This window comes from Neovison vison, chromosome 1 (genome assembly GCF_020171115.1).
Source record: "Neovison vison isolate M4711 chromosome 1, ASM_NN_V1, whole genome shotgun sequence".
NCBI lineage: Eukaryota > Metazoa > Chordata > Mammalia > Carnivora > Mustelidae > Neogale > Neogale vison.
Window position 1 is genome coordinate 95,900,442 of NC_058091.1, and position 62,722 is coordinate 95,963,163.

Genomic DNA, 62,722 nt, shown 5'->3' on the forward strand with positions numbered 1-62,722 from the left:
AGAGTGTGTTTGTGCGTGCATGTGTGTGTGTGTGTGTGTGTGGCAGGGGAGGTGGGCATATTGGGGAGAAAACCACCAAGTTTCTCTTTCATGTATTCCCTGGCTTTTATTTCAATCAAGCCGGACCCTATCTGAGATTGTATAGTCAGTCTCTATCCTTCTCTTCCCTGAGAAAAAGGTACTCACAGAACAGAAGAACTTCAAGGGAAACTTGGTCCCTACTTTGGCTTCACTTTGCTCTGCATGACTACCTCAATGGGTACCTTATTTTAGTCACCACCACTTTCAAATGATAGCTGAACATACTGTTTCATTTTTAGTTTTTTTTTTTTTTTAAGATTTTATATGTTTATTTGACACAGAGAGAGATCACAAGACGCCGATGTGGGGCTCGATCGCAGGACCCTGAGATCACGACCTGAGCCGAAGGTAGAGGCTTAAACCTATGAGCCATCCAGGCGCCCCGTTAGTTCTGTTTTTATTGCCAAGATCAAAATGACTGAAGCAGGAAAAATGACCCAGAGACAGAATGGGGACATACCTGTATCAGGACAGATTCTGAGCCTGTCAAGCTCTATGAGGTCAGTGCCCGGTAGACATGACCACATAAAGATGCAGAATGGGTATTAACTACTGCAAAGTCCATTATCAGAATGATGAGAGCAGTCTCCACATGAACTTCCTCTCTTATATGGGGTCTTCATGATTTTCCCACTGCTTCTACTGGCAATGGAATATTCAAGGGACAAAATTAGTGACAACACTAAAGAATACAGGGTTGTACCATGTGAATGGAATATGTAACAAGAGTCACAGAAGTTCTGAAAAAGGAGAGAGCGATTTCTGAAGATTGGAACCACAAAGACAATTTCAAGGTAAATTGTTAGGATTTACATATATAGAGAAAAAGGAGACGGTGTTCCACTGCCATTACAGTATTCCAAAGTATGCAACCAGAAGACCGGTTTGTACTAGGGTTCCTAAGAATTTAGGGGATTGGCAACTCAGAGAATATTGCTTAATTCTTTATTGAATAGACCTGCTTTCATTGAGAATCTAGATACTTACCATAGCTTATCATATTTACTTCTTAGGAAATTCCTGCAAGAAATGTATAACCACTAGCTCTTTATAGATAAGGAAAAAGAATTCTGTGTTGTTAAGCCATTGGTGAACTGAAGGCCACACAACAAGCAAGTGACAGAGACAATGTTTATACCTGTACCTCATGGACCACTGAGCCCATTCTCCATAGGAAAAGTAAACTTTTAATCTATAATTCATATCACTGATGAGCATCTCTAATTACAAAGAAGATAGTTCAAAATTTTTTTTTCACAAAAAGCAGAGCCAGATCTATAAATACAGGGAAAAAACTGATGGTTGCCAGAGGAAAAAGTGGTGGGGGGTGGCGGCAAACTGGGGGAAAAGGTATGGGAGATACAGGCTTCCAGTTATGGAATTAATAAGTCACAGAAATAAAGGGCACAGCATAGGGAGTATAATCAATGATATTGTAATAGCCTTGTATAGTGACAGTTGATACACTTGTGAGCATAGCATAATGTACATAGAAGTTGAATCACTATGCTGTACACCTGGAAATAATGTAACACTGTGTCAGTAATAGTCAAATCAAGTGAAATTATAAAAAAAAATTTACTCTACCTTAAAACAAAACAAAACAAAACTCTTGTTGAGGGGCCTGGGTGGCTCAGTGGGTTAAGCCTCTGCCTTTGGCTCAGGTCATGATCTCAGGGTCCTGGGATCGAGCCCTGCATCAGGCTCTCTTCTCAACAGGGAGCCAGCTTCCCCCTCTGTCTGCCTCTCTGCCTACTTGTGATCTCTTTCTCAAATAAATAAATAAAATCTATTAAAAAAAACATGTTTTTCAAAATTTCTCTTGGTCATAATAATCTTTAATGTATCACCGAAAAAAGCAAGTTGTAGATCTGCAAAGTTATACAGCAAAGGAGTAACAGTGAATACTTCTAAAGAGTGATGGATTTATAATTTCATTACACTTTAGTTCAGATAATTCTCTACCATTATTATTATTATTATGTTATTAAACAATTGCCAAATGGTTCTTTTATAACAATTCCCTCTTTCATTTAATTAATTTATTTTTTAATATTTTATTTATTCGATTGAGAGAGACACAGCAATAGAGGGAACACAAGCAGGGGAAGTGGGAGAGGGAGAAGCAGGCTTCCCACTGAGCAAGGAGCCTGATACGGGGCTGGATCGCAGGACCCTAGGATCATGACCTGAGTTGAAGGCAGACACTTAATGATGAGGCACCCAGGTGCCCCTCACTCTTTTATTTTAAAAACTATTTCTTGAACATCTTTTTTTTCTCATCTTCTTTTTCCCTCATTAAATTTTGTTCTAATTCTTTCTCATGACCATTAATTATTAAAGTTGGCTATCATTGTCAGTTAGGGCTCCTGTATGAAAAGTTGGAAAGCCATAATATATTAATTATATTAATAAATAATTAATATAGTTTTGAGTGTTATTATCCTAGTAGCTTTGTTCTGATGTACTCCAGTTTATCTATGACTCCTATTAAAAAGTGTTATGCCAAACGCTATTCCATACATGATCTATCTTTTGGGTTATTTGGCATATTGGACTAAGGCAATGCTGAGAAAAATTTAAATATCTTAAAAATTAATATACTCCTATCTATTAGTAAATATGGGAATAGAATTAAAGGCTACAAAAGGTTTTCCTCCCACTGTGCATAGCTCTTTTTACTAAATAATGCACAAATGCTTTTACCTAAGATAAGCAGATTAAAAAAAAATAAGATGCTTTATGTCCAAAGATGCTTTATATCCACTTTACTCAAGGATCCACTGAGGAATTTCACCTACTAATGCAGGGGGTAGGATACAGACAACCTCCAGAAAAGCTATGGATACCTCTTGCTGCTGCTGAGCAAAAAAGTCAGGTGACTTTTATGCTGGGGCAGGCGTTGAGGTCTGAGAAAGAACATGCAGAAGTCCAGCTTTCTTCTATGAAACTCTGGCACACCACTGGAGGGAGGAAAATAGGAGTTTGGTCCCTCAAGGAAACACTGCATGGGGCTGATCTAGCCAGCAAAGGCAATCTTTCCTGCAGGGGAAAACGAAGTGGTATGTGCCCTAGCTGGGCAGGAGGAGGCTGGAGAAATTGATTTGTCCCACCAATACCTGGAGTACTAAGGTGAGAATTCTAGCCTGGATGGGATGCCGGGGTGGGGAGGGTTGGGGGGGAGGGTTACGGTTGGGGGAATGTTGGAGTGGCTTGGGAGTCAGGGTGGGGGTGGATGGGGGCAGTAGGGAAGAGGCAGATAAGAATTTCAAATGGTGTTAAAGGGATTGCGTGCAGCAGAACCATGAACCTCTGGGACTGGAGATCTCCGAAGCAGGCCCAAGTGCATCCTCAGTGCAGTTGAGTGCCAAACCTACACCTAGCCTCCATTCTTCTGCTGACTCTGTGTGCGTGCTCCTGAGTGAACTTGTGAGTGGGAGCTCAGTAAACTGAGCATCGTAAGAAAACAGGCCACAGGGATGCCTGGGTGGCTCAGTGGGTTACTGCCTTCAGCTCAGGTCATGACCCCAGAGTCCTGGCATCCAGTCTGGCATTGGTTGGGGGGTGGGGGGTGGTGGTCCTTGCTCAGCAGGGAGCCTGCTTCTCCCGCTGCCTGTCGCTCTGCTTGTGCTCTCTCTTTGACAAATAAATAAATAAAATCTTAAAAAAAGAAAGGAAGGAAGGAAGGAAGGAAGGAAGGAAGGGAGAGAGAGAGAGAGAGAGAAAGAAAGAAAGAAAGAAAGAAAGAAAGAAAGAAAGAAAGAAAGAAAATGAGGAAACAGGTTCCAGTTGGTGGACCAAGGATAAACGATACACTTGAGCTCTAGCGCCACTTTCTGGAATGCAAAAGAGAGGTTTCTAAAAGTCACCTGGGTGAATTACATGAAACAGAGTAGATAGGAAGGATTGGAAATTCCATGCAAGAGGAAAGAAGAGTGAAGCAGATACACTTTCAGAGACAGAGGGAAAACAAAAAACCCTCAGATAATAACAGCTTCATAGAAATAACACTTCAGGTCATGATCTCAGGGTCCTGGGATTAGGTCCCACATCAGGCTCCCTGTCCTGCAGGAAGCTTGCTTTTCCCTCTCCCACTCCCCCTACTTGTGTTCCCTCTCTCCCTGTGTCTCTCTCTGTCAAATAAGTAAATGAAATCTTAAAAAAAAGAGAAATAACACTTCAAAGGCAAGTGGCAAAGAGTTAAGGAGAGGTCTGCTACTGCAAAGGGAGCCCCCATTAGACTATTACCTGATTTCCCAGGAGAAATTCTACAGGCCAGAAGAGAGTGAAGTGACATATTTAAAGTGTTGAAAGACAAATTTCCATTCAAGCATACTTCTTCTGGCAAAATTCTCCTGCAGATATGAAGGAGAAATAGAGGCTTTCCCAGACAAAGCTGAGAGAGTTCACCCCCACTAGATTGCACACAAAAATGCTGAAAGTTTTGCAAGCTGAAGTGAAAAGATGTTAATCAATGACATAAAATATATGAAAGTACACAGTGCACTACTAAAAATCTACAGCCAGGGGCACCTGGGTGGCTCAGTGGTTTAAGCCTCTGCCTTCGGCTCAGGTCATATCTCAGGGTCCTGGGATTGAGCCCCGCATTGGGTTTTCTGCTCAGCAGGGAGCCTGCTTCCCCCTCCTCTCTCTCTGCCTGCTTCTCTGCCTACTTGTGATCTCTCTCTATCAAAAAAAAAAAAAAAAAGTAAAAAATCTTAAAAATCTACAGCCAGACTTCGAGTAATGTAACTCTCTATTAAGATAGAGTATTAATCACTCAACTATGATAAAATAAATTGTCAACCTTTGATGTTTGTGGGCTCTGCTTCCTGGAATCCCACCCGCGGAAGCTTTATTTCAACATTTACCAAGGTCACAATGACTCAGCAAAACCACTAAGTATGGGCTCTTTTTCTGCCCTGAGGACATATTGTATAATATGGTTCACTTAAAAAAATAACTAAAAAAGACCATTCCAAACATAAAGATAAAAAAAATGAAAAACAACAACAAAAACATCCCTGGTTATACAGTCTTGTGAATACTAGAAGCTTAAGATAAGGTCTGCAACTTTCTGAAATGTCCTTTGTCTAACAGTTTGTAACTTTTTATGTAAAAATATATATATAAAACCCTTCCCCAAATGTTCCTTACCTGGAGCACTCTTTTCTTTGTGAGGATTGTGTGTCCCCAATAGCTGTCCTAACTTGGGCTTGAATAAAACTTTCTTTTAGAAATTCTAAAATGTTTGTTTAATTTGTGTCATTTTTTGGCACAGTTGACAAGGTATCAGAGAAATTCCCTGGGAATACCTGGGGGCCACCTGGAACTTGATGCTTGGTACCAGCTCCTCCGACTTTTCAGCTCACCTCACCAGTGTGAATGTCCAGTGAGTTCTGCTATCTGGACCTCCTCAGTTTGAGTTGACTGTCCTAAAGTATTGGAGCACTGAGGGTTACCCATAATGTTCTCCAGATGGAAATAACCTAGAGGGTTTGGAGTTGCTGGGTTGGTTGTTTTAATTTGGCATTATACTAATTGACGTTATTAATATAAGGCTTGAATAAATTTTCTGGCTAGAAATATGAGAACTGGAATCATTCAGCTGCAGGAGAAATGATACTTGCTCCTTCCAGCCGAACTGCACGTTCAGGTGACTAAAAGTCTATCAGAAGTGTCTGAGGATGTTCCTGGAGACATATAACAGTCTTGGAGGAATTTCCCATCTCACGAGATAGTGAACGATTAGCTTATCTGGGGATGCACATATAGGGGCTGATCAGCCAGTGCTCTGAGCCTCTGGATGGTCTTAGACCTTACCAGGGGAAACTAGACGTGTAAGAGAGTATACTCCTGCCATTTGGAAATGACACAAACAACACTCTCTTGATCCAGCATACTTACCATCATTAGATTTTATTCAGATCTATTCTATAACTGAAGTGAAAACAAATAAGGAATCCTACTTTAAAAGCTGAACAGCTTGAGGAAAATGAACAACCACCCATAGGAAACTCCAGCAGGGTCTCTGTACGATACATATGGAGCCCATACCTTCAAGCGCTTACTTAAATGAGAAAATTAAGATAGCCCAAAATCAGATGGCCCACACGGTGTTCTTTTGACATGTTTGAATTTGTTTTTTTGCACACACAATTAGAGAAACTCAGCTATAACACTAAGCAACCAGAAACTAAGAATCCTTTTGGATCTGTGAGTGGCATCCTTAAATTTTGGGAAAAATCAATGCTCACAGAAGAACCCTGGGCTTCATTTGGTTTATTTTTTGCTGTAGCCTTTGGTATCTTTGCACAAACTGCCCACAATTGGAAAATGGAAAATTACTAATGGTTCCATAAATTATAATGCTATGTTGCAATTAGAGTTGTTTAATAAAAGAAAGACTTTGGAAATTGGGTCTTTAATGTCTTCTCCACAAATATTAGTAAAACACAGTCTAGATTTTGTTTACACATTGTTTATGTTTATGTGTCCATATATGTTATAAATGTGAGATATTTTCTCCAGCACCAGACAGTATTGCTAAAGTTAATTTGCAAAGGGGCTCTATTAATTGCTTTAAAGGCAAACACTTGCAAAAAATTGGGCATTCTAAAACTCAGAAAGAAAGGAACCAACCCAAATGTTTTTCAAGTTCATGGGCTCTGGAATAATCTTTGATAAATTTAAATTCAAGGTTGTTGGTCTAATTACACTAACCATGTCTTTAGAGTTATCAACATTAAATGTAAAACTTTTATTTTACCAAGGTTTACTAAAGGTAAATAAGCTCATGTTGTTTCTGTTGCAATTTATCAGCAACGATGACTTAAAATGAGTTAAAATAATGGTTGATTTTGTCTGTCTCGGGCAGTATTCATGGGTAATTGTTAAGAGCAAATACTTTGAATAAATAAAAATGTTTATAGGTAAACTTTTAAATAGCTCCCCAAATCTTTGGTAACCTGAAAGCTTGAAGTTTTCCTAAGTTAAATAATAAATTGGGTTAAATTCTTTGGATGTCTATGTCCAAAGAATAAGGTGAAGTACTGAAAGATTAAGTACTAAATATACGTTTGTCTGCCTTTGCAATATTACAGAGAAAGTAAAGATAAATTTGGGTCTGCTAATAAACATGCTTCATGCTTTACTGAAAGTTGTACTCTGGAAAAAAAAAACCTGTTTCTAGAAATATATTAGTAAATTTGTCAATCTAAAGAATTCTGGTGTAATAGATAGTTCACAGTTGGTTACTGCTTAGTTTTTCATTGGAAATTAAAGTTTTTAAGTATTAAAATTTTGATAAATGTTATTGAGAATGCTGGAATGATAAAGAAAACCAGTCTGTATGTAGGAAAATAAAAGATGTATAACAAAGGTATAAGGTATGAGAATAGGTATTTGTTGATTTAAATAAAAAGGAAGTTTGTCTGGAAATGAGACATTTAAAGAGGGAAAATTAAGGATAAAAATCCAAATAAAAAAAAAAGTGGTAAAAGGTTTGTGAAGGAGAATTTTTGGAAGAGAATTTTACTCATGGTCAGAACCAGCTAAGACTAGAATAAATTAATTTTGAAAGTACACTAGTATAAGATTGGAACTTGGTTTTTCTCTGTTTTAAAAAGGAAGTGTTTTCTTGGATTATTGGTCTGCCCTTGACAAGAAATTATAAACAAAGTTTTTTCTTTATTTGTCCAGAAAAACAAAGCTTCTATATTTGTTTTTATCAGGTATTTGATTACATAAGAAAACCAAATGTTGTCAATATTAAAGGAGATACGTTTTGCTAACAATTAGGTAAACTTCTGTAAACTCTCTATTTTTTTTTTTTTTTAAGATTTTGTTTACCTATTAGAAAGTGAACACAATGGGGTGTGGAGGAGGGGCAGAGAGAGAGGGAGAAGTGGGCTTCCTACTGAGCAGGATGCCCAATATGGGCTCTATCCCAGGACCCTGAGATCACAGTCTGAGCCAAAGGCAGATGCTTAACCCTCTGAGCCCCCACGTGCCCCAACCTTCTGTAGAATCTCTTATGGTACCTGGGTTAAACAAATAATTAAGTTCTAAATTTCATAACGATCTGTAACCCTATTTAGGCATGTGCTTTAGAATCATCTGAGGTTTTTAATTAACTTCCCAAATACTCATATTTTAAGTGAAGTCTTTTGGATGTTTATTCAGTATGTTAAACTACATGAGAAGCATTCCCAGGTAAGGGATGTTAAACATTCTTAGGTTATATTGTATGGGTGAATGCTATAATTGTTCTAGAAATTATATAATATTCTTAAAGTCTTACTATGTCCTGGTATAATGTAATCATTTGAAATTTGAAATATTGAAATTTGTGTCACAAAAATACCTGAATAGCCTTGCACATAATGACCTTTCATCTGATTTTTAACCATGGCCTTTTCTGAGTCTTCTGCTATTTACAGTCATTATCTTGAGCTTCTTGCAACATCAGGGAGATTCATGAAAAGGACTTTTGATAAACACAGATTTCTGATATCTTTAAGATTATGAAACTGAACTGGATAAGAACTTCTAGAACTAATGGAAAGTCTTCATTCAGGCAGAACAAGAATGAATAAGATGGGATTAAATGAACTGAAAAAGATGAGTATAGTTTTAATGACTCTTGTTTAAAACTTTGCTGGTTCTCTAATGTTTGTTCTTCCAGATTTGAGGAAACTTTTTCCTTAAGCTATCTATGACTTACAGAAATCTGATAAGGTATTCCTTTGTAAATGAATTGGAGCATTTATCTTTCTCCCTAACTGATCCCTCAAGAATTTAGAAACTCTCAGTGAGTATTTTCACAGCAATTAGCTATTTGCTTATGTTCAGTAAGAATCTGTTCTCCTTGTAACAGGACATAATTAGAAATATTGGTTAATTTACCAAGTCTTTGACTGGAATGTCATATTTGACAGAGATATGCATGGACTCAGACATGACCAGACAGCTTTAGGGAACTAAGACTGACTTTATGGAACCAATAGAGTCCCTTGGAAATGTTGGCCTGATGACTTGCTTACAGAGTTCCAAGCAGCCTTACCAGTTAAGTAAAGAATATTGTTTCCTGGCAGGTGCAATAACTTCAGGATATTTTGGGGACATTAGGAAGAGAGGAGTTTGCCCAAACTTACAGGTATTATAAGCAAGTCTGATGACAAGCATTTGGCTTGGCTTCTGATCTTGAGAGGCTAGTAAATGTTCAATATAAAATCCCTTATAACAAGTTCTAGTAAAGCAGTTTTAAAAGAATCTATATGATCAATTGTTATTTATGCTGTGCTTATGTAAATAATAAGGCCACATTTGTTAAAGCTATTTGTTTTACAAATTAATCTTGATTTGGCTATCCTTGACAGAAATGATGGTGGTTTTAGAGAGATATTGAGTTCCAATACAATTTTCTAGATGTTGGACATTTTATACTTATTGTTATGACAACCCTTTTCAGTAGATACAGCTTATAGCTTCCTGTTTCTGGTTTACCCTGGCCTCAGAGACAGACCTTTTGATTGGGAGTTTTCATAAGATGCCTCAAGCCTAGGGGTGTCTGGCTGGCTCAGTTGGTGGAGCATGAGACTCTTGATCTCAGGGTTGTGAGTTCAAGCCCCATGTTGGTGTTGGAATTGTATAATACTAAAATCTAAAAAAAAAAAAAAAAAAAAAGATACTTGAAGCCTAAACTACCTTTCCTGAGTCCAACTGATCCCCAAAGAAACTCATGCATCATTGCAATGCCAAATGATTCCAATTCAGGCTATTATCTGCAGCCCACTTTTCCAATTCTTTCTTCCTACTCAGATGAGCTTACAGGAAGATCAGCACATCCACACGCATGGTAATGTCTAACCAGGGAATCTGTAATGCCATTACCATCCTTACATCCCTACACCATCTTTATTTCCAATCTCTGGAATTTCTCCCCTTATCATGGCTCAAGGGGTGTGGCAATGGACTGGGGGAGGGTGATGGGGTTGTTGGAGGAAGCTTCTCCCCACAAGCATTAATCTTCCACAAAACAGATGTCTTCTGACCCTTTTACTACCTTGCTCCTTCTCAGACCCCAAAGGAAGCAAGCCCAGAATTTTATGTGACGGCTAACAACATCAAGACAAGTTTTGCCTCTCTTAAGAAGTTAAAAGTTAAAAAGTTAATGCCCAGTCTTAGTTATTGGTAAATCTCTTTAGAAAGAGGAATACTCAGTCCCACTTGTTTTTGACTAAGGATTTGGTCTCCTATTTATAGTAAAATGAAAAGTCTGTTTCAACACCCTGATATCCTAACATTTATCACAGTTACAATCTCTACTTGTGTGTCTATCTGATTTATGGCTTTCTGTTCTGTGCAACAGTAATTCAATGAGAAAAAAATTGCATTTGTGTTTGATCACCATTTTATTTAAGGTACTGAATATAGTATTTGATGGATAATAAACATTAATCCAATATTAAAAATAATAAATTATATAAATAATGAATTAAATTTAAATTAAATTAATAGCATGGAGGACATGGGGAGTTAGAGAGGAGAAGGGAGTTGGGGAAAATTGGAAGGGGAGGTGAACCATCAGAGATTATGGACTCTGAAAAAGAATCTGAGGGGTTTGAAGTGCCGGGAGGGTGGAAGGTTGGGGTACCAGGTGGTGGGTATTATAGAGGGCACGGATTGCATGGAGCACTGGGTGTGGTGAAAAAATAATAAATACTGTTATGATGAAAATAAATAAAAAATTAAAAAAAATTTAATCCACTATTTAAAAAGCTCAAATGTCTAGTTCAGTAATGCCACTAAAACATTATTAAAAGGTATCTCATTATAATTTAGTTATTAAAAATTTGTGAACATTGGGATAAACAAGAATGGAGGGGTCCCAAATATACAACTAAAAGTCATTAAATATAAATAAAGCCATAGAGCAATTTATGACACAGTATAGATTAAGAGAATATCAAAGGTTATTTCTGGATGGAGATATAGAGGCAATAAGGTTTTTTTCTCTTTGGATTTCCTATACATATGGAGATCTAATCGGTTTTTATTTTAATTTTATTTTTAAGTTTAGTAATTTGCTTATTAGTGAGGAATAAAGACAGAAATATCTCAAAAAACAAAATCAAACCCACTCTAGTTCACATTCACCTTTTTATTCTGTATTTAACAAATATTTATCAAACTTTTAGGGGGCCTTACACTGAATGAGGTCCTGTGACTATAATGCTTATGATAGCACACAGACTCTTTTCAGGAGCTTAGGGATGTGTGGGAGACACAGAGCAATAAAAAAGCCATGCTCTCCTGCCAGATGGATACCAGGGTGCTGGAGAACATCTAGAAGGGAGGATTTACCTAGGCCTAGGTGATGGGGAAATTTCTGGAAGATATAATGCCTAATTTAGGGAGAAAGGCACTGGTCACCATGAGATCAAAAGTGCCTGCCATTCTTTTTTTCTGATGAGAATGTATTTTGAGTTTGCTGAAACTTTATGATTATTGGCAGAGAGGAGATAGAAGGAAAGGGTTTTGAATAAATCACAACACACTTCTGGGAAACTGACTCATCCATTATGTTTCTGAGATGTGATGCTGAGAGTTCCTTTGGACTCAAGTCTTTTTACTTTCTGCATCTCTGTCTCTCTAGACACATGTTGGATTATTCCTCTCCACCCCTCTTTAGTTGGTCTTTAAAACAAGGTACTTAAAATGAAAAAAAATAACAGGGGAAATAGACATTTTCAAACTGAATTTTTAACTATTTGAGAAGATTTTCGGTGTTAACAATGTTTACATGAACTTCATTTTTGTTAAATTGATATGAAAATATTAGGTTACAAAAAGTGAATTTATCAGCTTATAAGAGATATTTGCTTAAGGAACTCTAATTTGATTGGTTTAATTAGGAAGAATTCGATTACTAATGGCTATATAAAGCAAGGGAATTAATTATAAATATTAGCTGTGGCATGTTCCCCAAGCTCCCTGAGCAGAGTTAAAATTTCCTTCTCAGACTATCTTTACCTTACTCTTCTATTATAGCACTAAAAACATTAAGATCCTTGAGATTAAACATTGGGACTTTATTTCCTTTTTGTGCAGTATCTGGTCAGTACAAAGCCAAAAACAAGACCACTGGATTCTGAGTTTGAAATGTTTGAAAACTTCATGTTTGCCTTCCTTCCCATCAGTACTCATTTCTATTTACAGATTCTTGTGGTTCTGAGAAATAGGACTCTACACCAGACTTCTGACACAGGAGGGGAGAACATGTGACTTCAGCTAAACTAATTCAGAACACGATTCAGGCCACCTTATTTTGTAGTGATTTAAAAAAAAAAAATGTGACCTAACCTGGCCCAGTTCAAATAAACTTCAGGGTAGATGTTTACATGCTAGTATAAAGAATTTACTTACTTTTCCCTCCCTTGGATGGTGTGTTATCTGGATCTGTAGTTTGAATATCTATGGTCATGGTTGTCACTGTTATAACCACACTCTTCAGATTTTTTTTTTTAAATTGTTTCTAATAAAAATTTTGCTTCCATGACTCCATGAAAACTGCCCTTCTCAAGGGCATCAAGGACTCAATTCTTGGTCTTCCTTTCTTATTTGATATATTGATAGCTTATCCCTCATCTTTAAAACATTTTTTTTTCCCACATGGCTTCTTATGGAATAAAATTCATTCATACCTGAAAGATCCACTCTTTGGATCATTTTTTTAAAGGGATCCTTTTTAAGGAAAAAAAGAATCGCTTTTTTTTTTAAAGGGATTCTCAACTTTATATCCTACTCTGGAGCTCTCCTCTAAACTCCAGACTCAAATATCCTACTACCTACTCAACATTCCTACTTGGTTACACAAAAAGCATGTACAAAAAAAAAAAAAAGAAAAGAAAAGAAAAAAAGAAAGAAAAGGCATGTACAACTTATCCAAAACTAAATTCCCAATCTTTCCACTGAAACATGATCCTCCTAAAACATCTCCATCTCATGAAATAGCAATACCCAAATTTTAGTTGTTCAGTTCCCAACCTCATAGATACTCTTGATTCCTCTCTCTCTCTCTCACTCGCACCTCAGATCCATCAGCAAATCTTTTTTTTTTATCAGCAAATCTTGATAAGCTTTCCATTCAAAATACACCCAGAATCTTACACTTTCTCAGCATCACACAGCAACCATTTTGCCTTAACTACCTTCATCTTCTGTCCTTAATATTTACCATAGCTTCATAACTATTCATATTTAGTCCAACCCCACAGGAGTAGAAAAATCTTGTTAAAACATCAATCAAATTACGTCATTCTTCTGTTTGCACCCTCTAGCATCTTCTGCAGGAGCTCTCCAAACAACTTCCTTCTCACTCTGAAAATAAGTTCTTACAATAGCCCACGAGGCCCTGCATGATTGGCTTCCTGTCATTTACTTCTCTGGTCCCATTTTCCAGTATTTTCCACTTTGTTTTCTCAGCTCTGGGTTTATTACTATGACTCATATTATATATTTTCCTAATTTTATCCTCAGAATTGTCTGTCTTCCTCCACCACAATATAAGTTCCACAAGGGCAAGGATTTTTGTATTTGTTTAATAAATTTTTAACACTGGGAATAGTGCCTGACACATAGTAAATACCAGTAAGTATTTATTGAGTGAATGAAATGAGGATGAGGCTAAAGCAAAGCAAATATAAAACAACAGAAGTCTGCTTATGACTCTTGGCTTTGCTTATTATGTATAGCTTCAGTAGGAAACAACTTCCACTTGATTAACCGATGTGTCCCCTCAATTATTTGAAATTGCTAGTTCTTAAATTGAATGGAGGCCAACATACTCATTATAATTTGACAATTATAATTGATGATCAAAAACTGTTTGTAATGTGATGTGATTCTTCAAAATAATTTGGAAGAATGAAGGGGTCTTATGTTCATGGACAGCCTACTTTGTTAATGCCAAACAAGCCATTCTTTGTAAGAGCTGTGAGTATATGTAATTAGTGATTAGATGATATTGCCCCTTTATTCATTGGCCCGCATGGCCCTATGACTATCATTTCTAGGAGGTCTGAGACGCAGAAAGAACTATCAGTCCCATGCCTGTGCTGTTACATTTGCTAACATCCACTAATGAAATTTCTTCTTGTCCCTTGACTTGACAGAGAAGCCCCAGTTTCTCAAAACCAGTACAAATACTCACCAACCTACCTGGTTGTCTGCCATCAGTTCTGTGCCCTGCCCTGGAGTGGGAAGAAGCAGTATCCCATTATTTATCCTTGAGTAACATATGTGCTTATTCCTTGAAATTTTGCTGGGAAAAATTTTTCTGGGAAGCTGGGAGGTGACATTAAATCTTACTTTTATATTCATTACCTGCTGTTAAAAATTCATCTACTGAGGAGATAAATACCTTTTTTAGTGCCATGTTTAAACAATAGCTTGATTTTTAATAGGATTGTGACATAGCCTGTAGGTAAAGCCAATACGTGGGGGAGAACAGAATAGAGAGGACTGCAGAGAAATGAATCTGGTAACTTAAAGACATTGAAAGACTTTGACTCCAGTAGTGTGCCCACTTTTGGGTTTATTTAGTCATATAATTAAGAAAAACCTCCTGTATTGTTTATGTTAGTTTGGGCTGGGTTTTCATATTTTTGCAACAAAAGAGTACTACTATATCTATGCAGTTAACTAGTGATATAAGTAACAGCAGATGCGTTGAAATTGTGCACTCCGATGAATAAGAATCAAGATTCATAGACTGTCAGCTCCATATATGGGGATTTAGCATGAATGCATTAAATGCAGGTTCTGTTCTAAATTCTGGTGATACTGGTGCCATAAAGAGAAGAGTAAAGCATCACATCCTTCCTTTCATAGATGAGGTAGATGCACCTTGGGAAGCAACTTTACTTATTCTTACCATGTTATTTTCTAGGGATTTGAAAAAAGCTACATTATCCTACTATGGGAAAGTAATGGGTTTGGGAATTGAGTTTATAGCCAATTTATGAAAGGTCATAACATTTCAATTAAATACTTTAATTTATAGGAAAGAGCATCTGTTGGAAGATTTTTAAGCGGAAGGGAAATACATGATAAGTATGCTCTGGGAAGTATAGTTTGGTAGCAGTGTACATGGTGAACTGGTTTTGATAAGTTAGCATACTCAAAATTAATAGCCCAGGCAATGGGCTGTCCTGATATTTAAGGGTGGTATCCTATCCTCACAATCTCGTTTTTTTTCCTTGTTGTTTCAAGAGTTTATAATAAGTCATTGTTTTTCAGAGATTTTTTTCCTTTAAGTTCTCCTTTACTGAAGGTTCTTATACAGAATCATACACTAGAAAATAAAGCTCCTCCTGTAGTATGGGCAGAACGATAATAATATGTAATGTTTGTATACTGGTTTTTTACTGTCATGAAATGTTTATGAATATTATGTTGTGATATCAGAACAACACTGAGAAGTAATTGGGCAAGAATTTTTATTTGACACCTTGAAAAAGTGCAGTTCAGAGAGTTAAGTAATTGTGTGATGTAGGAGTTCAGAGAGTGTGAGCAGGGGCAGATCATTCTCTGGAGATTCTTAGCTTCTCATTTCTCCACACAGCTTCATAGCAGGCAGCAGAATGGGTTAATACCTCCTTTACTCCACCAAAGGGGATTGAAATTAATTCAGATTCTTAGCTGCCTCTTGATCACCTTGATTCAGTGATCCAAGAGTATATCAGAATCAAAGTCCTTTTGCTTGCTTTTCTCTTCTTCCATCCTTCCTTTCTTTAACTCTTTCTTTCTTTGGTAGAGTGGGTTGGCTTCGTCTCATTGATCACTTTCTTTTTGATTTATTTGTTATCCTTGCAAACTGTAGTTCAGCCTAAAGTTTGGCAAGTCAGTACCCTAACTCTTAACTCCAAATTGCCAAATAAAAAGTTGAATCAAATTTGCATCCCTATAATAATGATGACCTACAAAGTAATGGAGTTCTTCATATTTAATAAATAATATAAAATCTGCTGACATCGTTTTAAGATGTAGGAAATCCATACTGTCCATGAAGTTAGGATTTCCCAGTGCAACTAGTCAGCACATATAGGACATAGTAAATCTTCAATGTAAATTATACATTATATATATTTATATTATATATTTATATATAATTATATATTTATATATAATCATATATAATATATTACATATATCATTATATATTATATATGCACATATATATATGAATGAAAGACTAGCAGTTAGCTTTTGCTTGCCAGATACATGCAAATGGTGCTGGATTCCCAGTGGATATTTCATGACAAATATATCTTGATATGTATCGGTACCCTTAGTTGCCTTTTAATTTCAGTGTTCTTATAAAATCAAATATATTGTGGTATATTCCTTTAAAATACATTTCTAGCTATTTTTCCTTTTTATTTCAATTTTACGTGCCCCAAACAACCAATATATCGGCATACAATTTTAAAATAATAAACACGATATTAAAAAGGGAGAACAAACTTCAGAATAAACTAAACTTTCATGATTCCTTTAAAAATGTTCCTTTCTTGCATGTATTTATTATGTCTCAAAAGGAAGTTGGCTCTTATTCCTTCCTTTTCATAGAAATAGAAGGGATGTTCCATGTTTACCAAAGAGGTGGAGATGTCAACTATTCTTTATTTTTTTATAAAGGTAGTGTTCTTTTGAATATAACAGGAAATACAGTAAGGATTTCTTTGGCAATACATCCTTCTTAAAAATGATATACGTCAGTATCACAAAATACAGTCCACAGCTTCCAGGTGAAGTTGACTGGGAGGTTGACTCATTAAAGGCCACTGCCTTTCACTGACCTACCCTGTCTAATGATAGTCTTTCCCTATTAAGTTGTAATTTGATAAACTATAATTTCACTCTAATCTTATCTTCAGGAGAGTAAATCTGGGTTATCTTGCCTAGAGTTTTGGGACTTCCCAAACACCTGAACTGGAATTGGTTTAACTTGGTTTAACCAAATTCACTTAGTTTGACCAAGAAATAAAATTATCTTTATAAATTCCTAAGGGGTTGGTCATTTCTGATTCAATGCACTGCCTAATTGGTTCCTTGCCTAGAAGTTACTGGAAGCATTGATTAGTAGCATCAAGTCAAGGTGAGAATCTTGTGCTAAACAAATACAGAGAACTAGACATTGATATTTTCTCTCTAATAAGCATTTTTTCAACCATTTCCAGGTATCTGCAATAGTATTTGCAAATAGTGCCTATGCTTTAATAAGAATTTAATGAAATTCTGCGGAACATTTAGGTGAACTGTGGGTACACACAAAACATGGTTCTATAAATGGAATCAATCCTGATTTACATGTACAAACTATCAAAAAGAGAAACAAATTTAGTTTAACAAAATTTTTAAACATGTATTTATTTGTTACTCTATATATTAAACCATGGGTCAAGATGCTAAAATATAAAAGAAAAGTATTTTAAATAATAAGAATTTCCCACAGGTTGGCATCAAGCTTTCAAGATTATTTTTGTCCTTTCAATTTGCCATATGTCATTCACCTTATATTGTTCTCCTTCGTCTTACATTCATCTCCTTCATCATTTTTCAAGGCTAACTTAGAGTGGTACTATAGTCACTTGGAAAAGCTTTTCAATATCCCCCAAGCATTAGATGATTTGTTACTTTCCCCTCACAGATTAAATTATTCTTTTCCTCCTTCAGATAATTGCAGGGAGTTATAAAAATTTATCACTTGATAGAAAAAATAACAGAGTTATACAGTACTCTGATTTTGTGGCATTCATTTACACTATACTCTTTACTATGTTCTTTAATCCTTTCTCATTCTTCTGTTTTTGACACTTCTGGTGGACCTTTACATCTTATTTTCACAAACTTCAGAATATTCTGGTATTTAGCACATTACTTTCCTTACTCCCTAGGAATCTATGTAGTATTGTGACTTTAAATGCCATATATGCAGTGATGATGATCCCCCAATTATTATTTCCATATTCGACTAAGTTCCAGACTCCACTACCATTCCATACTTCTACCTGTAATCCACCTCAAATGCAGTACCTGACTTTCTGCCCAAACCTGTGTCTCCATGTCATGTCATGATAATCTATTCTTTTTCCTCTCCTCTTGACTTCCCTTTTTTCTCCCTTCCTTAATTCTTCCCTTCTTTGTTTCTTTTTCTTCTTCTTTCCTTCTTTTCTGCATCTGTTTACATTGAGGCATAACTTACCTACAATATGGTAATAATCTTAAGGGTACATAGCCAACTTAACCTTTACATATGTTTATAGTTATGTAACCAGGACTCCAGAGGACTCCCTCATTTCCTCACCCATCTATGCCACATTTAGTCTATCTCTTGTCACATTTTTTATAATTACAGAATAGGTCTTTAAGATAATAACAGGGCAAGTCAGTAAGATTGAGTCACTATGCAATTTTTTTAAGTTATGGGAAGGTATCCTGTGCCTGATTACCATGGAACTACAAGTCTTAAATGTCACATTGTCAAAAACAAAACAAAACCTTCATGAGTAGAGAACAAGCAATCTCAGAACTTTATAGAACGGAAATTTTTCTTTTCAAATAAATACTCACCGTGAATACATTTTTAATCTAAACTGTCAGTTAATTCTAACAGAATAGGAAGCAGCATTGTGCAGTGCTTAAAAGCATCAGGCTTTTGTCAGGCTCTATCTGGGTTGAGTCCATGCTCTGACCTTTGCCAATTGATTATATCTGGAAAAGGTACTTAGCCCTCCTATCCCTGTTTCCTCTTCTGCGAAGTGCAGACAAAGGACTTTTGTGTGGATAAAATGCAAAAATGTATATAAAAAAACACAGCACAGTATATGAAATGTAGTATGTTTTCTAATTAACTTTGGTAGCTCTAAAGAGAAACCAAGAAGGAATTTAGAACTTATTATTCATCCTGGTATCTCTTCTAAATAGCTTGCATCCATTATTTCACTCAATCAAAAACAAGAGAAAAACTATCTCACTTTAAAATAATAACTCATGACATTTTAAAACACTATATGCAAAGCAAGAGTGCATTTTATAGCCCTATTTCCCAATCCTAGGAGTTTTTATTTTTTGACAGTTCCCTTTGACTGTTTTCATGTATGCCTAAGCATGTGTATGTGTGACTGGTAGAGGTAGTGTTCCCTTCCCCCTGCTATTGGAAGAGCCATAAAGTCTAAACTTTATACCCAGTTACTACTGGGCAGCCCTAGACCTCTAGGGATTTTCTCATGTCTTACCAATTGTGTTGCCTCCCAGAAAGTATGGCTCTTTTCCTACTCCTCTTCAGCTTCTCACAGATCTGGAGTCCTAAGACCTCAGTATATGCATACATCTATTTTTATATTGTTGGAAGAACAACATGGAATTCCTAGAAGTGATTTAAGGGTACATCCTAGAAGGATACCGGATTGAAGGGGAAATGCACATATACTTTCAGTATTTTAAATTGGGGAATTAATTATTTTAAATTTTTGGTTAAAATGTTTCAGGCAATGAATTTTCTTATTAATGTGGTAAGTATATCCCACAGATGTAAATAGATAATATTTTTATTATCATTTGCTTATAGAAATTCCATAATTTATATTTATATGCTCCCTGTCACCCAAGATCTGTTTAGTAGAGGATTTTTAAATTTTCAGGTAGAAAAGCCTTTGGAGTTTTTATTTATTCATAATTTGTGGTTTCATTAAATATTTTATACCTTTGTTTTATGGAACTTACAGATTTTTGTTGTTGTTGATCTAATATCCTAACTTCTTTCTCTTTCTTTCTTCCTTTCTTTCTTTCTTTCTTTCTTTCTTTCTTTCTTTCTATTTAAAGGGATGGGAAGAGGGAGAGAATCTCAAGCAGACACTCTTTGGAGCCCAAGGCAGCATTCTCCCTCATCACCCAGAGATCATGACCTGAGCTGGAATCAAGAGTCAGATGCTCACTCATTTTAAGCACGAAGAAACCCCCATATTTAAAGTGAGGGGGTAGAAAAGAATTTACCATGCTAATGGACATCAGAAGAAAGCAGGAGTGGCAATCCTTATATCAGATCAATTAGATTTTAAGCCAAAGACTACAATAAGAGATGAGGAAGGACACTATATCATACTCAAAGGGTCTGTCCAACAAGAAGATCTAACAATTTTACATATCTATGCCCCCAACGTGGGAGCAGCCAACTATATAAACCAATTAATAACAAAATCAAAGAAACACATCAACAATAATACAATAATACTAGGGGACTTTAACACTCCCCTCACTGAAATGGACAGATCATCCAAGCAAAAGATCAGCAAAGAAATAAAGGCCTTAAATGACACACTGGACCAGATGGACATCACAGATATATTTAGAACATTTCATCCCAAAGCAACAGAATACACATTCTTCTCTAGTGCATATGGAACATTCTCCAGAATAGATCACATCCTCGGTCCTAAATCAGGACTCAAATGGTATCAAAAGATTGGGATCATTCCCTGCATATTTTCAGACCACAATGCTCTGAAGCTAGAACTCAGCCACAAGAGGAAGTTTGGAAAGAACCCAAATACATGGAGACTAAACAGCATCCTTCTAAAGAATGAATGGGTCAACCGGGAAATTAAAGAAGAATTGAAAAAAAATCATGGAAACAAATGATAATGAAAACACAACAGTTCAAAATCTGTGGGACACAACAAAAGCAGTCCTGAGAGGAAAATATATAGGTGTACAAGCCTTTCTCAAGAAACAAGGAAGGTCTCAGGTACACAACCTAACCCTACACCTAAAGGAGCTGGAGAAAGAACAAGAAAGAAACCCTAAGCCCAGCAGGAGAAGAGAAATCATAAAGATCAGAGCAGAAATCAATGAAATAGAAACCAAAAAACAGTAGAGCAAATCAATGAAACCAGGAGCTGGTTCTTTGAAAGAATTAATAAAATTGATAACCTCCTGGCCAGACTTATCAAAAAGAAAAGAGAAAGGACCCAAATAAATAAAATCATGAATGAAAGAGGAGAGATCACAACTAACACCAAAGAAATACAAACTATTATAAGAACATACTATGAGCAACTCTACACCAACAAATTTGACAATCTGGAAGAAATGGATGCATTCCTAGAAACATATAAACTACCACAACTGAACCAGGAAGAAATAGAAAGCCTGAACAGACCCATAACCAGAAAGGAGATTGAAACAGTCATTAAAAATCTCCAAACATAGTATTCCATTGTGTATATATACCACATCTTCTTTATCCATTCATCTGTTGATGGACATCTAGGTTCTTTCCATAGTTTGGCTATTGTGGACATTGCTGCTATAAACATTCAGGTGCACGTGCCCCTTTGGATCACTATGTTTGTATCTTTAGGGTAAATACCCAGTAGTGCAGCCATCAAAAGAAACGAAATCTTGCCATTTGCAACAACATGGATGGAACTAGAGTGTATCATGCTTAGCGAAATAAGTCAAGCGGAGAAAGACAACTACCCTATGATCTCGCTGATATGAGGAAGTGGTGATGCAACATGGGGGCTTAAGTGGGTAGGAGAAGAATAAATGAAACAAGATGGGACTGGGAGGGAGACAAACCATAAGTGACTCTTCATCTCACAAAACAAACTGTGGGTTGCTGGGGGGAGGGGGGTTGGGAGAAGGGGGGTGGGGTTATGGATATTGGGGAGGGTATGTGCTTTGGTGAGTGCTGTGAAGTGTGTAAACCTGGCGATTCACAGACCTGTACCCCTGGGGATAAAAATATATGTTTATAAAAAATAAAAAAATTTAAAAAAAAAAGTCAGATGCTCAACCAACTGAGCCATCTAGGCACCCATTTCCTACTTTTTTTCTTTCTCCATTCTGAATCTACATAATTTTAGAATCTACATAATTTTAATTTGCTAGCCTCTCCCTGCTTTCAAAATGAAAATAGCAATAAAAGCCTTTATCTCATTTATAAATGCAATTATCAGTACTGACTATAAGTCTAAAACTTATATTTAATGAAAATATAATGCATAAAATATTGAATATGTTCAATAAATGTATTGAATAATGTATATGCAATAAAAACTGAAAACCATGAATCTTTGTGGTTCTGCTAATATTTTTTTTTTGCCTATGTAGTTTTCTGCCAAAGGTAATATTGTCTGTCTTTTTCTGTTTATTTTTACATTACAATAATGGAGGCATCAATGTGATGCATTTTCAGCAACTTGTGCATATTTTGTGGATCCATGTATGTAGTTTTGCTTATTTAAGTGTGTAATGTATATATTTGCTTTTTAATTTTGCAGGCATCTATTTCTGTTCTCAGTGTTCTATAAATATTTAACTACAAATAAAATTAAAATTAACTTTTGACCTGGGAATTTCCAGTAGAATATACAATGGTTTGTTCTTTTTTCACTGTCTTTGAAACCACAAATCTAATTTAGTTGAAAATAAGAAATCTAACTTGTTTTTACAGACCTGATATGTTGCTATTTTAAATGTTGATTGTATGGCCTCATATTTATAGAGCATAGAATTTTTTTAAAGATTTTTATTCATTTATTTGAAAGAAAAGAAAGCATATGTGCGAGAGAGCAGGAGACTGGTGAGGGGCAGAGGGAGAAGCGGACTCCCTGTGAAGCAGGGAGCCAGACAAGGGGCTCCATCTGGGACTCTGAGATCATGACCTGAGCCAAACGCAGACACTTAAATGACTGAGCCACTCAGGTACCCCTAGAGACTAGTATTTATTAGTTATGCATTTCCAGTCTAGTTTCTATATAACTAGCTAATTTATCTCTTTTAAAACGCTTATTTAAAAAATAAAATAAATTTAAAAAAAAATAAAACGCTTATTTAATGGATTTAAAAAAATTTTAATTTCTTTATTTTTTTTAAAAAATTTTATTTATTTGACAGAGAGAGAAATCACAAGTAAGCAGGGAAGCAGGCAGAGAGAGAGGGGGAAGCAGGCTTTCTGCTGAGCAGAGAGCCCCATATGGGGCTTGATCTCAGGACCCTGGGATCATGACCTGAGCTGAAGGCAGAGGCTTAACCCACAGAACCACTCACATGCCCAATTTTTAAAATTTTTGAACAACTTTTTAAATTTTAATCCTAGTTAGTAAACATAGAGTGTTGTGTTAATTTCAGGTGTACAATACAGTGATTCAATGCTTCATAAATCACCTAGGGTACATCAGGATAAGTGCCCTCCTTCATCCCCATCACCTACTTTACCCATCCCTCTCCCTGCCCTGTAACCATCAGTTTAACAGGTTTTTTTTTTTTTTTAATTAAACTCAATGGGTTCAGATTCATGCCTTTGGGAATTTTTTCACTTAAATAATTTTGCAAAATCAGGTAAAGTATTTTACATATTTACAAATTTTGTATATTTAATTAATGTTTGTACTTCCAATATTTTCATTATATGCCTACATAGCCTATTAATTCCAACAAAAATTCATTTATCTTTATTTAGTAATAATAATTGTAATTATTAAATTTAATAAATTATCTTTAATAACATTTATCTCTCCCCCTCATTCTCAGTTATCTGTTTTAGTATGTGGTAGGACAACAATACAGGTAGCTGGACTGTACATGAAGTATAGTCATCCCATAAACGAAATTATGAAACCTACACTGCTTCTTAAGTCTGCAAAGACAGAATGATATTTAAAAGCCCTCCTTTCTCTTTTTTCCATTACATGTTCCAGCTTGATTTCTTTATGACACTTATAGTATATAATACATAGTTTCCTTGTTGGCCTGTTCTTTGATATAATTCATTTATGACACAAATATTTTTTGAGGGTCACCTATGTGTGAAACACTCTGTCAGGTGCTGGGAATACAATTGTGAAGTGCACAAGAGGGGCAAGATCCCACTAGAATGTGAACTCCTTGAAGACGAGGGAACCTGGTACCAAAGGAGGTGTCCAGACCTCAGGAGAAGCTGCTGTTGGGATAAGCTAGAAGCCTAAATTCATGGGAGCTTGCTGGAAGATTGGTGCCCCAGGAGTTGCCTGTAGTCAAAGGAGCATGCCAGGCCATAGGAGCTGCCTGGAGCTGTGAAAGCAAACAGAAGCCAGGCAGGATCAGCACACTTGGTACCTGGGGTCCTCTTGGGAAACTGGAGCCAAGGAAGCAGGCTTGAGCTTTGCAAACCCAGCCCCTAGCTGGCCTTTGGAGCCAGCAACACTGGGGTGAGCTGGGGGCTGTGTTTGCAAGAGTCCATAAGGAGTTCCCTATGCTCAGGAGGTTGCCTGGTGCTGAGATGGGCCAACTCTGAAATCTGTGGTGACATCAGGTAGTCACTTCATTCTACTTTCCTCGTGGTCCATGCTGGGCTGCCTAGGACTGGGGAAGGTGAAAGAGATTGAGTGTGAATCTACTGTGTCTTTTTTTTATTTCTGTGTTTCACCCAGTTGCTGGATCCCTCACCTAGAATCCGTGGCTATTTTTGTGAGTGATGTTTTTAGGTGGAAAATAAGTCCTAGAAATTCTTATGCTGCTATTTTGCTGACATCGCCCTGCAATCAACACTATGAGATTTTAAATGCTTATCTCATTATTATTTTTTTTACTAAATATCCTCATATTATACACACACACACACATGATTACAGATTTTATAAAAGAGGAAGCTGTAGTCTGATCTCTTTGTCTTTATAGATTAGTTTGCATTTTCCAAATTTATATGAATAGAATCACACAGTGAGTACACCTCTATGTCTTCTTTCACTCAGTCTAATAATTTTGAGATCAATGCTGTTGGTTTATCCAGTTACATGTGGATGAGCACTTGGATTGTTTCTAAGTTTTAGCTATTTTTTTTTAAAGATTTTCTTTATTTATTTGACAGACAGAGATCACAAGTAGGGAGAGAGTCAGGCAGAGAGAGAGAGGAGGAAGCAGGCTCTTTTCTGAGCAGAGAGCCCGATGCGGGGCTCGATCCCAGGACCCTGGGATCATGACCTGAGCTGAAGGCAGAGGCTTTAACCCACTGAGCCACCCAGGCGCCCCTCTAAGTTTTAGTATTACACATAAGTCTTCTATGGATGCTCAGGTGTAAGTCTTGAAGAGATAAATGTTTTCTTTTCTCATGGGCATTTGGAAATGGAAAGCCTGGATCATGAGGTAGGTGTATAACTTTTTAATAAGTCTGCAGATTCTCTTACATCCTCTAAACATTTTATAATTTCTTTATTTGGGTATGTGAAAAAATGGAGAATTACTTCTTGTATACACTGCAAAAGTCTGGCTCAAACTTCTTCTTTTTTTTTTTTTGTTAATATATGGACATCAATTTTTCCACTACCATTTGCTGATAAGACTATTTTTTCTCCTTTGAATTGCCTCTGCAGCACTGTCAAAAATAAGCTTTCCATATACAACTGACAAAAAATACAGGTTTCAGCTGTGTGAATCCACTTATACATGGACTTTTTAATTAACATATAATATATTATTTGCTTCAGGGGTACAGGTCTGTTAGTCATCATTCTTACACAGTTCACAGCACTCACCATAGCACATACCCTCCCCAATGTCCATCAACCAGCCACCCTATCCCTACCCCATGCCCCCAGCAACCCTCAGTTTGTTTCCTGAGATTAAGAGTGTCTTATGATTTGTCTCTCTCCCTAGTCCTATCTTGTCTCATTTCTTCTCTCCCTATTACCCATGACCCCCCTGCCCTACCTCTCAAATTCCTCATATCAGAGAGATCATATGATAATTGTTTTTCTCTGATTGATTTATTTCACTCAACATAATACCTTCTAGTTCTATCCACATCATTGCAAATGGCAAGATTTCATTTTTTGATGACTTCATAGTATTCCATTGTATATATAGACCACATTTTTTAAATCCATTTATCTGTTGAAGGACATCTAGGTTCTTTCCATAGTTTGGCTATTGTGGACATTGCTTCTATAAACATTCAGGTGCATGTGCTCCTTTAGATTACTACATTTGTATCTTTAGGGTAAATACCCAGTAGTACAATTGCTGGGTCATAGGGTAGCTCTATTTTCAACTTTTTGAGGAACCTCCTTACTGTTTTCCAGAGTGGCTGCACCATCTTGTATTCCCACCAACAGTGTAGGAGGGTTCCCTTTTTTTCTGCATCCTCATCAACATCTGTCATTTCCTGACTTGTTAATTTTAATCATTCTGACTGGTGTGAGGTGGTGTCTTGCTGTGGTTTTGATTTGCATTTCCCTGATGCTGAATGATGTTGAACACTTTTTCATGTGTCTGTTGGCCATTTGGATGTCTTCTTTGCAGAAATGTCTCTTCATGTCTTCTGCTCGTTTATCGACTGGGTTATTTGTTCTTTGGGTGTTGAGTTTGATAAGTTCTTTATAGTATCCAGAATCTATATGCAAATATCTTCTCCCATTCTGTCAGTTGTCTTTTGGTTTTGTTGACTGTTTGCTTTACTGTGCAAATGCTTTTGATCTTGATGAAGTCTCAATACTTCATTTTTGCCCTTGCCTCCTTTGCCTTTGGCAATGTTTCTAGGAAGAAGTTGCTGCAGCTGAGGTTGAAGAGGTTGCTGCCTGTGTTCTCAAGGATTTTGATGGATTCCTCTCTCACATTGAGGTCTTTCATCCAGTTAGAGTTTATTTTTGTGTGTGGTGTAAGGAAATGGTCCAGTTTCATTCTCCTACATGTGGCTGTCCAATTTTCCCAACACCAGTTGTTGAAGTTATTGTCTTTTCTCCTTTGGACATTCTTTCTTGCTTTGTTGAAGCTTAGTTGACCATAGAGTTGAGGGTCCATTTCCGGGATTTCTATTTTGTTCCATTGATCTGTGTGTCTGTTTTTGTGCCAGTATGATACTGCCTTGTTGATTATAGTATTGTAATAGAACTTGAGGTCTGCAATTGTGATGTCACCAATTTTGTTTGTTCTTTTCTTTTCTTTTCCTTCTTTCTTTTTTTTTTTTTTCAACATTCTTCTGGCTATTCTGGGTCTTTCTGGTACCATATAAATTTTAGGATTATTTATTCCATTTCTTTTAAAAATGATGGTATTTTAATAGGGTTTGCATTAAATGTGTAGATTGCTTTAGGTAGCGTAGACATTTTCACAATATTTGTTTTTCGAATCCATGAGCATGGAATGTTTTTCCATTTCTTTGTGCCTTCCTCAATTTCTTTTGTGAGTACTTTATAGTTTTCTGAGCACAGATTCTTTGCCTCTTCGGTGAAGTTTATTATTAGGTATCTTATGGTTTGATTGCAATTATAAATGGGATCAACTCCTTAATTTCTCTTTCTTGCTGTTGTTGTATAGAAATGCAACTGATTTATGTGCATTGATTTTATATCCTGACACTTTATTGAATTCCTGTATGAGTTCTAGAAGTTTTGGAGTGGAGTCTTTTGGGTTTTCCACATAAAGTAACATAACATCTGCAAAGAGTGAGAGTTTGACTTCTTTGTCAATTTGGATGACTTTTATTTCTTTTTGTTGTCTGATTGCTGAGGCTAGGACGTCTAGTACTATGTTCAATAGCAGTGGTGATAGTGGACAGCACTGCTGTGCTCCTGACCTTTAAGGAAAAATTCTCAGTTTTTCCTCATTGAGAATGATATTCACTGTGGGTTTTTCATAGATGGCTTTGATGATATTGAGATATGTACCCTCTTCACTACACTGTGAAGAGTTTTGATCAAGAAAGGATGCTGTACTTTGTCAAATGCTATTTCAACATCTATTGAGAGTATCATATGGTTTTGTTCTTTCTTTTATTAATGTATTATATCACATTGATTTGATTTGCGGATGTTATACCAACCTTGCAGCCCAGGAATAAATCCCACTTGGTCGTGCTGAATAATCCTTTTAATGTACTGTTGGATCCTATTGGCTAGGATTTTGGTGAGAATTTTTGCAGCCATGTTTATCAAGGATATTGGTCTGTAGCTCTCCTTTGTGATGGGGTCTTTGTCTGGTTTTGGGATCAAGGTAATGCTGGTCTCATAAAAAGAGTTTGGAAGTTTTCTTTCCATTTCTATTTTTTGGAACAGTTTCAGGAGAATAAGAATTAATTCCTCTTTAAATGTTTGATAGAATTTCCCTGGGAAGCCATCTGGCCCTGGCCTCTTGTTTGTTGGGAGATTTTTGATGACTGCTTCAATCTCCTTACTGGTTATGAGTCTGTTCAGATTTTCTATTTCTTCCTGGTTCAGTTGTGGTATATGTCTCTAGGAATGCATCCATTTCTTCCAGATTGTCAAATTTGCTGGCCTATAGTTGTTCATAATGGGTTTTTATAATTGTTTGTATTTCTTTGGTGTTGGTTGTGGTCTCTCCTCTTTCATTCATGATTTTATCAATTTGGGTCCTTTCTCTGATGATTTTGATAAGTCTGGCCAGGGGCTTATCAATCCTATTAATTCTTTCAAAGAACCATCTTCTAGTTTCGTTGATTTGTTCTACTGTTCTTTTGGTTACTATATCATTAATTTCTGCTCTGATCTTTATTGTTTCTCTTCTCCTGTTGGGTTTAGGTTCTCTTTGCTGTTCTTTGCCCAGCTCCTTTAGGTGTAGGGTTAGGTTGTGCACTTGAGACCGTTCTTGTTTCTTGAGAATGTCTTGTATTGCTACATACTTTGCTCTCAGAACCACTTTTGCTGTGTCCCAAGTATTTTGAACAGTTATGTTTTCATTTTCATTTGTTCCCATGAATTTTTAAAATGCTTCTTTAATTTCCTGGTTAATTTTTCTGATCCATATTGTTTTGTTTCATGGTATCACTCATCTCTTGAATTCTCCCTTCATGGTCCAGTAATTGTTTATCTCTCTTTTTCTCAGTTTCTTTATTCTCCATCATTTGGTCTTCTATATCACTAATTCTCTCTTCTGTCTCATTTATCCTAGCAGTAAGCGTCTCCTTTTTTTTTTAATTGCACCTCAATAAGAGTTTTTTTTTAATTTCAATTTAGTTAGATTTTAGTTCTTTCATTTCTCCAGAAAGGGATTCTCTAGTATCTTCCATGCTTTTTTTGAAGCCCAGCTGGCACCTTGATAATCCTCATTCTGAGCTCTAGTTCTGACATTTTACTAATGTCCATATTTATTATATTAGTTTTGCCTCTTCTTTTCTTTTGAGGTGAGTTTTTCTGCTTTGTCCTCTTATCCAGATAAGAGTAGATGAATGAGAGAACAAAATACCAAAAGGATAACAATGACCACAGAAAGTTGTACACTAACCAAATCAGAAAATAGCCAAAACTAGAGGAAGAAGAAAGAAAAAAAAAATAGAAAAAATTATATATATATATATATATATATATTTTTTTTTTTTTTTTTTTTTAGACTGATCAATCAAACAGGGCCACACACTTGGTCACTTGATTTTGGGTGTATTTTGATTTGTTAGAAGATCTCCCAAATCTTCCAAAAATTTAAAGAAAGAAAACCATATATATGTGTGTGTGTGTGTGTGTGTGTATACACACACATATATATATGCACACTATATATATGTACATATATATACAAATAAATTATACAAAAGTACAAATATACAAAAATAAGGGTAAACATGATGAAGGGATGGAATATGACTTTAAAGATGAAAATTTAAAAAGATTCTAAAAAAGGAATTGCTAAGTAGTTTGTTGAAAAAGAATAAAAAAAAGAGGAAAGAATGTGATCAGACTGGAGACTAGAACAAAGCCATGCTAGATTTAGGATATACTTTGATCTGTTAGAAGAAATTGTATCCTAAATTTTAAAGAAAGAAAAATCTATATGTAAACAAAAAATAAGATTAAATACAATGAAGGGATAACATATGACTATAACAATGAAAATTAAAAAAGGTTTTTAAAAAGGTATTGATAAAAGTTAAAAAACGTTAAAATAGGATTGAGGGGAAAATAAAAAATAGAATAAGAAAAAAGTAAAATTTAAAAAATTTAACTTTGAAAGACTAAAGAATCATGGGAAAGAAGCCCTGAATTCTATGTGGTGTATTCCCATAGCTCTGAAGTTTTGCAGTTCTCATTGATTGGTGAACTTGTTCTTGGCTGGATGTTCTTGCTGATTTTCTGGCTGAGGGAACTGTTGCTGTGATTCTAAAATGTCTTTGCCTGAGGCAGAATCCACCGCCTTTGCCAGGGCCAGGCTCAGTAATCTGCTCTGCTCGGGTTCTCTCTTGGGAGATTTTGTTCCCTGAACATTTTCCATACAGCTTTGGAGGAGGAGAATGAAAATGGTGGCCTCCCAATCTCCAGCCCAGAGGATCCTAGAGGTCGGGGCCCCACTCTCCAGTGTGTCCTCAGAGAAAAGCAGTCAATCACTCCCATCTCCCTGGTCTCTGGTGAGCTCCCTGCTCACCCAGCCTGTCGTCAAGCATTTCTCTCTCTGGCACATGGCCCCATTTGGTCTCCAAACCCAGCAGATTCCTGTAGCCCACTCCCACGCCATTCCTTCCAGAGGAGGGGGGGGCAGTCTCGCCAGTCTGCCACTTGTGGGGTTTCTGCTTGAAGAGAAGTGGCCCGACTGTGTCTTGGATCACAGTTTAAGGTAACCCCAAGCTAAGAGCCCACCCGTCAGCTCCATCTCTGCTGCTGGCTTCCCTGCTTTGATACCTGAGAGCTCTGCTGCACTCAGGCATCCCTGGTCTTTTTATGACTGTGTGGGTCTTGAGACTACACTGTCCCCTTGAGGTCTCCATCCCCTGCTTAGCCTTTGGAGTGACATCCCTCAGTGGAGAATTCTAAATTTCCAATTTTGTGCTCCACTGCTCTATCACTGCCAGGAGCTGACCCCTCTTCCTATGGTCTATCTTCCAGTATATTGCCTTGGATTCACGTCTCTGTACATCCTATCTTCCAGAAAGTGGTTGCTTTTCTGTTCCTAGAATTGTTGCTCTTCTTCTCTTTGATCTCCTGTTGAGTTTGTAGTTGTTTGAAATGGTTTGATAACTATCTAACTGTACTCCTAGGACATAATGATATTTAGATCTCCTACTCCTCCACCACCTTGCTCCTCCATCCCCAACATATTTTTTGATAAATACATTTGCAGGGTTGCACAGCACAGTACTATACAAAAATGATTTTAACAAAGGTTTTTCTCTAGCTTGCTCTATTGTAAGAACACAGTATACACACACACACATATATATATATATACACACACATATTTTGCATTTATATATATATAAATCTAATATCCAATCCAATTTATATATATATATATATAAATGCAAAATATGTTAATCCACTACTTATGTTATCAGTAAGGCTTCTGATCAATAGTAGGCTATTGATAGTTAAGCTTTGGGGGAGCCAAAAGTTATACACTGATTTTCAATTGTGCAGGTGTCAGTCCCCCTAAACCCTTCGTGTTGTTCAAGGGTCAACTGTATCTGTATATTTCCATACTGGTGATTTTGTGTGTCATTTCTTCTGTGCATAAGGATAGTTTTACTCCTTCTTTTCTAATTAGATGCCTTCTGTCTTATCTGATTGACAAGCCAGATCTAGTACAATGCTTGGTGATGAGGGTAGACATCTTAGCCTCCCCCTTTTTTTTTCCTGATCTTAGAGGGGGAAAAAAATCAAGTCTTTCACCATTACAGTGTTAGCTGTACATTTTTTTTTTTAGCTTCTGTTTATCAAGTTGAGAAATTTCCCTTCTCTTTTTGATTTGATGAGAGTTTTATCAGGATTGGATATTAGATTTTGTCAAGTGCTTGTTCTTTTTATCTACTGAAGTAAACATATGGTTTTCTTTAGATTGCTAATATAGTAAAAGACAGTTTGATTTTAAGTGTTAGCTCAAACCTGCATCCATAGGGAAAATCCCAGTTGGTTAGGGTATATTATCCTTTTACTATATTGCTGGATTAATTTGTTAAATTTTTATTTGGAATATTTTCATTCATGCTCATGACAGCTATAGATTTGTACTTTTTTTTTTTCCTCTTGCACTATCTTTGCTTTTAGGAGTAGGATAATACTGGTGTCAAAGAATAAATTGAGGAACATTCCCTCCTATATAATTTTCTAGATGAGATTGTGTAAACTTAGTATTAGTTCTTTAAATGTTTGGTGTAAGGCTTCACTGAAATCATCTGGACCTGGAAATTTCCCTTTGGGAAACTTTAAAATTGTGAATTCAATCTCTTCATTAAGTGTAGGATGATACATATAATCTCATCTTGGAGGCATCAGTAGTTAATGCTTGTGCTCCATCTGTCTGGCCAGACATTTCTTTTCTTTTTTTTTTTAATTTTTTATTTTTTATAATCATATATTTTTATCCCCCGGGGTACAGGTCTGTGAATCGCCAGGTTTACACACTTCACAGCACTCACCATAGCACATACCCTCCCCAATGTCCATAACCCCACCCCCCTTCTCCCAACCCTGGCCAGACATTTCTTAACTACTTTCAACACCTCCATCTTTTTTAGATGTATGTGTGTGCGTGTTTTCTCACCTATAAAATGGGCCTACTTCACCCTGTTGAAATCAGTCTTAAATGAGAATGTATGCAAAAATTTATGATAAATCTCTCTGAAATATCATTATTTTTTATAGAAGGCTATATTTATATATGCTATATATATATATATGCACTCTTTTAATATACCAACCAAATCTATAAGGAGGAGATTAAAATATCAAAAAATAAGAACTGAGTTGATTCCTATTTTTGTTAAAATTTAATTTTATAGGAAAATATTTTCGAAATTTTGTACTATATTGTTATTTATCTGGGATGAATCTAGCTGGGGTAAATTATAAATACTAGAAAATATTATACAAGAATCTCTCATGTGGTTGCTTACATAATTTTTTACTCTAAAAGATAATTACTTTTGTTTAAAGAGGAGGCCAGGAGACAAAGGTAGGTGTCAATCTTTGAATTTATTCTTTATTCAAGTAAAAAGTCATTTCACAGGAATAACAATGATGTTTCAGTCTCTCTCTCTTTTTTCTTTTTCTTTTTCTTTTTTTTTTTTTTTTGCATGTTGTTTCAGGAAACATGTACTTCTCCATTTTAATCCAATGTTCTAGTGACCTAAGGTCTATGGTTATACAGTTTACAAAATTGTTAACTTAATTCAATTTGTTAAGTTTAAATTTCTATCAAAGTCCAAAGTTGTCCTTATAGACTATGCTGCTTGTATAAATATCTGCATGAAAAGAGATTTCTATAGAGAGGAAAAAAAGATGAATTACTGAGTGGAACCATATTTGTAACTAACATGCCTACAATTTCTCCTGTGGTATGTTTCAATAAAATGTTGCAGCTCTCTTCACTTAGTTCTGTGCAATGCACACTGGGCATCTCAGTAAATTTTGTTTTCACATAGGCAAGTTGCCTTGCACTTTTCCTTAAGCAATTCATGTCCACAGCCAGCTGTTTTCTTCAAGGAATCACAGTTACTAAGGAGATCTTCAAACTCGCAACTGTTGGCTGTGACAAAAATAAATGAGTTCATTATCATTTTCCTCAATAGCAGCAAAATAATGCTGTACATTCAAAAGTGCATGAGGCCATAAAGATTGGACAAATCAAGTCAATATCACTTACACAATGATGGGCTTTCCGTTTCTTGTGAGAAATACCTTGTGAGCATGAGTTGAGCTTACTGATTAAACTGTCATTTTTTATTTTGAACTTGGTGATATGTTTCCAAAATAAATTGACCTATTTTTCTTCTTTAGCCAATAAATTTAAATAAATATAAATAAATCTCTCTACACCTTCAGTGTCTAATATCGGAACCACTAGTCCGATATAGATATTTAAATTTAAATTATTCTATATTAGATAAAGTAAAAAATTTAGTTCCTTAATCTTACTAGCCACATTTCAATATTCAAAGGCCACATGTAACTAGTTTACTTGTAAGAGACATGCTGATACAGGACTTTTTCTTTATTTCATACTATTGAACAGAACAGGTTTAGACTCCAATGTTTGCTTCCTGGAGAAAGGAATTTCAATGGGAAGATAAAGATGCAAAACAATGATAACATGTCCCCTTTCCTTCTGGTATTTCTTTCTGGATCCTCCCCAGAGGCCACAAACTCAACAAATCTCAAACTAAACTCATCATACTACCTATATGACTGACAGTTCTTGGGTATGTTCTTCCTGTAAACCCCTTCACCCCCATCTCCCCACATCCCCGCCAACAATGTCAGAGAAATGCCTCTTTAGACCACAAACTGGATCAGTTGGATGTCCTTCTTCCCTACTTCTTCCCTACTTCCCTACTTCCGTACTTCCCTAAGGAGTACTTCTCCCTACAGCACTCAATCAGCACAGGTAACAAACATTGGCTATTCTATTCCTTATATTCCAACCCCATCCAATTCCCTTCATTATTTTGTCAGTAATGTGGTAGAGATATTTTTTTTTAAACCCATAGTCAAACAGTTTTCTAGCTGACTTCCATCCAATTGTTTTTCTATACTATTGCTAGAAAGCTCTTTATAAAACATGGTTACAACCCTGTCACTCTTTTGTTTAAAATATTTCAACTGAGTGCTTATTGATAATAGGATAAATTATAAGCTTCTTCCCAAATAGCATTCAGCAGAGCTATTAATATGTAAATTTTTTCCTTCTTTAGTTGATTTATATTCTAAATAATATTCTGAATAATAGCTGTATAATTCAGTCAGTAAGAATGATAACTAAAGTTGAATGCATTTGAAAGTTAAAAATCTCAGTGAATGAGCTTCATTCAATTCTATTATTCACAATAATTTTAATACAAGTATCCCAGCTATAAAAAGCTAAGAGCTATTTTTCTTCTATTCATTACAACTTTAGAAATTATGTATGCAAAATTTATTTTCTCCCTTTTTGCAACAGTATTTTTGTGGTCTCTGCATATATGTACCACTATATACAGATTTGATTTTGTCATTAAAAATGTGCAGTAATGACAATGTTGTTGACGGAGGAAAAAAAAATGCAGTAGACTACTATCAAATTATAGAGAAAGTGATTATTAAATTAAATACTATGATTCTAATTTTACTATAGAAAAAAAGAGGTAGTTAGCGTAATAAACTCATTAGCACAAAAGTAGTATAATATTTGATTTGCCTGTCTAGATTCAGATATAATGTGATCTTATATGCATAGATTTGCTTTTCAGAATAGGACTTTTGACACAATCATACTAACTTTATCTGAACTATTTACCAGAAATATGTATAATTAATATTAATAGCTATGCTTAGTAACAAAAATATGTGAATGGTAGATCTTTCATTATCTTACATATGGCAATATTCTTTTCATAACAAATAATATGTAGGTTACTAAAGTGTGTAAAATGTTTACATAAACATGCTGTGTTGAGTAACATATTTGTCTTCTGCATTAACGATATTATTTAAACTGATTACTTTAGTAGATTTCTCAACCCACAAAAAGAAAATAAAATATCAACTTTTTATTATAATAGGAAGGTGATCACTTCAAACTTACTGCATAGTCCGTTGTCACAGTTACCAGGGCAACTGGCACAAGGTGTCCCTTGTTGGTAAGGGGTATTCTTTTTACTCACGTTATTGCCACTGAAATTTAAAATACATAAAGTCAAATACTTTTCACTTTATAATTTAGTTTATACTCCCCAAGGGCAGTATAAATTACCAAACATACATGATTACAGATGTTTTCAGTTATGTTAAAAAACTTAAAAATTATAATGCCCAGTGAGTAATTCAGGTAGCATTCAAATTAAGAAAATGCTTCACATATTGACCAATTTCCTTGACTATAATTCTTCAGATTGAGCAACTAAATTAGAGTAATTAGAGTCTAAAGTTTTCAAAGTATATTTCAATGTGGTCCCACTTTCTTCATGTCCCAGCAGACTTGGTCAAACTGGCAAGGCAGTATAGCCCAATATGTTAGCTAGAGGTAGAATATATCCCCTAGGAAGACAAAAGAGCTCTTGGGAGGCAGGTAGTTGCAGTTTGGAAAAGAATATTTAATGTTACAATATCATTTTATATTTGAAAGATAATAAAATACCAAATTTCTTAGATATAATCTAGAAACAGTAAACTCCAGTATATATATACACATATATATATACTTCACCTTCTAGATGAGGGCAGGGATATTTAAGTTAAGTTAGTGGTGTGTGTTTCTGGGACAGGCAGAGAGAGAGAAGGAAATTTGTGAGTTTCTAGAGATATGTGAGACATTTTTAAACTTACCAAACAGGGAATATTCACTCAAAAATTTTGACAAGGATGGATATCCAGAGTGTAATCACATTACAGTGACTAACTTACAACTTGCTGATGATCATTACCTATGAGCCATTTAATTTATTTGAATTACAAGTGAGTCCAAATCTCAGTAGTGTCAAGTGGGCCAAGAACACAAGGTCATGCATCTGAATCTCTCCATGCACAGAACATAACGACCATGTGTGAGCCCCTGGAAAAATGTGAAATAAGACACAAACATGTTCTGGAAGTTCTCTCACCCCTGCTTTTCCTCATTATTCACTCCAACTCTCACTTCAGATGACTGACTCCATACTCTCCTCTCTTAGAGCCAGCCAGTGAGTTTGGGTGCATTTTCCTAGGACCTCTCAATTCTTTCTACTAAACCTTAGTAAGTGCTTGCAGGAAAATGATGTTGGAGGTCATACCTCTCACTCTGTAGAATCACATGCTTGGATTATCTACAGTCTCAAAAAAATCCTGTAGGAGCCTTGGTTCTAGGGATCTCCCTGTCTCCAGTGGCACGAAAGCTCAAGCATTAAAAGAATTTAAGATTAACAGGTAAATTGAGATTAGATCTTCAGTATATCCACAGAATTTATTATGGGTAAATTCAGACATAATCCTTGATAGAAAGAACATATTTCCTGCTATAGGTCAACACCTTAAAAAATGGTTCATTGTGGAGATTTTGTGAAAACTTCTGAAAAATAAAGACTGAAGATTTTTTTTTTTCTGGACTCTGAAGTATATTAACGATCTCTTGAAAAACCTTTGAGATGCAAAAGAATGAATAACCTGTGAGGAAATAATGTGGGTGATTTTTTAGATTAATGGGATAAGGGATATTTTAGCAGGAGAAATGGAAATCACAATCTTCCATCCCCTACTTGCCACTCCACGACCATCCCTTGCTTAGCCATCAGGCTGCAAGCTCCTGAAGTGTAAAGTTAGTGAGAACTGATGATATCAATTCTAGAGTAGTGAGCCCAAGGGAAAGGTGACTGAGAAAAAAGATGCTACTTTGTAACTAAGGAAAGACAGTTTCAGATTTTATACTTGGAGTTGAGAACTTGGTCTCTTCCCTGAGAAGTTGAGTGTATCTCAACTTAAAAGGCATTTCCATGATCCCAGAGTCCTGGGATTGGGCCCCGCATCGGGCTCTCTGCTCAACAGAAAGCCTGCTTCCTTTCCTCTCTCTCTGCCTGCCTCTCTGCCTACTTGTGATCTCTGTCTATCAAATAAATAAATAAAATCTTTTTAAAAAGGGCATTTCCAAAGATGTATTCCTTCTGGATGGACCTAAAAGTGTATTATGTTAAGTGAAGCAAGTTAGAGAAACACAGACACCATAGGATGGACAAAATAGTTGAAAGGGAGGACAAAATAGTTGAAAGGGAGGGGTGATACAGGCTTCCAGTTATGGAAAAAGTAAGTCATCGGGATAAAAAGTACAGCATAGGGATAATAGTCAATAGTACTGAAATAGTCATAATAACATGGGACACCTGGGTGTTTCAGTTGGTTAAGCATCTGCGTTTGGCTCAGGTCATTATCCCAGGGTCAGTGGGGAGACTGCTTCTCCCTCTGCCTGCCGCTCCCCCTGCCTGTGCTCTCTCTCTGACAAATAAATAAAAATACTTAAAAAAATTTAAAAATAGCTATAATAGCATCGTATGGTGACTGCTGATAGCTACTCTTGCAGTGAGCATAGTATAAAGTGTAGACCTGTCACTATGTTATACACCTAAAACTGTGACATTGTATATGAACTATGCATCAATTTTAAAAAATAAAAAAAGAAATTATTCTTTCCCTTTATTGAAATATGTTTTATGTTCTAATTTTTTTTTACTATAAAAGAATTTTAAAATATTAAATTGCACATAGGATTATTGCATGAAACTCTAAAGTGTATACTTACGCAGGACAATATTGGCAAACATAGTAGTATTTTAGATTCTCTTGATTGGGACAATAGGCAATTCCACATCCAACATGGTAAGTAGAGTACCAAACGAGCTACAATTCCAAAAGGGAATATATGAGAGTACATTCAAGAGGAGGGAAAATATTAAAAGAATAGTAGCAACTATAAAACTGAAAAAATGATATTATTATAGCTTGTAGCCAAGTACCTTTTGAAAATATTTACAATTATTGAAGAAAATCACAAATTTTAAGATATTAAATCTTAACATGCCTTCACTATTTTATCCATTTCTAATTTTGAGAAAGTACAGAGTATGCTTCCTTACCAAGAGTTTTGCAAGTGATGGGAAAAAAAAAAAAAGACAACTCTAGATGAAGTACCAGCCAACGTCAGGACTATCATATCTATTCATGCTCTTACCCAAATTGAACATTGGACTTGGTGATAATTTAGAGATGCTTTTATATTAGAGCATTTGTGGTCTAAGTATTTTAATTTGCTTGTCTTACCTGGGTGTAATGTCCAACAACTGCATTGGAACTCTTAGGTCCTACACCATAGACAAAATTATGGCGCTCATCATACCAGCTTTGGATTGCATCTGACCACGGAGCAGGGTAACTTGACATATAGAGATTCTCACCACATTTTGTACCTAAAGATAAATGGATCATTCTTAAGGAAGCAATAGAGTATTCAATGGCAAAAGAAATCAACTATATAAACACAAGGATGGGGGCGCCTGGGTGGCTCAGTGGGTTAAAGCCTCTGCCTTCGGCTCAGGTCATGATCCCAGCATCCTGGGATCGAACCCTGCATCGGGCTCTCTGCTCTGCAGAGAGCCTGCTTCCTCCTCTCTCTTTGCCTGCCTACTTGTGATCTCTGTCTGTCAAATAAAATAAAATCTTTAAAAAAAAAACACAAGGATGTTGCCCTTCAAACACAGTGCCTATACTTATAACTCATAATACTTAGTTAAAGTATTCCATTCTTCTCAGCTCTAAAGCTGAATAGAAGACAGATCTATCTAGGGACACCTGGGTAGGCTACTAGGTTAAGAGGCTGACTCTTGATGGGCTCAGGCCATGATCTCAGGTCTTGAGATCTAGTCATGCATCAGGCTCTCTACTCAGAGGGGAGTCTTCTTGAGAATTCTCTCCCTCCACCTTCACCATTCTATCTAAAATAAATAAATCTTTAAAAAAAATCTCTTTAAGACACTGAGGCTGGCGTCAACATGCAAAACTTTGCACAGGTTAAGAAGACTTTATGCTTCAAAAATCTTCTGGAGTTTCAGAAATGCATTTTTTTTCAGGCTAAATTCTTCACATTGTATTGACTCCTATGCTCTCAGCTTTGTATCATAAATTCATGAAAGGTAGTGAACAACTTTTATTCCTTTTCTCCTCCTCTCATTCATCTTCACCAGAGATTTTTCACATATTGGACCCTGTTCTAAATGTTTATAATTATGATTTTGTGTGAAATTGGTAAAAAGAGTTCTACAGGCAGTCTGTAAGAGCCTCAATTTATAGGCATCTGACATCAGGAGGAATGGCAGATTTCAAAGCTTTTGGAGTCTTTCTTAATCACTAAATCTGAATGTCATAAGGCCAGTCTTCCTCAGAGAATTAGCCAAGAGCCTTGCAGGTGACATTAGAAAGATGGGGAAGTAGGGAGCCCCAGACTCTCATTTCCCTAACAAATACACATATTCAGCAACAATTTCCAAACAAATTGCCCTTTGCGGAAAACTAACTGAAAGACTCCTAGATCATGGGAGAATATGAACCCAGACTTACTGAAGTCTGTAAGGAAACTGGGACACCCTTTCGCTAGAATGCCTACCCTGAGCACAGTGCTTCCCCTATGATCAGGAAGAGGTCTCTTAGCTCCCATATTCTCCTAGGGGAAGGAAGGTGTTGGTTCTTGCGTCCAGCATCCCAACCGTCCCTAAGGAAATTCCCCAGAGATGGCTGGCTTCTCTCTTGGTAGTCTTGGAGTCTGACAGTCAGGCACAGGCTAGTCATCTGGAGGAGAATGGAGATGCTGGCTTTAGCTGGTAGTTACCATATCTCCTCCCCTTGGCTTAGTTCTTAGTTCTCAGCTTCCTCCTGGGGAAGCAAAGAGTTGATTGGTGTGTCCATTGCTCCAATTTCTGCTTAAAGAACTGACATCAGCCTTGCTTGTCTTAAAGCTCTGAGGGGTTTGGCATAGTTTCAGTGTTACTCCATGGGGGAGAACAGAGATGGTGGTTTGGATTGGTAGATGCCATTTCTCAGCTCCCCAGCATAGCGCACCGTGAGCAAGTGCCATATCTACCTGTTTCTCCCTGGAGTGGGAAAAAGTTGGCCTGGGCATCCAGTGCCACAAACATTCCAGATGTTGCCCAGAAAATTGACTTCTGACTTGCCTCTCTGAAAATGTCATCAGATCTAGCATAACCAAGATGAGCATAGAGATTTGGGTTCATAAATGCCAAAGCTTCCCTTCCTTGTTCAGCACAGAATAAGCAGATTAAAAAATCCAAACTTCTAGCCTCTTCCTAAGTAGAGAAAGAGTTGGATGGAATGGCTAAAGATCCATCTCTTTCAGGAGGCTGACTGAGAAATTGATTACAGATCTTTTCTGACCACGGTTTGATTGGACATTCTCCAAAGATGCACAAATGGCCAACTGGTATGTGAAAAGGTGCTCAGTGCTGCTAAACATAGGGAAATGCAAATGAAAACCACAATGAGATGTCACCTTACACCTTTCAAGAAGTCTTTTCTGGAGGAAAAAAAAAAAAAAAAACCTGACAACAAGTGATGATAAAGATGTGAAAAAAATTGGAATCCTGTATACTTTTGTTGGGCATAAAAAATGGGGTAGCTCCTGTGGGAAAAAACAGAGGTTCCTCAAAAAATTAAATTTAGAATGGCCAATGATCCAGTAATACTACTTCTGGGTATTTATCCAAAAAAATTGAAATTAGGGTTTTGCAGCAATATTAGCATTCTTCATATTCATTGCAGCATTCTTCACAATAGCCTATATATGGAAACATAAAATCTGCGGACAGATGAGTAGATGTACAAAATGACACCCATATATACACAACAGCTTTCATTCATCTTTAAAAAAGAAGGAAATTCTGCAACACTTGGGTGAGACACTATGGATGACTCTTGAAAACATGATATTAAGTGAAAAAATCCAGTCACAGAAAGACAACTACCACATGATTCCCTTTATATGAAGTACATAAAATAACAAAATTCATAGAACCAAAAAGTAGAACGTAATAGATAAGGATGGGGGGAAGGAGAAATGGGAAATTACCAATCAATGGGAATAAAGGTTCGTTCGTAAAGATGAATAAGTTCTAGATTAATAACTTCTGCTGCAGGACATTGTACCTAATGTCAGTAATATCATACAGTACACTTATTTGTTAAAAGTGTAAGTCTCATGAAGTGTTCTTACCACAATAAAGAAAATAACTTGTTGCCCAGAAACTTTTCTTGATCTTTTCAACCTCTCAATTATGAATTACATTTTGGTAGCTTAAAATATATTATCTATGTGTTGCTTAAAGAGAATATAAAATATTTTTGTCTATGTCTTTTAATATAGAAAAAAGAAACTAAGTATCTAATAGTAGACTTGCATCTCTAAGACCATTTGTTTTAATCTTCTACTGAATGCAGTCATTCTTTTCATAATTTCATTAACAGAGCAGCATCAACCGTATAAGTAAATAATGTGATTAAATTACAGGTAAAAATTTGTTGCTTTCATTGAGCCTGCCTATATGTATATTATGGTTGAAAATATAAATAAATATTTTATTGTAAGGTTTATGCATAAAACATTTTTGCTTTCATGGTGTTTATAATACTTGACAAGAATTCAAAAATTAAAAATGAATCAACATACCAAAATATTTATCATAATTTTTAAAATTTAAGTATTTTTAGAGTAATAGTCACAAAATTCAGGAACAAATCACCATAATTTAGTATATTTTATGAATACAAAAGAAGAGATATGAAAACATCAGATAGCTACACAGGATCACAAAAAGGAGCAGTGATTAGAAATAATTAAGGCTGATTAACTTTCCAATATATGACACACTTCAGATTGTGACTTGGGGAAGTCATTCTTCCCCTGTCCTCATCTTCTCATCTTTAAATTTGGAGAAATGATACATGACTTATTGACTCATGAGCTGGTTGAAACAAAAAAGTGGAGTATTGTTTCAAATATCATTTGCATAATATAAATAATCAACAAGCACAAAATGGTACCTATAATTCTCTCTCCTTCTACAGATACTTTGATTTTAAAAAGGAGAATATAGGGACACTTGGGTGGCTCAGTTGGTTAAGAATCCAACTCTCGATTTCCACTCAGGTCATGATCTCAGGGTCATGAAATCAAGCCCCATGTAAGCCTCCACACTTGGCATGGAACCTGCTTGGGAATCTCTCTCCCTTTTCCTCTGCCCCTCCTCCCTTACTCACATTCTCTCTCTCTCTCAAAACAAAAATAAAAGTATATAAATAGAGCAGTATAAACAACATTTGTTCTCTAAGTCTTCCTATAACATCCCGGAATGTTCCATTCTATCTGATTTTTTCAATATTATTTTATTAGTTCATCTATTCAAAAAAATTTACTCATTTACATACTGGTTTTTCGGTCCTCTGGCACACTGTGTTCCAAAGTGCACTTGTTTGCCCACTTTTGTGCATTTGCTGCTGCTTCTCTGTTCCATTCCTAAATGTCACAAGAAAAAAAATATACACTTAAAAATTCAACCCCTATGAAGCATATGGTTTATAATCTGATTGGTAGGTTGATTTGCACTACTTTAAACTTCTATAGATAATTATCTGATCATCAGTGGTATGCAAAGACCTTTTTGGTAGGGGTATATAGGCGTATGTGCATTTATTTGCTCCAGTGCCAATTTCCACATGAAGAGAAGTTCATAAATGGTGAATATATAGAGATAGATAAATATCTAACATAATATCTGACAATTTATTATAGTACAGGAACAACATGCAAGATTTTTAGTAATGGGGTTACTCTAAATACTCAACTTGTGAAGTCTTTGAATTATATTTTCTTAGTAATAAGCAGGTCTAGATTATTCCCAATTTCAATTGTAGCCCATTGGTTTCAAATGGGAGATAGTCTAGCATTTATGAACCATGCTGTGGAAAGTGGGCTCTTATTTACCCATAGGATTCTTCAGATCCTGAGTCTGAGCCTCACATTGGGCATAGAGATTAATTAAAAAGAATAAAATACATGAAAGAAAGAGACCTCCTTTATTTTAGACTAGGGCAGATAGTGACAAAAAGTGCGATGGCCTCACATTTGATGTCTGAAGATCTGGCTCTAATGTTGCCTTCCTGACTGAATATCCCTATAAATTTGACAGATTATTTAACCATTAAAAAGGAAAATTTTTCTGCCATGCCCATAACACAGCTCAGATGAAATAGCAGAATAGAAGAAAAACTTTGTAAGCACCAAGTTTGTAAGAAATCCCTGCTCTGGGGCACCTGAGTGGCTCAGTGAGTTAAAGCCTCTGCCTTCGGCTCAGGTCATGATCCCAGAATCCTGGGATGGAGTCCCGCATCGGGCTCTCTGCTTGGTGGGGAGCCTGCCTCCCCCTCTCTCTCTGCCTATCTCTCTGCCTACTTGTGATCTCTGTCAAATAAATAAATTTTTAAAAAATCTTAAAAAAAAAGAAAAGAAAAGAAATCCCTGCTCTTATCACTGCTAGCTCATACCATTAGCCCTTATCATTGCCTCTTACCATCTTTAGCATGTTGCTGGCAGGTGGAGAGACTGATTTCCTTAGTTCATTGTGTTTATTTACAATATCTTTTTGGATTTGCGTTTGAGTGGTTAGCAAAGCAGTAAAGGATGGATCCTAAAAGGAAATAAAAATTAAGGTTATCTTCTTAACATTTATTAAAGTTGCATTTAAGAATGAATAAGCAAATTCAAGGGAACAAAGATCATTTTAAGAGCATTCAGTTCAAGTCAGTATTAGTTGTTAAGCATTGCCAATGAACCTGAGCCAAAGCTATGACAAATAGAAAAGAAGTCATTTGAAGCTTTGAGAAGGAGGGTGAAATTCATGGCATAACAAATTAAAATCTCCTCTGAGGCCACAGATGCCAACTTCTAGTTTCATGGTAATTATTAATGTGCCTTTTCTCCTTTCATGGCCATGTTATCTCTCTGGTCCATCTCCAGGTCTTCACTTATAAAATTATTTGAAGAGAGATATATTTTCTCTTTTGCACTGCTATGTGTTTGTTAATCAGATTCTCTACTTTCTACCTTACATGGTTTCCTGGACCTTCTCTGTGATTCTTCTAGACATATGAGTGATAATATTTTATAACCACAAAGGCACACAACAGGAACTTTAAGACATATTCATTCATATTTGATCAGGTTGCAGCAGGTGGAATGAGAGTGGGGCTCAAGATTCACCCTACACTTTAAGGGAACTTTGACCTGATATAGTCTGTATTTAAAGAAATAATGTATTCAGAATGTATTTAGAGAAAGAATGTTCAGGAGTTCAAATTTCATTCAATACCCTAGTAAACTTATTCTTATTACAGTAGATATTATTATCTATTTTATTACAATCTGTATTTTTGAATACCAAATAAGTTTTCACCCAGTGGCAGAATTCTCTGGTCTGATGAGTTCTATTCCTACTAGTCTCTGGTCCTGGGATATCTTCCTGTATGCCCGGAATTACAGATAAATAAACAGCAATGACCAGAGCTCCTCACATTCAAGAGATTTTCTGATCAAGAGATAAACATTTTATATGGGCACCTACCCTCCAGTCGTTGAAAAGGATGACTGATCTTGGTCTTGGGATTATTTAAGCAATGTAGTTTATTCAAATTAAAAGGTTTGAATTCAAGAGGTAGGCTTCACATATCAAGCATTTTTGAGCATGAATAAGAAAGCAAAACAAACACTAAGACTTTTAGAGGTAGATTTTTTTAATGTAAAAAATAAGTATAACTTTATCATGCAGTAAGGATGAAAATTAAATGTGGTGATATATGAAGTAGTGCTAATTTAAAGTTATGTTATTGTTAGTTCTCTTTAAGATCGCACTGAAGCATATTAAATAAAAGAAATGGGGAACGATCTGGTGGAGAGAGGACTATCATTAGCTTCTTAAATCACAGACCATTGCATTCATTAGAAAAATAACTCAAGCATAACATGTAATTTTAACTTTTTGGTGGTCAAATTAAAAAAGTAAAAGAATCAAGTGATATTAATTTATTTTATAATTTTTAAAAATGTCATTTCATCATGATAAGTGCACTCTTTAATCCCCGTCACCTACTTCCCCCATCCCCTCACCCACATCCCCTCTGGTAACAATCTATTTGTTCTGTATAGTTAATAGTCTATCTTGGTTTCTCTCTCTCTTTTTTTCTCTTCTCATTTGTTTTGCTTCTTAAATTCCACATATAAGTGAGATCATATACTATATGTCTTTCTCTGACTTATTTTGCTTAGCATTGTACTCTCTAGCTGTATCTGTATTGTTGCAAATGGCAAGATTTCATTCTTTTTATGGCTGAATAATATTTCATTATATATATGTACATAATATATACATTATATATACATATATACACATACACATTATTCTATCTATCATCTATCTACCTATCTACCATCCACATATATTACATCTTAATCCATTCATCTATCAGTGGACACGTGGGCTGCTTCCATAGTTTGGCTATTGTAAATAATGCTGCAAGAAACATAGGGGAGCATATATCTTTTCTAACTATTGTTTTGATATACTTTGTGTAAATACCCAGTAATGAAATTACTGAATCATATGGAAATTCTATTTTTAATTTTTTGGGGAAACCTCCATATAATTTTCCACAGTGGCTGTACCAGTTTGCATTCCCAAAAATGGTGCACAATGGTTTCTTTTTCTCTACATCTTTGCCAGTAAGTTGTTTTTTGTGCTATTGATTTTAGACATTTTGACAGGTGTGAGGTGACATCTCATTGTGGTTTTGATTTGTATCTCCATGATGATGAGTGCCGCTGAGCATATATTCACGTGTCCATTGGCCATCTGTAGGCCTTCTCTGGAAAATGTCTGTTCATGTCTTCTATCCATTTTTAATTGAATTAGTTTTGTGTTTGTGTTGAGTTGAATCAGTTCTTTAAATACTTTGGATATTTACCCTTTATCAAATATGTCATATGTAAATATCTTTGCGCATCCAGGACATTGTTTTTTAGTGTTTTTATTTTCTTTTTCTTGCTGTGCAGAAACTTTTTATTCTGTTGTAGTCCCAATAGTTTATTTTTGCTTTTGTGTCCTTTGCCTCAAGAGACAAATCTAGAAAAATGTTCCTAGAGCCGATGTCAGAGACATTACCTGCTGTGCTCTCTCCTAGGATTTTTTTATGGTTTCAGGTCTCACATTTAGGTCTTTAACCCATTTGGAGTCCACTTTTGTGAATATGCAAGAAAGTGGTCCAGTTTCATTCTCTTGCATGTGGCTGCAATGGATTATTTTCCTAACACCATTTGTTGAAGAGACTGCCTTTTTCCCATTGTATATTCATTCCTCCTTTGTTGAGGATTAATTGACCATATAATTGTGGATTTATTTCTGGATTTTCTGTTCAGTTCTACTGATCTGTGTGTCTGCTTTTATGCCAGGACCATACTCCCCTTGTTATTATAATTTTGTCATCTAACTTGTAATGAATTGTGATACCTCCAGTTTTGCCTTTTTTTTTTTCCTTTGTTTTCAAGACTGCTTTGGGTATTTGAGGTCTTTTGTGGTTCCATGCAACTTTTAGGATTCTCTGCTCTAGTTCTGTGAAAAATGCTATTAGTATTTTGATAGGGATTGCATGCAATGTGTAGATTGCTTTTGGTAGTACAGACATTTGTTCTTCCAACCCAGGAGCATGGAATATCTTTCCATTTCTTGGCATGATCATGAATTTCTTTCACCAGTGTTTTATGGTTTTCAGAGTACTGGTCTTTCACCTCTCTGGTTAAGTTTATTCCTAGATATTTTCCTGTTTTGGGTGCAATTATAAATGGAATTCTTTTCTTATTTTGACTTTGTGCTGCTTCATTATTAGCATATAGGAATGCAACAGATTTCTGGGCATTGATTTTGTATTCTATGAGTTTACTGAATTCATGTGTCAGTGCTAATAGTTCTTTGGAGAAGTCTTTGGGGTTTTCTATATAAAGTATCATGTCATGTGCAAATAGTGAGGGTTTTACTTCTTCCTTACCAATTTGGATGGTTTTGATTTCTTTATGTTTTCTAAATGCCATGGCTAGGACTTCTAGGACTCTGTTGAGTAAATGAAGTAAGGATGGACATCCTTGTCTTGTCACTAATCTAAGGGGGAAAGCTCTCAGTTTTTCACCATTGAATATGATGTTGGTTCTGAGTTTTTCACATAAGGCCCTTATTATGTTGTGGTATGTTTTCTCTATACCTACTTTGAAGAGGCTTTTTATGATGAATGGATTTTGCACTTTGTCAAATGCTTTTTCTGTATATATTGACAGGATTGTATGTTTTTTATCCTTTCTCTTATTCATGTGACATATTGCATTGATTATTTTGTAAATATAGAACTACTGTTGTATTCTGGGAGTAAATCCTATTGATCATAATGTATGATTTTTAAAAAACATTGACATTATTTTAAGCAATAAATTTTACTTTTAATGGGTTGACTAATAGTCTACAAAAATAATATGTTTACATCCTAATCCTCAGAATCTGTCAATGTGACCTTCTCTGGATATAGTTAAGAATCTCAAGATTCAACCATCCTGGATTATCTAAGTAAGACCAAAATCCATTGACAAGTATCCATATGAAAGACACAGAGAGGAGAAGGTGATGTGAAAGGGGAGGCAGAGAATATGTGATGTAGCTACAAGCCTAGTTATCACAATGATTGGTCAAAGCCAGCATAAGCTAAAAGAAAGACATGGAACACATTCCTTCCTAGATGCTCCAGAGGGAGTGTGGCTTTGCTAACACAAAGATTTTAGGCTTCTGGCCACCAGAACTGTAAGAAAATAAATTTCTGTTGTTCTAAGTCACCCAATTTGCATTCATTTCTTACAACAACCTTGAGAACCTAATACATTATTGAATTATTTATCCAAAATATCATTTCATCAGGTACTGAATATCTAAGTTATTAATGACATATTTTCTTCTCTTTCTCCTTTTTCTTCCTGTTCTCCTCCTCCACCTCCTCCTCCTCCTTCTTCTTTTTCTTCACTAAATCTTTGAAATCTAGCATGTGTACTACAGTATATTTTGTTCTGGATAAGCTGCACTGTAAGTGTTCAATAGTCACATGTGACCAGTGGGTACTGGAGAGCTCAGCATAGACTGTCATCAAGATATTGTGTTAAGTGATCTGAGCCACCAGTGAGTACTTTGTGATGTACCAGACACTTTTCCCTTTCTCCTCTCAAAGGACCCAACCATCCCACAAAGTTGCGTGGATAGATTTAGAAAGATTTTCTTGTTTAAGTTTACCTTTCCTTCTGTGGGTAGAGATGGAAGCAGCAGAATGGCCAGAAACAACACTACTGGGAATAAAGCCATTTCTGGGAAGTAAGTCAAAGAGAAGAAAATTCTGCATTAAAACATGTAGCACATGGACCTCTAACTATGAGTAAAAGCCAATATAGTGATCTTGGTTAGTTCAAAGGAACTGTAATTCCAAAATTCATTTAAAAAATGTAACAAGAGAAGATTTTTTTTTTTGGTTGCAGTAGAATCATAGTAGAATCAACTTTGTTATTGATAGGGGCAATAAAAAATAAGCTGAAACACTTGACTGATGCTCTTAAAATATACATATAAAGGCTAGGGACATGTCATTATATTTCTGACAAACTCTATTCCTCCTAAGTTCATTAAAAATGTGGAAAATACAGATTTCTTGAGTTAATTATGATACTGCATTGATTATTCATCACAATCTTGGGGAAAACATTATTTTCTGTATGCACAGTCTCTTGGTTTGCTCTGCTCTATATAAAGTAGAACTGTTTGGGGGCGCCTGGGTGGCTCAGCGGGTTAAAGCCTCTCTCAGGTCATGATCCCAGGGTCCTGAGATAGAGCTCTGCATCCAGCTCTCTGCTCAGTGGGGAGCCTGCTTCTTCCTTCTCTCTGCCTGCCTTTCTGCCTGGCTGTGATCTCTGTCTGTCAAATAAATAAATAAAATATTAAAAAAAAAAAAGTAGAACTGTTTGTTCTTTTATTTACACATGATTCTAATCAAGACTCCAAAATTATGATTACACAGAAATAAATATATAGGGATCCTGGGTGCCTGAGTCAGTTAAGGATCCAACTCTTGATTTCAGCTTGGGTCATGATCTCAGGGTCATGAGACTGAGCCCCACGTGGGGCTCTGTGCTCAGCATGGAACCTCTTTCTCTCTATACCTCCCCCTCTGCCCCTCCACCCTACAGGTGCATGTTCACATGCATTCTCACTCTCTCTCTTTCTAAAATAAAAAAATAAATATACAAACACTTCATTAGTGGTTATTTCCCTGGTAGAGGGATTAAAAGTTATTTTGATTTTATTACTTATACTTGTCTGTATCTCAAATTTCCCAGTATAAAAAAATAAAACACAAATATTTTGTTGAAAATCAAGCCCGTTCAAATTTGCTGAATCCATGATTTGGTACAAAAGTTATTTAATATCCTCACTAACTTTTTAAAAGACACTCATTTGGGGTTGTCTATGTTGTCATTTCTCAATGTTTCAAAAAAAAAAATTCTTGGTCCTTTAGATGAAGCAACAAGTCCACTAAGTTTTAAAAAAACCACTTACCTTCTGGCCATTAGTCATCTAAGTTACTCACTTTGTAAACTAAAGGAATGATGCATTGATCTTTTTTTGTTTGTTTGTTTGAGTTTAGTACTTCCAAATTCTTGAAGAGAAAGAATATCTTAAACAATTTATTTATGGTACTTCCTAGGCCTTATTGATTTGTAAATAGTAGAGAATTGATACCTGTTCCATGTATTCCCTTTATCCTCAATAATGTGCTCATAAAAGGGAAAGACTGACCATTTGTTGACCATGCAAAGCAAAATTTGCATCTAATGTCATCATCATACTATAGTTGGTATGACTATATTTTACAGCTGAAGAAATTGAGTGTTAAACAGTTAATTTACCTATTCTAATAGTAAGTTCTTAAGTAACTTCAGAAATTAGCCTTCCATCAAGCATAATGTCGAAGTCAATACACATTAAAAGGAACATAGTTTCAACGGAGAAAAGCAAAATCATTTCGTAGTCACTGGAGGCACTCTTATCCTTATTTTAAAAACCCCTGTATTAATACATAACCATACATGTTTATAGTAAAAATCATCAATAATATACAAAAATTGTCATACTTTTACATTTCTTCTAGTAAAGATAGCTCTAGAATAATTGTTTCAAAGTCATAAACCTGAGAATTATGTTTATTATCTCTCAAGATTAAATGTAAAGAAGTTTCAAATTGATAAAAGTGAGAAAAGAGTAAAATTAGCTTGATTCTTTTAATAAAAAATTATCCATAAAGTTTTGGAAATTATGGATAAATGTATTAAGTATATAATTTTGCCATTGGCAAAACAAAAATGACTGACACAAAGTGTTCACATTAAAATAAATGAGTTATCACTTACCGTTGGTTCTCAAAGTAGGAATTTGCTTTATCTGTAGAAAGAAGGAAAGTGGAGAAGAGGTTAGAGCACAATATATCTTACATCTATTCTGTTTTAGCAATTTCTGTTTGTGCAAGTAAATCTAAGTCAGTAAATTTCTGAAACAGAATTTTTCACACCAGTATATTCAAATTTCATTGCTAGTTGTCTGACATGGCTTTTGACATTACCTGGCTTCCATACAGTATTTTTAAAAAGTTTTTAACAAGACAAACTTTATTGAGATCTAATTTACATACCATACAATTCAGTCATTTAAAATGCATGATTCAATAGTTTTTGCATATTACATTGTCATAAACTGCCTTTTTAATGAAACTGGATTATCTGTTTATTCAATCACTGTATTAAAATACAAGCAAAAGAACAAGCAATAATTTTAGAACATACTATGAAAATAATTTGAAATTGTGATGTCGAAGTGGCAACAGATTTCATCAATTATATTCAGTTTTATTCTTCACATTTGTTTTTACATTTAACTTAGTCTCAACTACAGTTTACTTCTTTTCACAGCACTGGCAGGTTCTTTTTCATCCTTTAGAAAAGCATTTCCAAAGACTTTTAAAAAAATCTTTTTATGTAAATTCAATTTAATTAAATATATGGTATTATTAGTTTCAGAGGTTGAATTTAGTGATTCATTAGTTGCATATAACACTCAGTCCATCATGTGCCCTCCTTAATGCCCATCACCCAGTCACCCCATTCCCCACCCACCTCTCTTTCAGCAACCCTCGATTTGTTTCCTGTAGTTAAGAGTTTCTTACGGTTTGCCTCCCTCTCTGTTTTTATTTATTGTTCCTACCCTTCCCTTATGTTCATTTTTTTTTTCTTAAATTCCAAGTAGGAATGAAATCATATGATATTTGTCTTTCTCTGATTGGCTTATTTTGCTTAGTGTAATGCCCTCTAGTCCCACCCATGTCATTGCAAATGGCATAATATCATTCTTTTTGATGGCTGAGTAATACTCCTATATATATATGTAATTTTCCATAATATGGAGTAATAGTCCATATATATATGGATATATATGGATATATATATATATATATATATATAGTCCACATCTATGTATATATATACATATGGACATATAAATGGATAAAGAAGATGTGCATATATATGTACACATGTATATATATATATATATATATATATATATGCACATCTTCTTTATCCATTCATCTGTCAATGGACATCTGGGCTCTTTCCATATTTTGGCGGTTGAGGACATTGTTGGTATATATATTGGGGCACACATTTCCCTTCAGATCACTGTGTAACCTTTGGATAAATACTTAGTAGTACAATTGCTGGGTCATACGGTAGCTCTAGTTTTAACTTTTTGAGGAACCTCCATATTGTTTTCCAGAGTGGCTGCACCAGTTTGCATTCCTACCAAGAGTGTGAAAGTGTTCCTCTTTCTCTCATCTTCACCAATATCTGCTATTTCCTGAGTTGTTCATTCTAGCCATTCTGACCTGCGTGAGGTAGTATCTCTTTAACATGAGTTAATACAACATGATTTCCCTCCCTAACCAGCCCTCTTCTTTTACCAAGTACACAAAAATCTGGATTCTGCTTTTTTGGCTTAGCATTTTTATAATAACTACTGAAGACTGGTTAATCACTGTGAAGGTAACCAGGTAACCAGCTGAAGGCTCAGCTTTCTTTTACATCCCAGTTACCAACTTTTTATGACTTACTGCTTAAGAGAATAGTCTTTGGAAACCATCAGTTTTGGAAAATCCTGAGCTTCAATTTTCTCTTCTGTAAAATGTGAACTATCATATCAAGAACTTTGCTTTGAAAAAGTGAATGGAATAATATACATAAGGCCCCTAATACAATGACTGACAAATAATAACATATGTTAGTAATATTTTTATTATAATCCTTTACAATGTGCAGTAGTTTGCTATGTTCATAAGATCTTTCCATGAATGCATGGTGTTTGATTTTAAGTTGCTAATTTTAGAAGTGTTTATAAGACTTGTTTTATTTCTGGGTATCATAGGGAAAAAATCAGCATAATCTAATCAGAGATTCAAATGTTCAAGGCCCACTTCTACTGGAAATCTTCTGGCTAACTTTAAGAAAATGGATCTAACATTTGTATCCTTATCAGCTCACTTACAGACATATAGATTAGCCTGATAATATTGTATGGCTCAATCATTCAATGGGATTGCGTTAGATGACCCACAATTACATAATTCAGTAGGTCAAGATCCCACATATTCCTCCCTACCACTCTCCTTTCCCCCACCCTCATTACCCAAACTATAATCATCTTTATTGCATCAGTGAAAACAATGACAAAACCCACATTCATACATAGTTGAAAAGTTTTCAGCCATTTTTTCCCTTGCTACTTACTAATGGAAAAGTACTGTGCGCTTTTTTGCAGGTGTTTTAAGACTGAGATGACATAGTTCTAAAGTGTCTGTAGGAAGATCATGGTGTTCAGTTTGATAATCCTAGAACAAGGAAAAAATGACATTTAAAATAAAGATGGGACGAATAAATAGGTAGTATCAATAACCTCTGTCACAAACTTAAAACACTATGTTTTTAGTATTATCCCAATATTTTCCTGTATTTATTTGATCTCACCCATTAAGACCATAATATACTTCTGAGATCAGATTATGTTTTGATGTCTCGGTATTTCCTTCAAATAACAAAAAGTGAGCTTCTTAAGGAAATTCACTTGACTTCCTTAGATTATCAGCATATTTTACAGACTCCTAAATCCTTATACACTCTTTTTTAGAAAAAATTTTAAAATATTTTATTTTTCTATCTATTTGAGAAGGAGAAAGGGAGAGAGAGAGAATGAGCACCATGGCTTAGGTGGAGAGCAGAGGGAAAGGGACCGATTCCTAGTACTGAGCATGGAGCCCACATGGAGTTATGGGCTCCATCCCATAACCGTGAGATCATGTCCTGAGTGAAATAAAAGTGAAATCCCCACTTAAGGAACTGAGCCACCCAGGTGGTCCCCATATATATATATACACTCTTTATAAGATAATATCTATAAGTAGTCACCCATATAGTAAGCATTTACTACAAGGATTTGGAATCACACCTATATGTCTTCATGTCTTTTCCTGGAAGCCAGTAGATGACATACAGTCCAGTAGAGTCAACAGCTATAAGTCTAATTATTTGCAATACACAGTTTCTAATAACTGTGGGTTCAAAACACAAGTAAGAAACTAAAGTTCTTAATATGACCTCATGAACTCCTCATTTACAAGACATGTCTTCTGCTATGAATCCAAGCATTTCATGGAAATGTAATGATTAATATTTTAAGACAGAGTTTCAATAGGATAAACATCTATGAGAGGCACAATGGAAGTCTTTGATGGAACGGAGATAATCAACTAAACTTAAAGCTGTCCATACGCACTGAATCAGCAGATGTGTCCACCAGAGTGTCAGAAAAGGCCCGGAGGACCACAGCACCCCTCAACTCACCGATCTTTTTCTATCATTTTCACCCCACCTCCCAGGCCCTGGTCATTTCCTTTCCCAGACTACTCCAATTCTTACCCTGGCTCCAGAGCCCCGATCTTCCCACAGTGGGGACCGGAGCCAGAGACGGCTGCTGCTCACTGTCAGACAGCGAGAGTAAAATACCCATCCAAGCAGGTGTGAGCGACGAGCGACGTCACGCGGCTTTGTGCCTTCAGCGCAGTCGTCAGCTTACTGAATTCTCAGGACTGCCCCGTCTCCCTGTGACGCAGCGCTGACAAAATCCTGCACAGCTTCCCTTGAGGAAAGAAGTATCTGTTCGCCCACTTGAACAGGAGGAAGAAGATGGAGATAATACTAGGATTCAAAATGCACAGGGGGTGGTTGAAAAAGGCCGCGTTCTTGTAGAGATAAGAATTCCTGAATTAACACAGGTCAGAATTTAAAGAGCAGATTGGTAAAAATCCACAGACAATTAAGTTTGCAGTACAATACTAGTGTAGTCCCCTAAGTGCATTCAGGGTTACATAAAGTTGGCATTTTGTAGATTTGCTCATAAACACCTAGTGTTTTTGATGCCTCTCTTCCCTTCCAGAACAGTTTTGTGGTTAAGAAATTCCATTAAGGGGCGCCTGGGTGGCTCAGCGAGTTAAAGCCTCTGCCTTCGGCTGGGGTTGTGATCTCAGGGTCTTTGAATCGAGGGGGCTCTCTGCTCAGCGGAGAGCCTGCTTCCTCCTTCTTCTCTCCCTGCCTGCCTCTCTGCCTACTTGTGATATGCCTGTCAAATAAATAAATTAAATCTTAAAAAAAAAAAAAAGAAAGAAATTCAATTAAGAGTAACAAGAGCAAGTTTTAGGAAAATGCCCAGAATTCCTAATCCAAGGCTGGTGGCTTCAAGTTCAGTAGGTATATCTGGCAGTGGTTGAAGATGTATTGCCCTTTTCTTCACAGAGGGCAGATGAGTAATGGATGCGTTTCCTCCTATGCTTAGTTGTTTTCAAGATTTAAAGGAATGAATTAACTCATCATATAGAAGATAGGTTTGGATGACAAACCAAGGATCAACACCCATCACATATTACCTGACTCTACCCCTGCAAAGAGGCTTGAACTTTTCATTCCCACCTTTGAGACTCATCTATGCACAATTGTTAACTATAATGCTATCTCCTAATACTGAGTGTCATTTTCCCCTGGCAATGTTAAAATTCCAAGGGACCAATGCACAAACATTATTTTAGTTCTCTTTTACTGCTATTTCAGTTCAAATACCATTAACTAAAAAAAATTAGAATTTAGAGGTCATCGTAATCTGCTTTAATCTTATGGTTCCTTTCAATCAAAGTTAACTTCTGACAGTTTTCTTTTCTGAATGTTTACAAAATCCATCCCTGGATCTTTCTCACTGCTATATTCATGTTTTCACTGTATCTTGCTTAGACTATTAATTTAACAGTTCAAATTCTTATATTTACAAAGTTGCTACTCACTTATTTATAAATAGAATTGCTTAGTACATTTTTTTAAATTAGTGCAACACAATCAACTGTCATCCTGTAACAGTCTATAAATTACTATGAATATCTTATTTTTCATTCTGGGAGCCACCATACCTATAATTATTACTTGTTTCCATAGATGATATCAGAATGAAAGCAACTTGAGTGTTGTAGTGATAGATATTGTGAGTAAATATATATTTGAGAAACGGATTATATCTCCTTTGATTATTGCTATATGTCAAAAACCTAGCATGATCCAAATTACCTAGGTAATAATTTATAAATATTTGTTGAGAGAATAAATATTGAGTTGGCCTAGATTCTTAGGGAATGCAGAGAAAAACACTCATCATCTCTTTCCTCTAAGACTTACAGTAATGTAGGAAAAATGCATACATATGAACATTCTCAGGTAGTGTAGTCTAGTGCTAAGTAGTTGGAACAGGGAATATCTACAACAATTGGGAATTCTGGGTTAATAATATCTGAATAAAAATTATCTGAGTTAACATTATCTGGGTAAAAATTCCGAGTTAATATTATCTGGGTAAAAATATTATCTGGATAAAAAATTTCCTTTGAGGGGCGCCTGGGTGGCTCAGTGGGTTAAGCCTCTGCCTTCAGCTCAGGTCATGATCTCAGGGTTCTGGGATCGAGTCCCGCATCAGGCTCTCTGCTCGGCAGGGAGCCTGCTTCCTCTTTCCTCTCTCTCTGCTTGCCTCTCTGCCTACTTGTGATCTCTGTCAAATAAATAAAATCTTAAAAAAAAATTCCTTTGAAAAATGCATATGACTTTATCAGAAAAAAAGTTTTAACATTTGTTTGGAAGGGCAAAACAGACAAATCAATGTATCACAAGGTGTATGTAAGTCAGAATGATAGGCTATTTAAAATGTTGGGATAATTTTGCATAGAAGTCTGAGGAGATTTGCTTCTTTGTATAACATGGGGAAGTAAATTCACTGATGTTTAGATAACTGGGAAAATTTATGATCAAATATTATTTTATAAAAACTACCAAATGGAATATTACTTAGCTATAATAAGAAGTGCAAAAGGGGAAAAAAAAGAGGGAGGCAAACCAAGAAGAAGACCCTTAACTACAGAGAACAAACTGATGGTTATCGGAGGGGAGGTGAGTTGGGGGAAGTATGAAACAGGAGACATGAATGAAGGATTGCACTTGTGATGAGCACTGGGTATTGTATGAAAGTGCTGAATCACTATATTTTATACCTGAAGCTAATATTACACTGTATGTTAACTAACTGGAACTTAAATAAAAACTTAAAGAAAATTCTACCCAATAACTCTATGTAGGGTGATTTGCAGAGTAGAGAAATTGGTGACAGAAAAAATAAGAATGTGGTGGCAATTTCCCATATTAATTTTAGAACAGCAGAAATAGAACAAAAGTTGGGATGTGAAGAGATTAAAAAAAAACACTGTTGACGATGAAGTTGGTATGGAGGGCAAATCTGAAACAGAAAACAGCATGTAGGTTTTGAGTCACTTGAAAACATATTCCCATCTACTAAAAGAAACAGTATGGGTATTTCTAAATATTCATGTAAAACCAAAGGTTAGCAATGTGCTGAGCTGAGAGGCACAATGTTGAAAATGCCTCAGAGCTAAGGACTAGCGTCTTGCATGATTCTGCAGAGAAGTCCACTCTAATTCTTACCCTGTTCCTTTATATGTAAGATGCTCCCCTCGCCCTCCACCCATAAACAAGTGACCTTATTAAACTTGCTTATAGTTCTTGTAGCTTTTTTGGTAGATTCCCTTTGGATTTTCTACAAAAATCATTTTAGAGTTGTAAAGACAGTTTCTTCCTTTCTTTTCTCTTCTTTTTTTAAAAAAATCACTTTATTTTTTTCATCTTGGTCAGTGCACTCTTTAATCCCCATAATCTATTTTACCCATTCTCCCCACCCACCTTCCCCAGGTACCCATTAGTTTGTTCTCTACATTTAAGAATGTATTTCTCGGTTTGTCTCTCTCTTTTTCCCCTTGCTCATTTGTTTTATTTCTTAAATTCCAAATTTGAGTGAAATCATGTGTTATTTGTTTTTTACTTATTTCACCAAGCCTTATACTCTCTAGCTCCATCCATGTTGTTGCAAATGGCAAGATTTCATTCTTGTTATGGCTGAATGATATTTCATTGTATATATATGGCACATCTTTTATATCCAATCATCTTCCAGTGGATGCTTGAGCTGCTTCCATAGTTTGGCTATAAATCGTTTGGCTAATATTGCTATAAGCGTAAGGTTGTGTGCATCTCTTCGAATTAGTGTTTTTGGGTAAATACTGAATAGTGCAATCACTGAATCCTAGGATAGCTCCACTTTTAACTTTTAACTTTTTAACTTTTTGAGGAACTTCTGCACTGTTTTCCACAGTAGCTATACTGTTTGCATTTCCACCAACAGTGCAAGAGGGTCCTTTTCTCCCACATTCTTGCCAACAAGTTGCCATGTTTTAAAACCATTCCAACAGGAGATGATATCTCATTGTGGTTTTGACTTGCATTTGCCTGATTATGAGTGCCAGTGAGCATCCTCTCATGTATCCCTTGGCCATCCTCGTCCTCTTTGGAGAAATGTTTGTTCATGTCTTCTGTTCATTTTTAATTAAATTATTTGGTTTTGGATGTTGAGTTGTACCAGTTCTTTAAATATTTTGACTAACTCTTTATCAGATATGTCACTTGCAAATATCTTTGCTCATCCAGGAGGCTGCCTTTTACTGTTATTGATTGTTTCCTTTGCTGTACAGAAGCTTTTTATTCTGTTGTAGTCCCAATAGTTTATTTTTGCTTTTATTTCCCTTACCTTGAGACAGATCTAGAAAAATGTTCCTACACCCAATGTCAGAGACATTACCTTCTGTGCTCTCTCCTAGGGTTTTTATGATTTCAGGTCTCACATTTAGGTCTTTAACCCTTTTGGAGTCTGCTTTTGCATATGGTACAAGAAAGTGGTCCAGTTTCATTCTCTTGCATGTGGCTGCAATGGATTTTCCTAATATAGTTTGCTGAAGAGACTGCCTTTTTCCCATTGTATATTCATTCCTCCTTTGTTGAGGATTAATTGACCATATAATTGTGGATTTATTTCTGGATTTTCTATTCAGTTCTACTGATCTGTGTGTCTGTTTTTATGCCAGTACGGTACTGCTTTCATTACTATAATTTTGTAATATACCTTGTAATGTAATGAATTGTGATACCTCCAGTTTTGCCTTTCTTTTTTCCCTTTGTTTTCAAGACTGCTTTAGGTATTTGAGGTCTTTTGTGGTTCCATGCAACTTTTAGGATTCTTTGTTCTGAAAAATGCTGTTAGTATTTTGATAGAGATTGCATACAATCTGTAGATTGCTTTGGGTGGTATAGACATTTGTTCTTCCAACCCAGGAGCATGGAATATCTTTCCATTTCTTGGCATCATCATGAATTTCTTTCACCAGTGTTTTATGGTTTTCAGAGCACTGGCCCTTTCACCTCTCTGGTTAAGTTTATTCCTAGATATTTTCCTGTTTTGGGTGCAATTATAAATGGAATTCTTTTCTTATTTTGACTTTGTGCTGCTTCATTATTAGCATATAGGAATGCAACAGATTTCTGTGCATTGATTTTGTATCCTATGAGTTTACTGAATTCATGTGTCAGTGCTAATAGTTCTTTGGAGGAGTCTTAAGGGTTTTCTATATAGAGTATTATCAGAGTTTTATTTCTTCCCTATCCATTTGGCTTTTATTTCTTTACATTTTCTAACCACTGTGGCTAGCACTTCTAGGTCTTTGTTGAGTAAATGTGGTGAGAGTGGACATCCTTGTCTTATACCTGAGCAAAGAAGGAAAGCTCTCACAATTTTCACCAAAACTGTGAATTTTTCACATAAGGCTTTTATTATGTTGAGGTATGTTCCCTCCAGACCTACTTTGCAGAGGCTTTTTAGGATGAATAGATGTTCTTTGTCAATTTTTTTTTTCTGTATCTATTGAAATGATTGTATGTTTTTTACCCTTTCTCTTATTCATGTGATGATTCACGTTGATGATTTTGTCAATATTGAACCACCCTTGTATCTTGGGTTCAAATCCTACTTTTTCATGGTGTATGAAAAAATCCTACTTTTTTAGATGTATTTTTGGATTTGGTTTGTTAGTATTTGTTGGGGGATTTTTGCATATATATTCATAAGAGATATTGGCCTGTAGTTCTCTCTCTCTCTCTCTCTCTCTCTCTCTTTCTTCTGTCTTTCTTTCTGGTGTCTTTATCTAGTTTTGGTATCAGGGTGATATTAGTCTCATAGGATGAATTTGGAAGTTTTCTTTCCTCTTCTGTTTTTGGGAATAGTTTGGGAAAAATAGGCATTAACTTTTCTCTAATTGTTTGGTAGAATTCTCCTGTGAAGCAATTTGGTCCTGGATTTTGTTTTTTGGGGGGAGATTTTTGCTTACTGATTCAATTTCCTTGCTGGTTATTGGTCTGTTCACATTTTCTACTTCTTCTAACTTTAGTTTTTGTGTAAGTTTTATGTTTCTAGGAATTTAGTCATTCCTCATAGATTGTACAATTTGTTGGCATATAGGTTTTCATAATACTTTGTTACAGTTATTTGCATTTCCATGGTATTGGTTGTTATTTCTCCTCTTTCATTAGTGATTTTATCTATTTGAGTCCTTTCTGTGTTTTTGATACATTTGGCTACAAGTTTATAAATTTTGGATTTTTTCAAAGAAATACCTTCTAGTTTCCTTGATCTGTTTAATAGTTTTTGTGCATTCTCTATCACTTATTTCTCCTCTGATATTTTTAATTTTCTTTCTTCTGATGGGTTTTTTTTAATTCTTCTTTTGTAGCTCCTTTAGGTGTAAGGTTATGTTGTTTATTTGAAATTTTTGTTGTTTCTTCTTGAGATAGGTGTGTATTCTTATAAATTTCCTTCTTAGGAGCACTTTTGTTGCATCCCAAAGATTTTCTTCTTTGATTTCTTGGTTTGTCAATTCATTGTTTAGTCGCATGTTATTTAATCTGCATGTGTTTGTGGATTTTCCAGATTTTTTTTCTTGTGGTTAATTTCTAGTTTAATAATGTTGTGGTCAAAAAAGCTATATGTTGTGAGCTTGATCTTTTTGAATTTGTTAAGACATGTTTTATGGATTAATATGTGATCTATTCTGAAAAAAATCCCATCTATACTTGAAAAGAATGTGTATTCTGGTGTTTTAGGATAGAATGTTCTGAATATATCTGCTAAATACATCTGGATTTTGTTGTCATTCAAAGCCACTGATTTCCTGGTTGGTTTTCTGTTTGGATGTTCTATCAATGCAAGTGGGGTGTTATCATCCCTTATTATTATTGTACTACTACCAATTCATTCCTTTATGTTTGTTATTAACTATTTTATGAATGTGAGTTTTCCATGTTTGCTGCATAAATATTTACAATTGTTAAATCCTTTTTTGGATTGTCCTTTTTATTATTGTATAGTGTCCTTTGTCTTTTGTTACACTCTTTATTTAAAAGTCTATTTTGGAGGCATCTGGGGGCTCAGTCAGTAAGCATCTGCCTTTGGCTGAGGTCATGATCCCAGAGTCCTGGGATTGAGCTCTGTGTCAGGCTCCCTCATTGGCAGGAAACCTGCTTCTCCTTCTCCACTCCCCCTGCTTGTGTTCCCTCTCTCACTGTGTCTCTCTCTGCCAAATAAGTAAATAATAAAATCTCTTAAAAAAATAAAAAAAATGAAAGTCTATTTTGGAAGAGAACAAGATGGTGGAAGAATAGGAGGGGACCTTGTTTCATCTGGTCCCTTGAATCTAGTTAGATAACTATCAAATTATTCTGAATACCCATGAATTCAACCTGAAATGTAAGAAAAAATATGTGGAACACTACAAGTAGAAAAGAGACCACTTTTTGGCAAGTTAGGAAGTGTGGAGCTGTGAATCTGAGGGTATATACCAGAAGAAAAGCTGTGGGGGAAGGAAAGCTCCATAATGTGGCACTGTAAAGTGATATAGCCACAGAGTCCAAAATCTGAACGCTCAGAAATCTGCCCAGTGAGAGAGACATTCTTGCCTAAAAGGTGTTCAGGTGGTGAAATGAGGGATATTTCTAGGGAGGACAGTGTTGTCTCAGGATCCCTGGCATCATGGAAAGAACATGGGTGTCTGAGCTGGTAGAGTTCCCAAACATTGAAGCAGGGAAACTGGTTATGGTTAGTGAAACTGGGAAGAGGCAATCTCAGCTCAGTTCGCCATAAACTGTGAGCTGGGATGAAGGTGACCAGTCTCTGTGTGGGGACCCGGTAGAGGTCAGGAATGTGGGGACCCTCCAACTTCTCCTGGGAGACATGGGGCAGTTGCGTACACCATTGGAAGAAAGCTCTCAGTGTGGGAGCCCTTCAAAAATACAGGAATATTGTGACCCCCTACTTTCCCCTGTGGAGGGAGGGAGTGGTTGTGCACCACAGAAACCTGCAGAGTTTGGCACTCATGAAAGGGAAGACTGCTTATCCCTGAGGGTTTGTTGAAGAACAATCTTTTAGCTCTGGGGCTGGAGATTGGGGGCA

At 35.9% G+C, this 62,722-nt stretch overlaps 1 protein-coding gene across 2 annotated transcripts; it reads right to left on the minus strand.

Annotated features, from left to right (window-relative positions):
- Nucleotides 1–33,076: 33,076 nt before the first annotated feature.
- LOC122899635 (cysteine-rich secretory protein 2-like) lies at nucleotides 33,077–53,540 on the minus strand. 2 transcript variants are annotated; one of them, XM_044237553.1, is made up of 9 exons: nucleotides 53,527–53,540; nucleotides 51,103–51,133; nucleotides 48,938–49,008; nucleotides 44,138–44,254; nucleotides 42,996–43,083; nucleotides 38,826–38,971; nucleotides 38,308–38,405; nucleotides 35,629–35,717; nucleotides 33,077–33,594 (listed from the first exon to the last, which is right to left on the minus strand). In XM_044237553.1, exons 3-9 carry the CDS (start codon nucleotides 49,004–49,006, stop codon nucleotides 33,467–33,469), a joined length of 735 nt encoding a protein of 244 aa, XP_044093488.1. In that variant the 5' UTR covers nucleotides 49,007–49,008; nucleotides 51,103–51,133; nucleotides 53,527–53,540; the 3' UTR covers nucleotides 33,077–33,466. The 2 variants fall into 2 exon arrangements, with proteins under 2 accessions (XP_044093488.1, XP_044093496.1); XM_044237561.1 differs by lacking the exons at nucleotides 51,103–51,133; nucleotides 53,527–53,540 and adding an exon at nucleotides 50,602–50,640.
- Between the last annotated feature and the right edge of the window lie 9,182 nt (nucleotides 53,541–62,722).

Bases quoted from the DNA above. Each gene is read 5' to 3' on its own strand.
- LOC122899635 (XM_044237553.1), bottom strand. From the start codon at position 49,006: ATGGCTTTATTCCCAGTAGTGTTGTTTCTGGCCATTCTGCTGCTTCCA. The intron at 44,255-48,937 runs GTAAACTTAAAC...ATTTCCTTTTAG, and splicing joins CTCTACCCACAGAAGGAAAG to GATCCATCCTTTACTGCTTT. The intron at 43,084-44,137 runs GTAAGAGGCAAT...TGTGACATTTAG, and splicing joins CCAGCAACATGCTAAAGATG to GAATGGAACAGAGAAGCAGC.